Here is a 72,089-nt window from a genome sequence, read left to right as displayed (position 1 = left end):
GTTTCTTTGTCTAGTCACAGAAATAGAAATGTAACTAAGACAAGTATATAACTTATACTTTAGTTTCTCATTAATATCAAGTAGCAATGTTATCAGAAGAATATTTGTGAAATATTCTAATAATGGTGTAGTAAAATATAATTGAAAAATAATTATGATTGGAAATTGAGAAATAATTTTAACAATAATCCTCATGAAAAAAGGAGTGCAGACAAATTCAATCTCTTATATTTTTGATTGTGAGCCTAGCCTTTAATGGCTGAGCCATCTCTCCAGCCTGACAAATACAATCTCAATGGGGAAAAACTAACTAAATTGGGAAATATTTTGTATAAAATTTATGTATTCACTACAATAGACTATAAAATAATGTAAACCATTATTGAGAATTTTTACCCTTTTGAAGGGCCCACCACCTAGCTCCCAAATAAGTCACACAGGGAGGCTTATTCATAATTATAAATCCTGGGCCTTACCTTGGCTTAATTCTAGCCTGCTTTCCTTAACTAAAATTATCCCATTTATCTTAGATGTTGAGGCTTTTATATTTTCTATTCCTGTATATCTTTCTTTTTTTCTTACTCCGTGGCATGCTTAGACCATTAAGTATTTTAAACAGGCACAGTAGCACAGCTTCACAGAGCTAAAGAAACACAACATAAACAAAAGTAACACACCTTAAAATAATATCCCCAACATTTCCTCCATTTTTTCTAACCAAAAATGAAAGGTTTTAACTTTATTGTAGTAAGACTGTTTACAGTAAGAATAATTATCAACTAAAGAGTACATTTACAGTGTACTGAATTCCAATTCATTTGTGTCTCATAAATTTAAAGAAAATACTCCATAATTTATCCTATCCTAGTAAATCCAAAATTTTATTCCTAAAATTTTTACTTTCTTTCATCTCTAACAAAATCTGCAACTATAACTATTTAATCTTCAACTCCATCAAAGACCCCAGAAGGGTAAAATATTATTTAAGTAAACAAAAAACTGCATTGCAAACAACTTCCAAAAATCCTAGAAATGATAGAAACGTATGACTGCCTGAACAGTCACCCAAAGTTCCTCTGCAACATTGGGGCATCCATCTTCAGCCTACAGGTCCATAGTATCAGTCAAATTTTTCAGTGAAGCAGGAAATTTGAAACACTTCCTCACCTATGTTGGAAGTTTGTTGGTCACTTTCCTCTGTGTCCTGCAGAATGTCTGGCAGTTTCTTCTGTGAAGCAGGAACACTGAAGAACCATCCATTTTTTATTGGTAACATTCATTGGTCAGTTTTCTGTGGACCCTGCATGTCCACTTTATTCATTGTACTGTCAAGCAGTCTAGGCAACAGCAGCTTCTTGCCTAAATGGCTACACTTGCCACATTGAAACAAATTCAATATAGAGTTTCTTCAATGTCCATCATCTCTGAAGTAAATTGGTACTGCCAGGAGCAGATGTGTCTCATTGACATGAAAAGCCCTAAGTTAACAAAACATTTTAAATGTCATATTCTGTAGGTCTTTGAAATATTTGAATACCATCTATCTATCTAAAATATATCTCTATATGATCTTGTAAGCATACCTAAAATATCTACAAATTTGATTGTTATAAATGACTAAACACTAACCTATGTTTCCTGATTATCCTATATAGTTTATAATAATAGCTTTTAAAACTAAAACTTCACTATATATTTCCACAATAACTCAAACAAAAATAGAAACATACAATAATTTGTAGCAAAAATAACCTAAAATTTTTTATCAATATACAAAAATCCTTTAAACAAGAGTAGAAATCTATATACAGTGTAACAAAAATAATTTTAAATATGTATTAATATTCTATATTTCCCTAAATAAAAACAAATATCCATAACCCACCAAATAACCAAAAACCAGCCACACACTCTTGGTAATGTGGTGCAGTTTTCTCTAAACTGCTCCCTGCTGCCTTTAGGGTCCGTGAGAAAATGGCCAAGTCCTGAGAAGACCAGCAGTTACCTTTTTTGATAGATATCACCTGTCAAGATTCAGGAGATCTTCCTTGATCAAACCTGATCCATATTATTCCTGAAGGAATTCACAACCTCTTGTGTCCTATGCGAACACAATTTTAAAGCATTTTTTATTTTCATTGGAAAAATACACACACACATATATATATATATATATATATATATTTTACTTTTTTAAAAGTTAAGATAGGCCTTAAGTATTCAGGTTGCTTAAATTTTGTAGTCCTGTTTACAAGCCCTTGTCTGCCAGCAGCTGTCTTTTGTTCATTATCATTCAAAAAATCAAAACCAACACAATAATACACAGTACCCAGACTCATTGTGTATTTCCCATCTCTATGTGGCTTTTTTATTACTCTTGCTCTCTCTTTAAAGACTTTATTTTTAAATTATTAATTTCTTCCTTTGTTTCTTACTCTGTGGCTTGCTATGTAGCTGGGTGGCTGAGGAGCTTGCGCCTGGGTCCTTCTCCTTCTCTGGCTAATTCTTTCCTCCAACATTTCTCCTTCTATATATTCTCTCTGTATTCCAGGCCCTCCTATCCTTTCTCCTACCTCACTATTGGCCATTCACTTCTTTATTAGACCATCAGGTATTTAAGACAGGCACACAACACAGCTTCACAGGGTTAAACAAATACAACATAAACCAAAGTCACATACCTTAAAATAATATTCCCCAACAGTAAACTTGGAAGGAAATATTATCTTGATTTACTCTCTTAAAATATCCTTGATGGGCTGGAGAGATGGCTCAGAGGTTTAGAGCACTGGCTGCTCTTCCAGAGGTCCTGAGTTCAATTCCCAGCAACCACATGGTGGCTCACAACCATCTATAATGAGATCTTGCACCCCCCTCTGTATACATAATAAATAAATAAATCTTAAAAAAAAATATCCTTGATGTATTAAACATACAACCTTGTAGTGATATATTGTTTACCCTAATAAACTTGCCTGGGGATCAAAGGACAGAGCCAGCCACTAGATTAGACATAGAGGACAGACAGTGGTGGCACACACCCTTTATCCTATCACTTGGGAGGCAGAGACCTGTCTGTATCTTTGTGAGTTCAAGGCTACACTGGAAACAGAGCCAGCCAGTGGTAGCATACACCTTTTATTCCAGTACTGGGAAGCACACACACCTTTAATCTCAGGAAGTGACATGGCTGGGCAGAGAAAGTTATATAAGGGATGCTATAGCTGGAGTTTTCCTGTGTCCCACCCAGTCCACAGCTGCTCAGACCATAGTAAACACACAGAGGCTTATATTAATTAAACTCAGCCCATTTCTGTTCATCTATATATCGCCATAGTTTCTGTGGCTTTATCTGTGTGCCATTACATTATAGGTGGGATAAGCAGACAAGGAGAATTCTGGGTAGAGGAAGGCTGAGTCACCAGCCAGACACAGAGGAAGCAAGATGTGAAGACAAAACTGAGAAAAGTTACTAAGCCACATGGCTAAACATAGATAGGAATTATGGGTTAAATTGAGTGAAAGAGCTGGTCAGTAATAAGCCTGAACTAATGGCTGAGCAGTTATCATTAACATAAGCCTATGTGTGTTTACTTGGCAGACATAAAAGGAAGAGATTTGTCCTGATCAATGGCTTGTTGGGACACAGAAAAACTTCCAACTACAGCATGAGGAAACAGGAACTAATACAATTCAGCTGAGATCCTTTCATAGGAGGACTCAGAGGCTTTCAGTCTGAGAAAAGAGGATCTGCTGAGGAGTTGGTGAGGTGAGGTTGGCTGTAATTTGCTCTGCTTCTCTGATCTTTCAGCTTTCACCCTAATATCTGGCTCCAGGTTTTTTTTGTTGTTGTTGTTGTTGTTTTGTTTTTTGTTTTTTAAGATTTATTTATTTATTATGTATACAATATTCTGTCTGCATGTTTGCCTGCAGGCCAGAAGAGGGCACCAGACCTCATTACAGATGGTCGTGAACCACCATGTGGTTGCTGGGAATTGAACTCAGGACCTTTGGAAGAGAAGCTAGTGCTCTTAACCACTGAACCATCTCTGCAGCCCCATGGCTCCAAGTTTTTTTATTAATAAGACTGTTTAGCAATTCATCTTACAGATGAACAACACAACCTTTATCATTTTTTATCTATCTTCCAGATTCTTCATGTTCAAATGTAAAATATGAGCACATTTTTATCTTAACTAATGATTTGTGATAATTTAATAATTGAAAGTTGGAGACACTGACATTAATCCACACACCTATGAGCATATGGTTTCCAATAAAGAACCCAAATCTGTACCATGGAAAAAAGAAAGCATCTTCAACAAATTGTGCTGGCATAAGTAGATGTCAACATGCAGAAGATTGCAAATAGATCCATATCTGTCACCATGCACAAAACTCAAGTCCAAGTGGATCAAAGACCTCAACATAAATCCAGTTACACTGAACATGATAGAAGAGTAAGTAGAAAGTAGTCTGGAATGAATTGGCACAGGAGACCACTTGATGAATATAACACCAGTAGCACAGACACTGAGAATGACAATTAATAAATGGGACCTCCTGAAACTGAGAAGCTTTTGTAGAGCAAAGGACATGGTCAATAAGACCAAACAATAGCCTACAGAATGGGAAAAGATCTTCACCAACCCCACATCTGACAGAGGGCTGATCTCCAAAATATATAAAGAACTCAAAAAGCTAGACATCAAAATGCTGAACAATTCAATTAAAAATGGGTTATAGAGCTTAACAGAGAATTCTCAACAGAAGAAGCTCAAATGGCTCAATTTCCATAGTCATCAGGGAAATAAAAATCAAACAATTCTGAGATACCCTCTTATATCTGTCTATGGTGCTATTTTATTTGTACTGAAATGTTATTTTATTTGTATGTTAATAAAGTTGCCTGAGGATCAGAGCTAATAACAAGCCATAGCAGAAGTCTGGCAGTGGTAGCACACACCCTTAATCCTAATCATATGACAGGCAGTTCTCTGTGTGTTCAAGAATACCACCAGCATGGAGACACATGCTTTTAATCTCAATACCAACCATAGAAGATCTGGAGGTCTGTATAGATGGGCAGTGAAGAGGAGGTTATGTGGTTGGGTTTACAACCAATGAGAAGGCAGAACAGAAAGTCTATAAGAAGACAGACACACAGGAAGTAGTTCTCTGGCTGAGTAGGACAGCAGCAGCAGTGAAGGGTAAGGTTTTTAGGTTTTAGCTATTGCTCTGACCTCTTGGGTTTTATAACTCTGCAATCGGCTCTATGTTTCTTATTTAAAAAAACAGTTACATCTACACCTGTCAGAATGGTTAAGATAAAAAACACTGAAGACAGCTTATGTTGTAGAGGATATGGAGAAAGGGGAACACTCCTCCACTGTTGGTGGGAATGCAAACTTGTACAGCCACTCTGGAAATCAGTATGATGGTTTCTCAGAAAATTGGGAATCAGTCTTCCTCAAGACCCAGTTATACCACTCTTTGGCATATACCCAAGGAATGCTCAATCTTACCACAAGAACACATGCTCAACTATGTTCATATCAGCATTACTCATAACAGCAAGAACCTGGAAACAACCTAGATGTCCCTCAACAGAAGGGTGAATAAAGAAAATATGGCACATATACACAATGGAGTACTACTCAGCAGTAAAAAACAATGATATCATGAAATTTGCAGGTGAATGGGTGGATCTAGAAAATATCATCATGAGTGAGGTAACCCAGACTCAGATGAAATTAATTTCTAAAATACACAAATGAGGACACAGCATTTGGCATAAACACTCACTTGTAGTTATTATTAAACTTCAATATTGGGATTATCAATCACAATGGAGGGGAACAATGGCAACTCTGAAATGAAGTTGTACAGTGGATTACATGTAATAGACAACAGAAATGTTGATTATTTGGATATAATGTTAAAAGTATCTGAAAGAAAAGGAAATTTAATCTCTAGAACTTCACAGTCAAGAATAGTGTAAATATAATCTTCCTATTAGAAGACTAACTAGGGGTATAGATATAGAAAAAAAATATTCCAAATGAAACAGGAGTATAACAATATCTAAGAAAGAATAATATTTCTGAAAAATATTTACTTCTCTATTCATTAATTTCTTGTTCTACTTTCATTTTTTTCAATACAGACAAGTATTGCCTTTGTATATCAGTTTATTCTCTGCTTCTATGCATCGACTAAAAACAAAAAATATGATATGTAGTCTGGTGTGACTGGAGGTGGAAAAAGCAAGAGACTATACTTTCAAGCATGTTTGGGTTTTATGTTGTACTTTGTGTTGAAAATACATTCTGAAAATTAGGTTGTATATGATTTTTTTCTTTGTGTGAATATCATAGAGTTTTGGTAATATAATTATATCCTTAAATAATACAATCCTATGTAACCATAATCATATATTCAATCTACTGTTGATGATAGTGAGTTTATACAATATGCAATGGTATACATAAACACTAAATATTTAATTGTAATTTTATCAATTATATGATCCTTAAAATGTAAATTGATAATATGTTTATTTTAATCTCCATGTAATCTAATCAAATGTCTGTCACTTAATATTGAGAAAATGTTCAAAGAAGATATTGTAGTCAAATAAGTACAATTAGACTTGAATTTATATACAAAATGGAAGAATTATTATAAATAATATTGTCAAGGATCTTTATAGTATTAAATGAAAAGTATATACTACCTTATTGTTAACATGTTGTACAGACTTTGCTTTCATTAGTAGGTTTAATGTTAAAAATTTTATTTGTTGTTTTATTTTTTGCTTTGAAATGTTCTATGTAGTAAAACCAGATAATTGGAAATTGAATTAAATCTTTGCTTCATACTCGTTTATTCTCCAATGCAGTTATTGGTTCTGTGTGATCATATGATAATTGGATTATAACTGTACTGTGGTTCCCCTCTTCTTTTCCTTAGTTTAGAAAGAAAATCAGTAACCATACAGGATTTGAAATTCTTAGGATTCTATTATCTGCAAGATTATTTTAAATCAAGTATTTTCAAATATTATTACATTATATTTCCTTTGATTTTAGTGAAAGTATTTACTTTGAATGAGCAATATTCCTATTTTTATTTTTAATAGAGTTTGCATAGTGAGATTTGAAACCAAGACATCAAATGTGCAAGTGAAGCACTCTATGAGATACATATACCATAAACCCCTTAAGAGGCTTTCTATATTCTGCCACAACATATATGATAAATCCATAAAATGTACTTAATGTATTATCACTGTTTTGTTTCCATTAATGTGTCCTTCTTGAGATGTGTATGACTCTGAAGAGAGAAGTCACAGATAGAAGAAATTTAAAAATTAGATGAAACAGTAATTTTTAAGAAGAAAATGAGATGCAGACTCTTCTCCACATTAAGGGAATGTGGTTGTTTCCTAGGATGGAGACATGAGGTATTTTCTGGGGTAGTTAAAAGAATGTATCAGGGACTCAATAGTATTGGTACAAAGAACAGTAAACTGAATACTATACCTGGTGCTCCAAACAATGTAGCAGAGATACAGGACATAGTTCTTGACCACATTTAAATTTCTGTTTCATTGAAAAGGAAGTTGTTTGAAAATACTAGAGAAATGTCAGAGCCTTAAAATCACTTTCTGATTACTATACAATTTCTGAATTCTGGTATGAATTATAAATGAACATAAAGCTAGAATAATGCCATTCTTTTAAATAATTCACAAAGTTAGAGGGATGAAAATCAACAATAAAATTTAAATTGATTTAAGGGAAGAGACAGTGGTGTTTTCTGTTGTATTCAAGCTGATAATCTAGTATTTGTAACAACAAATGATTTTTAATTTATTTATAGCCTGTATAAATAGTGCTTATAAGTGACAAAATAAAATCATATACAACTACTAAATAATCTTTTTTGTGTTATATATGCTACCATTCACTATCCGATATTCTTGACACTATCACTTCACAAATCTTTGACATTTAACACCAAGATCAAAACATAGGGCAAACACAAGATTGTAGCTTGTGATTTAACAGAGAGAACTTAGTTTACAAAGGAGGCAGAAAGACAAATTAAGGAAAGGGAAGTAGCCAGTGAATTAATAATTTCCTTTAGCTTCTATTTAAATATTCCCACTGACAGAAACATTTGAGTTTGGAGCATGTATAAGGTGAAGCTTTTTGTTGTGGGGCTTAAGGAAGTTGACAAAAAATTTGGTGAGGCATCTTTACAGATTTAATGATTTTCTTTCAGGCAGAGGGGCACTATCAGGTTCTCATGATTCTGAGACAGATGGTGCAGGATTAATTGAAGAAAAAAATAATCATGCCATCCTTTCATTCCCAAGGCTGAAAGATGGAGCATGCACAAGGACACTGGTAAAAAGACATATTCCTACTGAGGAACAGAGGTCCAAAAAGATACATTTGCCTCTCTTAACATCCCACATGCAAGAATATGGAGTAAAGATGAATTATTTTCTAAAAATGGATATAAATAATCTATGAGCAAATGCATTATTTGCTGAAATCACTCTTTTAGCCTAACATTGATCAAGAATAGAGTTCAATAACTTATCTGTTTTTGTACATGAAATTATGTAGCAATATCATGTCATTATGTTTTATTGTATATGACATAACAATTAATATCAACTCATATTGTATGTACAAGTAGTTCAGTGGTTTTTGTCACTTTAGATATATTATAAATAGAGCCATCATGAATATTTGCATACAACCTGTTTTCTGTGGGCATATGCTTTTATGTTTGAGTAAAGATGGAATAGAAATAAAGCAAAATATGGCATGCCATTTGTAGTTATAAAGTTACTCTTTTCTCACCAAGCCCCCAGCAGTATGGATGAATCTCTCCCAACTGTGTCTCATAGCCACTTGGCCCCAAGTAAACATACAGAGGCTTATATTATTTACAAAATGTATGGCCTTTGACAAGCCTCATGAGAGCTATTTCTTATATCTTAAATTAACCCATTTCTACTAATCTATGTTTTGCCACATGTTCCTTGGCTTTACCTGTGTGTCATTACATGTTGCTTCTTGGGTGGCTGTCTAGTTAGTATCTCTCTAGGCTCTGCCTTTGTCCTTCCTTTCTCTCTCCTCGGATTTCTAGCCTGCCTCTAAGCTGTCTTGCCATAGGCCAAAGCAGCTTATTTATTAACCAATTGGGGCAACATATATTCACAGTATACATGAAGATGTCTCCCAGAAACAATTTTTCTTTTTTTTCCCATCAGAAATACATACAACTGACCTGGCTACCCACAGGCCACTCTAGCCAGGGATTCAGGTAGGTTAACTGCACATATTCACCTCTCCCTTCTTTCCTCCAGAAATAATTCCCCAGTCTCTTCCTCAGCACCATAGCAGACCAACTGCTGAGGCTTCCTTTCCCCACTTTCCCTCATCTCCAGTGGATCTCACAGATGTACTCCTCCTGCAAACATCCTTCCTACAACTAATTGCTTTATCCCAGCCCCCAACTCCATCATGCATTCCCCAAGAACACACAGACCATTCAAACCAGGAAAACAGGTAGGCTAATTGCAGATCTTCACCTTTCTCTCCATTTCTCCAATCAGCCAGTCTCACCCCCCAACTCTGTAGCAGACCAATTGTTATAGCCTTTCCTCACTCTTTGTCCACATTCCCAGGGGACTATGCAGGTCCTGGTAGAACACTTTATTTTCTTCCCTGCTATGGATCATCTAGTACCCCCTCTTATACCATCCCCATCCCTAAGGTCAGATCCCATTACCTAGAAACACATTTTACCTGGAACCCCAAGTGAGCACATTAATCAGGATACCAGTACAATTTCATACTAGCTGACACACAGCCACCACATTCTCCAAAAAACCAAAGAGGATGACAGAAATAAAAAGAATAAAAGACCCATGCAATAGAAACAGGACCAGATTATCAGCACCTAGAATTACAATCTTCCCAAAATCAGATGCCTAGACTCAAGCATAAAAACATGATCAATAACTTCCAGGACAACATGCTTCTACTAGAGTCTAGCACCCTACCACATTAGGTCCTGAGAATTGCAACATACATGAAGCACAAGAAAAGACCTTAAAATAGCCTTTATGGATATAATAGACATCCTTGAAGAGGAAGTGAATAAATCCCTTTAAAAATATATGAAAATCCAAACAATGGAATAAAATGAAGAAAACAGTTCAAAATCTGAAAGTGGAAATAGCATCAATAAAGTAATCCCAAACTGAGGGAAATTTGGAAATGAAAAATTTAGGATTTTGAACAAGAACCTCAAAGGCAAGCCTTACCAACAGAATATAAGAGATGGAAGAAAGAATTTCAGACACTGAAGACACTATAAAAGATATGGATACCTCAGAAAAAGAACATTGAATTTGAAAAACATTCTGGCTCAAAACATCAAGAAAATCTGGGATATTATGAAAAGACCAAATCTACAAATAATAGGAATAGAGGAAGGATAAGAAACCCAGGTCAAAAGCACAGAGAACATTTTCAACAAAATCACAGGTGAAAATTTCCCTAACCTGAAGAAGGAGATACCTATAAAGAAGAAGAATACAGAACACTGAATAGACTGAAACAGAAATTGCCCTCACCACATAATAATCAATTAAATATACAGAATAAAGAAACATATTAAAAGCTGTAAGAAAAAAAGACTAAGAAACATATAAAGGTGGACCTATTAGAATTATACCTGACTTCCCAATGGTGACTCTAAAAGCCAGAAGGGCCTAGACAGGTATTCTAAAGATTCTAAGGGATCACAATTGCCAGTCCAGAATACTATATGCATTGAAACTTACATTCACAATAGTTAGAGAAAACAAGGCATTCCGTGTTAAAAATAAAATTTAAGCAATATCTGTCTACAAATCCAGCCCTATAGGAGGCTCTAGATAAAAAACCTCAACTTGAGGAGTTTAACCACACCCAAGGAAACACAAAGAATCCCAGATCAGTAAATAAAAATAGGGAAAACACACACACACACACACACACACACACACACACACACACACACACACACTGCCAAAATATGTCTCATTAATATCTCTCAACATCAACATTCAAAATTCCCCCAATAAAGAGATACAGACTAACAAAATGGATATAATAACAGGATCCATCCTTCAGCTACATCCAAGAAACACACCTTAACATCAAGGATAGACATCAGACATCATCTTGAGGTAAAAGGATTGAAAAGGATATTCTAAGCCAATGAAAGTAAAAACATAGCTCATGTATCCATTTTAACATCTGACAAAATAGAATTCAAACAAAAACTAATTGGAGATATTGGTACATCACATACTCATCAAAGGAAAAAATGTACCAAAAGGTCATTGCAATTCCTAACATCTATACACCATACAGAAGGGCATCTAAGTTCATAAAGGTAAAATCATATATTGATACACACACACTAATAGTGGGAGGCAACAATACCACAGATCAATAGATAAGTCATTTAGACAAAAATGAAACAGAAATATTGGAACCAGTTAATATTATAAACCAAATTGACCTAACATATTTATAGCACATTTCACACAAATACAAAAGGTATACCTTCTTCTCAGTATCTCATGGAACCCCCTCAAAAACTGACCACATCTTTTCCTTCTCTTGGTTTGTCTTGTCTAACTTTGATGAATAGTTTTTGTTTTATACTTTATTTTTGTCCCTTTGAAGACTGTTTATTTTCTAATGAGATACAGAAAATGAAGGGGTCCTGATGGGAGGAGAGACTGGGGGGAACTGTGAGTAGAAAGAGAGGATAATATAATCAGAATATATTATGAGAAAAAAATCTATTTTCAGTAACAAGGAATAAAAATTAAAAATTCAATACTTGAGAGTATAAAAAAAAGAGAAATATCCCTCCTCTGTTTTACTTCCTCACAAAAACCTAAGAACTAAGCAATGAGACAAAAGTAAAATGAAGAGAATGTTAATGAGGAAAAGTCAAATTAATCACACTAATGAATAAATGCAGAAGCTAAAATAGAAAATCAACAAAGTATATTGTTTCAAAGACCACAAGCTTTATTCACAGTTAGGAAGTGAATATGAGTGCATCGAATAAAAAGAAATATCATGCATCATATTGTAAACAATAACCTCTGAAAAGAAGCTGCATCTGGCTGTGAACAAAGACTCCTGAAAGGAAGCTTTGTCTGCAGGGACTGGTTTGCTGTTAGAATTTCAGTACTGTGGAGAGATTCGAATGTCGCAGATCCAGAGAGTACATTATTTTGGGCTAAGTTCTGGCCTTCTGCAACAACCATTCCTTAACCCCCAACCCCACCCACCATGTCAGAACTAACATCTTGTATAAAACCCTTTTAGACCCTATTAACTTAGCAGGCAACTAGATTCCAAGAATCCAAAAGTTGTGGTTGTCATCAGATAGCATCTTGAGCCTGTAGACTAGCTCCCCTCATCTCACTGTGCCTGCCTTTCTGATGTACCCACCAATGTATTTTAAACTTGTCTTGATTAATGACTGACTCTGCTCTGTAACACTATAAACCTGCATGACACTGTTTCAAGGTTGTAATATGGAATTTTGAGTATCCTAAATCTGTGTTCCCAGGTCATGGTCACTCAACATGGCTCACGAATAAACTATGTTGTATTCCCTTTAACAATAAATAAAGGAAATAAAGAAATACATATACCCATATGATTATATTTATGCTGTTATCTAGTCAGACAGGATCATAACTATAGCATAAAGACCAAAATGGTGAGAATAGCTGTTATCTGTCCACATACTTAAAAATACGAATTTGTTCCCACATTTTCCAGTGTGCACAATGACCCTGTATTGGTGCTGATATGTTCATATATAGAAAGATATGTAGATACAGATGTGTATGTAGATATAAATATATATTTTTCCTATTAAATAGTTTTTATTAGTATATATTCATTGTATAAAATGTTATTTTTATCATGACATTCATAAATGTTTATTATGTACTTTGCTCATATTCATTGTTCCCATTATACTTTCTTTTGTAGCCATTAACCTTCCTACTGGTTCCTTTTTTCCCTAAGTAATCTGTGTTTGTGACATATGAGAGAAAATATGGTGGAAAATATTTGATATTTATCCTTCTGAATCTAGCCTACTTTCCTTAGCATGCTATCTATATGTCAACATATCATCCTGCCAATGACACCACTTTCTTTATGACTGAATAAAGCTCAATTATTTAATGCATTGTGTATATACATACTATATTAGCTTTATTCATTAATCTGTTGTTTGGCATGTAGGCTGTTGGCATTTTCATTTCATATGGATAGCTTTGTGATAAGTCGACATATATTCCTCTAGTTACATAATCTGTGATTATAGAGCTAGATTATATATAAATTGTGTTCTTGCTTAACACTTTATTATATTAATTAATTAAAATTAATTGTGTATGTGTGTGTGATTTTGTGCCACATCACATAATAGAGTTTAGAGGACAATATGTAGGAGAGTTGGTTTTCTACTTATGTAATGTGGTTACTGTTGATAAAACTCAAGTCTTTAAGCTTAGCTTCTAACCTCCTTACTCCTAAGACACCTTGCAAGTAAATCACCATCCTGATTTGTATAGTGACTAGAATAGTTTACATTCCAAATAGTAGGATGTATGAGTTCCTTTTGCCTCTACTATCTGATAATTCTTGTGGTAGCTTGTCTCTTAATAGTAATTGTTTTATATGAATTAAGATAGAATCTTGATGTAATTTTAATTTGAATGCTTCTGATGACTAATGTTGTTGAATGTTTTTTCACATATATACTGACTATCATGTCTCTTTATTCTGTTAATTGTTCCATTGGTTGTATAAAATCTTTTTAATCTCAGGCAGCAACATATGTCAATTGTTATGTGATGAGCTATTGGAATCCTCTTTGCAAAGTGTTAGACTATGAATTTACCTTGAAAAATATTCCATTAGCCTTTTCAAAGTTTCAGTTCTTATTAGAATCATTGGTGTATTTTGAATAGATTTTGCATAGTGAAAGGGAAAAGGATCTGTTTTCAATTTTTCTTGCATGTGAACATATAGTTTAACTAGCATCTTTGTAGAAAGAAGCTGTTTTTTTTTTTTCAATACAGGTGCTGGATGCCTTTTTGAAAGTGAAATGACTGTAGCAGTCTCAATTTATTTCTTGGCCCTCTCATAGTCCAATGATCTGCATATATTTTCTTGGACCAATACTACATTGTTTCACTTTTTTAGATTTTGTAATATAATTTGGGATCAATTATTGTGGTAACCCAAAGATTTGACCATTCTGGTTCGGATAGTTTTGGCTGTTTCATGACTTTTTGTTTTTTACAGCATTCTTGACTCTTTTTCTGCTTCTATCTATTTATTTGCTTAACCCTATTTGGTTTACCCTATTTGGTATTCAACTATTATTAGTTTTTGTGCATGTTGTGTCCTTGGAAAGAAACCTACTTGGTCAAAGAATATGGGATTATTAGTGTGACACTAACTTTATTTTTCAAGTATTTCACTGAGAATTTAAGGTTTTTATTTTATTTTATTTTATTTTATTTTATTTTATTTTATTTTACTTTATTGGTTGTTCTTATTGTTATACGCCTATCTGGTTTTGACATCAAGGTCAAATACTGACTTCATAGAATGAATTTGGATATGTTCATTCCTTTTTGATTTTATGATATATTTTAAGTAGCACTTGCTGTTATTTCTTCTTTAAATGTCTGGTATAATTTTCCAGTGAGTGTGTGTGCACTTTTCCTTCATTGAAAACTCTGTAAATATTTCAATTTTTTCCCACATTACAGGTATGTTTTATCTTTTTATATTCTCTTGGTTTAATTTTTGTAAGTCATATGACTTGGGGTGTACTAATTTCTTTATATTTCCCCTTTTTATATTATGAGTTTCTAAAATTTCCCTAATGATTTCTAGGATTTTCATCTGTAATTTTATTACTTAGGTTCTTCTCTTCATTTGGTAATATGGATAAGCATTTTCTTACTGTTTATGTTTCCAAAGAAATGAAATGTTTTATTGGTTCTTATATTGTTCTTTTAGTTGTCATTTCAATAATTTCTACACCATTTTATTTCTCTTCATCTACTCATTTTTCCTTAACAAGGCTGTTTTACCAAGTCCTTGAAAAGCATCATTAAATTATTTTTGATCTCTCCTTTTTTAATGTAAGTATTCATAGTTACATAAGTAAAGCCTTAGCTGTATCCCACATGTTCTGATAAGTCATACATATTGTGATTCTTAAATTAAAAAAAAAACAAGTATATACTTTTTTTTCATTTCTATCTTGTTTTTAATTGAGAATGGATTTTCTTTACATACAATATATTGTGAGTACAGTTCTCCCTCCCAAGGCTCCTCCCAGGTCCTCCTTACTTCCTTTGCAAACCCATACACTTTCATTTTCTCTCTCCTTACAGAACAGACATCTAAAATATAAAAATAAAATAAAATAAAAACCAAACAGAATAAGACAAAAACAAAATAAACAAAAAATAAAAATAAGAGCTGAAGAAAAAGCATAAGAAACACAAACCCAGACACAAACATTTCTATACACAGAAATATAATTAAACCACAAAATTGGAAATAATATATATAAACAAATCCTTGTAAAGTAAAAAGAAAAATGCCCAAACAAATCATTATGATTAAAAAAAAAACTCCAAAAAGTACCAATCAGTTAATTTTGTGTTGGCCTTCTATTTCTGAGAATATGGCCTGCCCTCAGATGTGGTTGTGTACCCAGTGAGATTCCTTTGTAGAAAACTATTTTTTTGCAAGCAGTTATCTATTGGAGATATCTTCTGAGTTAGGGAATGGGGGTTTGTGTGAATATTAATGGTCTTGTTAAATAAGAAACACAGAGCCAATTCAGAGATGAAACCCCAATAGTTCAGAGCTAAAAACCTTACCCTTCACTGCTGCTGTTGTCCTCTTCAGCAAGAGAGCTACTTCCTTGTGTTTGTGTTTTTTATTGACTATCTATTTTGCCTTCTCATTGGGTATAAATCCAACCACATGACCTCCTCGTCACTGCCCATCTATACACACCTCCAGGTCTTCTATGGTTGGTATTGAGATTAAAGGCATGTGTCTCCATGCTGGCTGTATCCTTCAACACACAGACATCTGCTTAGCTCTGCCTCCCAAGTTCTGGGATTAAAGGCTTGCACCACCACTGCTCAGCTTCTGCTATGGCTTGCTATTAGCTCTGAATCCCAGGCAACTTTATTTATTAACATACAAATAAAATCATATTTTAGTACAATTAAAATATCACATTTCTCCTTTTCTATTTTAATAAAGAAAAAAAGGAAAAAAATTATAACTAATATATGAAAAACTATAAACAAAAATACAATAACTATATATGATATACATAAGCAATAAATATGTAAACAATGTCTAGTCCATTTGTATTTGACAAATTCAGAGAAAATAATTCCATTATCTATCCTATTTTGGTAAGTCCATAATGTACCTAATTCACTTTCTGTCCTAACTAATCTTCAAGTATAACTAATTTTCAACTCCCTCAGAGATCCAAGAAGGAAATAATATTACCTAACAAAAATATAAACAGGAAGTGCATGCAAGCAACTTCCAAAAAAATTGTGAGTTGACAGAACAGCTAGCTGCCTGGACAGTCACCCAAGCTTTCTCCCCAGTGTTGGGGCATCATCTTCAGCCTATAGGCTTAGGTTATCTGACAGACTCATTTGTGAAGTAGGATATACACAAGGTCAACAGTTCGACCTCACATTGGGTGAGAGCAGTCCATGTACCCGAAACACCTGAATTCCACTAGTGTCATATCATGATTCAGGATTTTCAATTCTGGAAATTGTTGATTTTTTTTTAATTCAGCTGTCCATTCTTCTTGACTATGTATGTGTGTGTAGCTTCATCTCAGCATCCTGTTCTTCTTCATATCCTTCTACTAAATGCCAGTCTACTATTGAGAGGTATGAGTTTAGTTACTCTTCAAGAATAGCTGTTTTAGCTTCTGTTCCACTGCACATCAGAAGCCATAGGCCCACTGCCTGTTCAGCTGCCTTCAAAGAAGAGGGCACTGTACCTTTTCTGGATTGTGAAGGCCACTTCAGGGATGGTGCCATATTGTCCTGGCCTCAGAAGACACCTAATGATAAAGGCACAACCACACTTATTTTGGCAAGAATCAGTAGTCCTTTTTTTCGTGTCCTGTCTGTCCATTTTGTCCTGTTGTCAGCAGTTGATTTGAGGATACTTTGTTGTCCAGTGGCTAACATTTTCCACAATAAAAGTTAACTCCATATGCAGTTTCTTCAATGCCCATATTCTCTCTGAAGTAGATTGATACTGCCAGGAGCCGACATATCTCATAGTCATAACAAAAAGAAAAAATTTCCAAGTTATCAAAACATTTTAAATGCCATATTCTGTAGAACTCTGAAGGGTTTGAAGATGACCTGTCTATCTAAAATATATCTGCCCAATCTTGAAAACATACCTAATATGACTACAAGTTCTATTGTTATGTCTAACTACTAACTTCCATTTCTTTATATCCTAATAGTTGGTAATAATAACATTCAAGAATTAGCAATTTGCATTACATTTTTAAATGAATGGTATAAGTATACTATCTTGAACAAAATTAGAAATATACACATAGCATTTTCTAACAATATCAATTTCAATATATATAATTTGTATACAATATAAAAAAATCCAACCCAATGTAAATTATTTAAAATTAGTAATTGTCTTTTCTTTTTTTTTAAACAATAACCTTAAATCTAATCTTCTTTGTTTAGCCCTTTTTCTAATCCTTAACAACAACTTGTAACCAACCCTCCCAAACAATGAAAATTATCCCAGACCCAAAACCCATTAAAAGACCAGAAAAACCACCTGCCCCACACAACCTATTTTGGAATGCAGGTGTCATATTCTTAAAATTGCTTCCTGCTGGGTTTGGGTGAAGGTATCTTTATCCTGAAAAGAAAAAAAAATTGGTTAATTATCAAATTATAGGGAATGTAACTATATCCTTTGTTATCCAGTCTGTGCATAATGCCAAAGTTCAGGGTTTATCTCAAGTCCTTATTCAAGTAGTCTTTGAAACTGGATCATTTTAGCTATCCCTCTCAAAATTGCTCTGAGTACTTTGTAGTCCAAACCTGATATGTATAAGATGTTTGTCAGCTTAGTGATATTATTATTGTCCCGGTGGAATTGTTCTTGTTGTGGGGACCCATCTTCTTCCTGGAGACTTCAGTTGATATTAGGCCTGGCCATGATTTCCTGCAGAAAAATGACAAGAGACTCAAACACAAAGACATAGATATGCAGCTAACTGAAGCTTTTTCTAAAATTAGTTAGTACTCTATATGACCATTCATATCTTAACATATATATATATATATATATATATAAATCTTGTAAATTTTGATATAAAATTCATACTTTAAGAAAAGTTTAAAGAATCAGAATAGAATCAAGAGTTGAGTTTAGTAATAGAATAGTCCATTAATTAATTTGGTTTTTCTCCTCTCCCATAGCAGAAGATGGCTCTATTCTTTTGGAATGATTCAGGGAGTTTGCATTTTCCTTATAACAACATGCTTGAGTTTAAAGAAGGAGAGAGCCATTCTCAAACTCCAAAGTCAGCTTTAAATTTTAATTGACCTTGGACTACAAGAACACCAATAGTGTTAAATATCTTTAGAGAAGAGCAGAAACAAACATTTAAGAAGACTTATAAAATTTTATAGATGATATACCAATAGACCATTTTACTCTGTTTCCTGGGATAGATGATTTGTCCTTTTTATTCAGTTGTCCCATTTGTCCAGTGTTCATTAGATTCCTTAGCCTTCATTCTCCTAAAAGACAAAAATAAAAACTTTTCCCCAAGACTAATTTTGGCGAGGTTCCTTTTTGACAAGTTATTATCTGATTAAATGAAAAGGCATGTGTTATTGGTATAAGTTAGTTTAAATTGGATGTGTGTTCTAAAAGCCAAAGATTCAATTATTATCTGACTAGCTTCTGAATTCGAGCTCATTCCCTTTACTCTGAAGCCAGTCTTTGTAAGAAATCTGTGTAACCTTTGTAAATGACTCAGTTTTCTTTCCTTGTTCCTCAACTCTGTCCCATGCATTCAAGGCTGCCATTTGACATACAATTAAGGTTTGGATATCATATAAATATTGTGTTTGTACTGCGGCATATTGGCCTTCTCCAACAAGCTGATCCTGGAAGACTTGTATTGTTTTATCCCTCCATTTCTTTCTATGTTTTTAGCCTCCTCCTTGAACCACATTTGTCATTGGAGCTGTTGTCCAAGTTCCAGAACAGCATGTGCTTGCTTCCGGACAGTCCTGTGTTATAATCAATTATAAGTTGACCAGGTGTTGAACATTTGCTTTACATATGGGGAATGCATGCCATAAAATACTATCGCCTCCTTAAACCTTCGTAAATCTAACATTTCAGTTGGAGTCCAAATATTTTGTGTATTCACTTGATCAGGTAACTGCTGTACGGTTACTGGATAAATTAATGGTTATTGTGTGAAAACAGGCTTTCTTTCTGTAACCTTATAATCCAGTCTTGAAACAACTTCACAGTTAATTTCTTTTGTATGAATTTGAATTTCTCTATAATTCATTTTAACAGGTTTAACAGGTTTTTCTAAAACTTTTATCCTGGCACTTAAATTAACTATCTTTTTAAATAGTAATATAAGGATAAGAAAAGTAATAAAGTGCATAATTCGATCAACAATAATCTTCTCATATAGTTGTTCCATTGTTCCAATGTACACATAAAACCCATTTTTTTAATGTGAAAAAATTCTCTTTTAAATAGTTTCTTTTAAAATATCTAATATCTTAGTTGACTTACCAAGTCTGCGTAGAACAGTAGAAATCCAAGGGAATTTCAAAACAGCTACCTAGTGTCCGAGGTGTGACTCAAGAGAGAGAGAGAGAGAGAGAGAGAGAGAGAGAGAGAGAGAGAGAGAGAGAGAGAGAAAAGAAGAAGAAGAAGAAGAAGAAGAAGAAGAAGAAGAAGAGAAGAGAAGAGAGAGAGAGAGAGAGAGAGAGAGAGAGAGAGAGAGAGAGAGAGAGAGAGAGAGCAAAAAAAGCGTAGCCACAAGTTTTGGCTAAAAGCTTAAATCCAGCCACGTGTTCCTGCTTGAACTAAGTCGAGCCTGGGCTCTGGCTTCCTTAAGCTCAGACCACTGCAATAGTGGTAGCTCCAGCAGGACAGGCCTGAGTTATGTGTAGCACCAGGTTTAAGCAAGTAGCTCCAGCTGTGGTAATGGCTTGTTTCTACGGTCAGTAGGGCCTGAGACCTAAGCAGAGCTGGGCCCAAGCTAGGGAGCTGAGCTCCCTAGGCAGGAAACCAGATCCACTGCCAAGCCAAGCCAAGCGGTTTTTAATGATTTCTTGCCACTTGGGCACCAAATGTAGATGAATAGTCTTGTTAAATAAGAAACACATGAATAGTCTTATTAAATAAGAAACACAGATAAAAGCCCAAGAGGTCAGAGCTAAAATCCTTACCTTCACTGCTGCTGTTGTCCTCTTCAGCAAGAGAGCTACTTCCTGTGTGTTTGTGCTTTTTATTGACTTTCTATTCTGCCTTCTCATTGGGTATAAACCCAACCCCATGACCTCCTATTCACTACCCATCTATACAGACCTCCAGGTCTTCTACGGTTGGTATTGAGATTAAAGGCATGTGTCTCCATGCTGGCTGTATCCTTGAACACACAGAGATCTGCCTAGCTCTGCCTCCCAAGTGCTGGGATTAAAGGCTTGCACTACCACTGCCAAGCTTCTGCTATGGCTTGCTATTAGCTCTGAACCCCAGGCAACTTTATTTATTAACATACAAATAAAATCATATTTTAGTACAATTAAAATATCACCATATTTATGTCTACTTTCCTTCCCTGCTCTGAAACTCCAACAGGCTAAGACATGTGTCTTAGCCTTTTTTCTACTGCTTTGAAAACATACCATGACCACAGCAACTCATATAGGAAAGCATTTAACCAGGGCTTGCTTACAGTTCAAAGGTTTGGTCCATTATCATCATGGCAAAAATTATGGTGGTATGAAAGCAGACATGGTGCTAGGGAAGCAGCTGAGAGAGTTCCAGATCTGCAGACAATAGGAAAAGAAACACTGGACCTAGCTTGAACTTTTGAAACCATAGTGATACACTTCCAACAAGGCTAAAGCTCCTAATCTTTTCAAATAGTGCCAGTCCCTTGTGGCGAAGCAATTAAATCTATGAGCCTATGGCGGCCATTCTTAGCCAAACCACCTCAACATATGTAGGCCTTGTGCATGCTATTACCATCTCTGTGGGTTCATATACATGTTAGTACTGTTGTGTATAGAAATCTGTTTCTTTGGTATCTTCTGTCTCCACTGGTGCTTACCATATTTCTGCCTCCTCTTTCCTAGAAATGATCATTGTTCATTCAAGAGTGCATTTTAAATATCCATGCTCTTTTTTAAGTTTCTATAGTTTCCCTTACCACCAATTTCTAATTTTATTCTAGTATAATCTGGTAAAATACAAGAATTTTTTAATGTATTTATAAAAATGATTTATGGTGGCTGGAGAGATGGCTCAGTGTCCTATGTCCACATGCTCTCTATATTTTGACTAATTAGTGGTGTTTGTAGTAGCATCTAGCCACTCTAAATAGAAGTTTTTTGATGAAATCCAAGAGATACATTTATCTGTGGGGAACAGAAAAGTACAATACAGATAGAAATGGTCTAGAGCCTCTCTAGTCATGGATAAATGACTAAGTTTATAGTACTAGGCATAAATTCCTTCCTACCTAATGGGCGTTTAAGTCCAATTTCACATCTTTTGTTACCCCAATAAGAATTAAATAATAATAATAATAATAATAATAATAATGATGATGATAATGTTCTTTCAGACCACTTGGGATATCTTGCTGGGCAATTAGTTGTTAAGGTTTACAGCTTTTTATAGCTGAGTAAGATTATTGGTTCCTTTTCCTTGATATCTGGCTTAGCATCTCTCAATATTGAATATATCAATATCAGGGAGGAAGTTCCCAGGTCAATTCTAGATCAATTTCTCCACATACTATGTCCAAAGTTTGTGGTGTCAAAACCAATAATGTCTTACTTTCAAGTTATGCAAGGTAGCTAAGAGCAATGGCAATAGCCTATACTGCTCTGGGAATTTCTTTGAGTATCCTGACCACACTCAAAGAGAGTTTTCCCATGCATGGTACTGGATTGAATGTTAGATAGATTATGGCTCAGCATCACCCCATATGAATACATACCATACACATATACACATACCATATATATATATATATATATATACATATATACATATATATATATATATTAAGCTTATAAAATATTACTCTCTGATTTTTTTCAAAAGTTCACACAATTATTCATTTCTCCTTTCTAACTCTCCTTCTTCATTATCCTACATTCCTGTTCTCTGTATAGAGTATTCCAATATTTCTCCCATTCCTCTTCCTAATACCTGTGTCTTACCATCACTTCCTACTCTCATGGTCCTTTTCTACATTCCTGTATCCTGAGGTTATTGCAGAATTTTGAACTAAATCCACAAATAAATGGTAACATGCAGCATTTGTCTTTCTGATCTAGGCTACCTCACTCATTATAACATTTTAAGTTCCATTTATTTACTTGAAAATTTCATACTTTCCTCTTTATTTAATGCTATGCACAATTGTATTCTGTGTATGGACAATGTTCATTACACATGTACCAAATGAAGGAAATCTAGTTTGTTTATATTTCCTGAATATTGTGAATAAAGCAGCAATGAACATAGCTGAGCAAATATTTCTGTAACAGTATACTTTGTCCTTTCAGTATATGACAAAGAGTGTAGTAGCTGAGTCAAGTGATAGATCCTTCCATTTTAATATTTTTGGGAAATATCCAAGCTTATTTCTACAATAGTTGGTTCAGTTTGCATTTCCACAAAAGTGAATAAGGGTTTTGTCAACAACTTCACCAGAATTTATTGCCATCTTTCTTGATCTTATATTTTCTTACTGATTATACCCACTTGAAAATGATGTATTTTACATCAAAGATAACTAATAATAATAATAATAATATCAATAATAATAATGATAAACAATTATTACTATTACTGCTATTGTAATATGACAAGAGAAGGAAATTAAAGAGACACAAATAGGGAAAGAACACAGATTATTTTTATTTGTAGCTGATATGATATTAAATGTAAGAGATCCCCACATTTCCACCAGAAAACTTCTGGACATAATCAACACTCTCAGAAATGGGGGAATACAAAGACAATTCACAAAATCAGTAGCTTTTCTATATACCAATAACAAACATACTCAGAAAAAAGATCATGGTAACCTCAAAAAAGCATAAAAGGTCTAGAAAATAATCTAAAAATGGATGGTGAAAAATCTCAACAAAGAAATTTTTAAATTTCAGAAGAAAGAAATTTTTTTCATACCACTCACAAATCCCACCTCCTCCCTTTTTCCACTCCTAGCCCTCCCTCCCAAGCCACCCCACATCCCCCAAATCAAGGTCTCCCATGGGTTGTCAGCAGAGACTGGCACACTGAGCCTAGGCAGGTTGAAGTCCCTTCCCACTGCACCAAGGCTGCATAAGGCATCATACCATAGGCAACAGATTCCCAAGAGCCTGCCTATGCACCAGGAATGGATCCCTAACACCCTGCCTGGGAACCCCCTAATCAGTTCAAGCCAAACAACTGTCTTCGGTATCCAGAGGACCTAGTCCAGTCCCATGGGGGTTCCACAGTCACTAGTCTACAGTTCATGGGCTTCCACTAGTGTGGCCAGTCATCTCTTCGTGTCTTCCCATAATGATATTGAAGTGCCTGCAGAATCCCTCCCTCTCATCATTTGGATTCCCGGACCTCAGCCTGGTGCCTGGCCAAGGAACTCTGCATCTGCTTTCATCAGTCACTGGACAAAGGCTCTATGATGACAGTTAGGTTATTTGCTAGACCAGTCATCAGAGTAGACCAGTCCATGCACAAGGTGGGGTCATCCTTGTGGATTCCTGAGAGGCTCCCCAGCACCCCGCCTTTTCCTATTCCCATGATGTCCTCATCTATCATGGTATCTCTCTCCCTGCCCTCCAAATCTGTCACCGTTCCAGCTCAACCCTCCCATTTCCCTATGTTCTCATTCTCCACTCCTCGCCTCTGCCACACCCCCACACCCAGTCCGCTCATGTAGATCTCATCCATTTCTCATTTGCTGCATCATCCATGTGTCCCTCCTAGGGTCTTTCCCTGTTAGCTAGCCTCTCTGGAGCTGTGGGTTGTAGTCTGGGCATCCATTCCCTCACATCTAGTATTCACTTATGAATGAGTACAGTACATACTATGGTTGTCCTTCTGAGTCTGGGTTACCTCACTCAGAATGACATTCAGAAGAAATAAATTTAAGAAACCACTAGGAGACTGAAAAACCTCTCACATTCATAGATTTGTAAAATTAATTTTGTGAAAATGATCACTCTATCAAAAACAATTTACAGACTCAATTTGACTCCAAAATCCCCACAACATTCTTCTCAGAAATAGAAAAAAAATCTAAAAATTATGTGTAGTCATCAAAGGCCTCAGACAAGCCAAAGTGGTCCTGAACAAAAAGAACAATGCTGGAGATATTACTGTACTAGATTTCATGCTATATTACAAAGTTATAGTAATAAAAACATCATGTGACTGGCACAAAATAATACATTTCATCAATGTATCAAAAATACAGAAGACCCAAACATTAGTACACACTGGAAGAAATCAGCATCTTTGTGAAATAGTGCTGGGAAAGTTGGATATCAATATGTAGAAGAATAAGATTAAAGACATTTTTATCATTATGCACAAAATTCACCTCTAAATGCATCAAAGACTTTAATGTGAAACATGAAGTTCTGACACTTTTAGAAGAACACATAAATAGTACAAGATATAGGAGTAGGGCCAGTTGAATATGGACTATAAGTCTCACCAGTTCTCAAAAAACAAAAATGGTAACAGCTAATAGTTATCTATGAATTGCTCACTGTCTTTAGCTGTCATTGAAATACAAACTAAACCTGCTTTGATATTTCATCGTGCTCCCCTTTTATAAGTGTTCTTTCCAACTTTAATGTATTAGCTTTGTAAATGGATACCAAAATTGGTATGCTGAGAGGATTTTATGTAAGTCAATGTATAATACTGGATATAATTTTTTATTATCAAAATAATTAAGGTATTAAAATCCATAGAAATTCCAGTCACTTATAATCACACAACACCATAGAAACAGTTGGTAATGCTTGTTTTATTTTATTTTATTTGTTTATTAAAAATATAATTTTTTTCTCACATGATAAATCTTGATATGGTTTCCCTTCCCTCTATTCCTCCTAATTCCTCCCCCTTCTCCTTCCATCTAAATTCACCCTATTTCTCATTAGAAAGAAAACAGGCTTCTACGGGATAAAAATGACATAATATAAAATGGAATAAGATAAAATAAAAACTAGCAGAGTCAAAACAAAAAATAAGGGCTGAAGAGATGGTTCAGTGGTTAAGAGCACTAGCTGCTCTTTCAGGGGATCAGGTTCAATTCCCATCACCCACATGACAGCTCACAACTGTTTGTAAGTCCAATTCCAGGGGATCTGACCTCTTCACCTCAATGAACATAAAAAAAAATTTGAATAAAGCGTAAATAAATAGATAAATAAATAAATAATAAACAAACAAAAGAAAAATGTGCTTTATTTTCTGTACTTCTCATTAGAATGTCTTTTCCTCTCACAGAATTACTAGGAGAGGTGACTTAATTGCCAAGCTACCCAAGACATACTACTGGTTGGAGATATTTTTTTCCTGGCAAATCTAAATTTAAGATGTGGTTTCTCATTGTCCTGAGAAAGATATTCATAAAAAGAACAGAAGTGCTGAAGTACTGTAGCCAGTGTCATTAAAAATGCCAGTGAGGAACTAGATGATTCTATTTCAGATTGCTCCTCTAACTATGATGAGATACCCTCACACAAAAATACAGGGTGGTGAACCACCAAAGACAGGAAGATGAAAGCTTGCTGCCTTCAAGTTACCATGAAAGATAGCTGTGTACTTCCTCCTCCTCTTCAATACCCAAATCAAAAATTCTTTTATCTGCTGAAAATACTTTCTGCAACCCACACCTTTTAAAAAACCAAAACAGAACAAGAAAACAACTTTTTCAACCCCACCTCTTCCTATATTTCTTCCTAAAAAGAGTGTCTAAATCAGATCACCTTATCAGGTACTCAAAAATTAGAAAGATAAATCAATCAGTCCTTGAGAAGAATCCAGGAAATAAGGAGAGAGGTGATATTAGATCATACTAGTCTTTTATTATAAATAGGATAAAAATAGAATCAAAATTAGCAAAGTAAGAAAAAGAAGTACAAGAAAATTCTACTTCAAACAACACCTTATGTCAATGTGAGTTTTTACAAGACCAGAACTGTAACATGTCATGAACAACACATGCAGATTTTTTTAAATAGAAAAACCAAGCCTTATATCTGAAAATGTTGTTTGGACATTGCTGACTGGAATCAAATAAAAGAAACTTTTATTTCTTTGTGTGTTGTATTGTTTATGGGTCAGTATGGAAAGAATGAAGTGGGAAAATATTTGAGAAAACAGAGACTTGGGGGAATCTGCAATTGTGAGTTAGGCTCATCAGTTGACCCTGGTACTTCATGAAGAGAGAAATATTTTATTTCTGTGATGAAAATTACGTGACCAAAAGCAACTTATGGAATAGAGTTCATTTCTGATTAAAGTTACAGAGGGAGAGTCCAAAGTGGTGGGAGAAAGAATAACTGTAGGAAGACAAAAGAAGCAAGATATCACATTTTGATCCACATGTTGAAAGCAGAGAGTATACTTGAAGAGTGGGCACTAAAAACTCTTAAAGTCATTCCATAGTGACATATTTTTTTCCCAGCAAGGCTCTACCTGCTCTTCAAACAGTATCACCATCTATGGATCAAGTATTCAAGTTCTTGACCTTATGAGGGATACTTTTCATCCAAACCATCCCATTTCATTCCCTGCTCACCATAGACTCAAGGCCATTTCATGATACAAAATGGATTTATACAACTTCAAAAATTCTCACAGTCTCTGATAGTTTCAATACTGACAAAAGTCCAAAGAATCTTCTGAAACTCATAGCAAAACATTTGATAATGTAGAAAGTTCATCACTCTAAAATGAATCATAAATTGCCTGGAGTTGTTTCTGTACTTCATGGAAATTAACCTGGCAACAAAATTATTCCAAGAGAAAACTGTGGTTATAATACTCATGATGATTTTAGGAACTAGACTGCAATGCCTGAGTTGTATATTTGCCCTATTATTTAACAGTTGTGAATTCAGTTGTCTATCACCTCTCTGAGTCTCAGTGTCCTTATATATAAAATGTGGATAATATTCTTAAGTACTTAAATGTACAGATTTTTTTTCTATTTTCAAGACTCTCTAAGTATTATAATAATTGTAAGTGTCACAGAATATGCATTCCCATTCCAAAAAGAAGGCATGAAGGCATAGTAAATAGACACCAGACTAACACAAGACTGAAATTCATGAGGAAAAAAATATCAAATCCTATAGTTCCATACCTAGTGTCAAAGAGCTTACATGTCTTTAATCCTCTAGTTTGTTGCTTGGGACTTAGATCTCTTTTGAGCTGGTTCAGTTCCTGGTATGCAGCTCTCTTCAGCCTGAGGATTTGAATTCCAACTCCAGAACCCACATGGTAGAGGAAACTTACATATGTCCAAAAGTTGTCTTATGACTCCACATGCAATGTGGCATATGTTGCCTCCCCCACAAACACAAATAAATATTTTTTGAAAACAAAACAAAACCTTCTAAAAACCATTGAAATGTGTCATTCTATTGTCCACATTTTATCAAAACAAACAAACTAATACAATTTAAGAAACTCCTAGACCAGTGAGGTAGCTCAGCTGGTAAAGGTAACTAACGGCAAGCATGATGATCTGAGTTCATTTCCCGAAACCCATTTGATGTAAAGAGATACTCTATTACTGAAAGTTGTCTTCTGACTACCACCCATGCTCCATGGCACAAACGTGTATTTGTACACACATAAACAAACAAACAGACAAACAAATAAACAGATAAATAAATAGACAAATAAATAAATAGATACATAATAAATAAATAGATAGACAAATAAATAAATAAAAAGTGAATAAAAAACATACTGGATCAGAGAAACTTTCTCCTGTATCACATGGGAAAAAATATAGAGACCCATAGCCTGACATTACACAAAGAGTGAGAGACACTTCGGAACACTCAGCCCTAAACAGGATGTCTTCATTAAATCCCTCTCCTGAGAGCTCGGGAACCCTGTGGAAGTGGATGCAGAAAAAGTGTAAGAGCCATAGGTGATGGAGTACACCAAGAAAACAAGCCCTCTAAGTGAAATGGTCAAAGCTCATGTGAACTCACAGAGACTGAAGCAGCAAGCACAGGGCCTATACAGATCCTCTCTCTGTATATTATGGCTTCCATTTTAGTGTTTTCATAGGAAGCCTGAGTGTGCAAATAAGTGGGTTTCTGATTCTTGTGCCTTCATTGAGCTCTTTTCATTCTATTGGCATGTCTTATACAACTTTGATGTGAGAGTTTTTGTTTCATCTTAGTATATTTTACTTTTTTTTTTAATGATTGAAAACCTAGCTACTGAGATAAAGGTTAACAATGGAAATGCCATTTATACCTGCTGGGAGAGAGAAAAATCAGTTTTCTCCAATGGAATGACACTGGGTATATCAACTACTCCAAGTTTAGGAGTATGTGACCAACATATAAACATTTAACATTTTTTTTTTTTTTTTTTTTTGTGTGTGTGTGTGTGCTTTTATTTGGTTACAGTTTGGTAGGGTTTTTTGTTTGCTTGTTTGGGGTTTTTTTTTGTCTTGTTTTGTTTTCTTTTTGGGTGTTATTTTACATAATTTCCTTGGTTTGTTCCTTTGCTGTTGTTATATTGAGGTTTTTGTCTGTTTGTTTATTTGTTTTGAGAAAGAAATTAAAGTTGGATGGGTAGGGATGGGGAGAGGATCTGGCAGGCCTTGAGGGAGGTAAAGCATATGATCAAATTTTATTTAAATATAAATTTTTTGAATAATTAAAATATAACAAAAAGTATGATGGTCATCCTAACTGTGAATAATTATTATAGAACAGATAGGTTATACTTCTACATATTCCCAAGAACTAAAATGGAAAACACTGATTAAAATACAAGGAAAAACTGGACCACATTAATACACAAGAATATGATCTACAGCTGGGTATGATTGTACATGCCTTTACTCCCAGTACTCAGGAGACAGAGGCAGGTGAATCTCTGTGTGTTCAATTCCAGCCTGGTCTACAGAGTGAGTTCCAGGACATTCAGGGTTATACAGAGAAACCCTGTCTCAAAAACAAACAAACAAACAAAACAGTATATAATCTAATATTAGTCTGTAGAAATCCAGGAAAACAAGATCAATTGATGTGCTGTTGCTGCATGGTACCAAGCAAGATACTGACAGACTTTCTTTACTCTGTTCAAACAGGCAAAGCCAGAATCTCCGTCTATGGTGCTTTCTATTTTATAATACTATGATTCCCATATCTAACATTTTACAAACTAGGAAACTCACAATGTTCTACGATTACTTTATTTGCACCAAAGGTAAGTGAAGGAACTTCAGTTTCCTGGATACAGTCTGGAGATTTTCTAGCTCCCACGAGATTCTCCTATTCTCGCGATATCCTCCTTTCTCTCATGAGATCCTGTTTGCATGGTCACTGTAAGCGTCACAGAGGCACCCTTAGTCTAAAGGGCAGGGCTAGTACTAGTGTCTCATTCCCTTAACAACGGCTGAACAGGTGGTGGTATTACAGGGGTAATCCGAGGGAATAGCCCATTTAAGCATGCAGGATCCCAGCGGGAACAATGGTTGCAGAACAGATGGTGAAGAAGAGGACGGCCAACATACAGCCAGTACCTCCCATGCCCAAGCTAGCTCACAGAGTTCTGAAGCCGAGAATGACCATGGTAACTCCCCTCATGAAAGTCAGCCACAGGATTCTGGTAGCCAGGCTGCACAAGGCGGCCTTGACTCCAGGAGCCCTGTAGAGGCAAGAGTAGTGGCAGAAGAAGCAGCCATAGCTCCTCAGGGCGAGCAGGCACCAATTATCCCAGGACCCAGTGGAGATGCTGCAACAACAGCTGGAAGTCGACTCCTTGAGTTGTATCCTTTTGGGGGAGCACATTGGCAGGGACTGTAGCAACATAGGGAGGGCAGAATTCCAAAAGTGATTTGTGAGGAAAGTTAATGTGGGGAGGTTTATGGCTAACTAGGAAGGGGATAGAATGATGTACTGTGGGCAGTCAGTCCTGAGTAGAGTCAATATTGAAGCAGAATAGAGAATGTATGTATGTCTAAGAAGGCTGTAGGGTGTGGAAGACCAGAACCACTGAAGATAAGGCTATGGATTGGGTGTCATTTGGGGGCATGCTAAAGTAAACCTCAGAGGTGTAATCAAGCCCAATGCACAAAAAAATTCAATAATGGATAATACCTTGACCATATCTCCTTCTAGTTCTGTAACAGTGCCATTCAGGACTGCTGTGGAGGCAAACATAGCATGCAGATCCCTGGCCTCAAATGTCCAGCACCAGCAAGTGATGGTTCAGCAGGAGTTCACCGTGAATGACACTACTCTGACTGTGTCAGTTCTCCAAGAGTTTGGAGTGGGGGTGGCTTTAGATTGGGAGGCAATGTGTATTCTAGGTATTCTATAATGGAGACACTGGTAGATTAGAAGTAAGCAGAAGACATACTATGGTGACACTGCACAGATTCCTCATTCTTTCCCATGATGGTGTTTCCCTCTTTACTTTTAGTAGGTGGACCACTGAAGATCCTGTTCTCTTCCGAACATCCATCAATGCCTTCCTTGACCAGCTCTCCTTGGTGATGAGGAGTGTCCCACGCCCAGTGTTTATGGCTGTTTTCAAGCAAGGAAGAGGAAGAAATAACGAACTTTAATGTGTTACCACCAACAAGACAAGGGAAGGGCATTTCATGATTTGGGCAATTGTCCCTTTTCCTTCATATTCACTGTTTTGGTCCTATCACACTGTTACTGAAGGAGTGAATATTGAAAAAATGGAAAATGAAGAAAATAACATTGAGTTGCGGTTTTTATTTTGAGTTATGGCAGAAATCTCCAGGTTTTTCTATTGTGCCCTTTGGTTGGAAGGGAAGCTTCTTGGATTCTAATGTTCTAGTACTCCAAGGTGATTGACAATTTAGGAAAATGGAAGAAATGAAAATTTTATTTTTTACTATTATTGTGTGTGTGTTCACGCACATGCACATGTGCATGTGTGTATGAGTGTGTGTGTGTGTGTGTGTGTGTGTGTGTGTGTGTGTGTGTGTGTATGTGTGTGTGTGTTTGAATGTACATGTGGAATGTCACCCAACCGGAGTTCAGAGGATGACTTTTGGGAGTCCTTTCCTTCTACCATGTGGGTTCTTCCTAGCAAATTCAACTCATCAGACTTGGGCATCCTGTGCTTTCATTAGATGAGCCATTTCTACATTTCTGAAGTCAATTTTAATGTACAAAGCAATATATGCTAGAGCACTTAACTAGCATGGAAGAGGCTCTTGGTTTAGTTCAGAGCAATGTAAATGAAAAAAAATTATTACTGAAATTTAATTCTGTAGTTACAGTAAAGGGATTTCTTGGTTCTACAGTTGTATTTATGCAGTAATTGTATAGTGGAAACATACAGGTTTTTAGGATTAGTGCTATTTTTGTTCTTGAAATATTTTCCTTTTAACATACTATCTTTCTATTTTTGAAAAAATTCTTTGAGAAAAAAATATAAAAAGTGTCACAATGTAATCATGAAATATGGAAGGTGTTCCAGTTTTTATACTATTGTAAGTAATGCATGTGAACACTTACTTCCTTAAGCTGGGTTCTCAAAGATAGAATTACTGAGTTATATACACTTGGCTTGTTTTTGTAAACTTCTTCATATATACTATAAAAGCACTCTAACATATGCTCTTCCATACAAATTTTGGTTCTACCACATCCTTGTCACCACTGGATTGTCTTCCTGACAAAATTAAAACCTTTGTATGAGAACTCAACAACACAGAAACACCATTGTGAGGGATTTTGTTAACTCCCTGGCCTCACTTACAGATTACTCTGTAAGAATGGTAGAATATTTTGCTGTGTTTAGGACATGGTGATTAGCTGTATCAAAATAGATTTGCACAGGAGTCTTGCTAAATCCACTCAGTTCTTCAAACTTTTTCTTTTTTGTTTTGTATTGTTTTTCAAGATAGAGCTTCTCTGTGTAGACCTGGCTGTCTTAGAACTCACTGTGTAGAGCAGGCTGACCTTGAACTCAGAGATCCACTTGCCTCTGCCTCTCAAGTGCTGGGAATAAAGATGTGTGCCACCATTACCTCGGTTTTAACTGTTTTTTGATTCAGCCAAATTTCTCATCTAGGTGAATTCTTCCAGTACAGTTATGTTTATTTCTTCCATTCTATTCTAATCTGAGTATCTTTCCTTATTTTTTCCTTCATTCTCACTTTTATTTTGTTAGTCCTTTTATCTACTCCTAATACTTTAGGGGTGGGAGTTAATGCCTTTCTAAGTGCCTTGACTGCTGCCTCCTCAATAATGACACTTTGTGCATGAGTGGAGACACAAACACAAGCTTCCACCCTGCTCAGGGACTAGACATTTGCCTGTGATCCTGTGGGGATCATGGGTGAAATGGTTCATTTCTGGGTTCAAATAATTTCCTTACATACTGGCCTCAGCAGTGTTCTGCTGGAGCCTCAAGCAGGTCCTTCCATGAGAGCCAGCATTCCATCCCTTTTTATCTCTGCCCTCTCCAACTCACAGACTACAATTTTCATTTAATATTGGGAAGAGGACTGGCAAAGGGGCTGTAACATGGGCAATCGGGAGCTACAGATTTTAATTCCCTCTTTAGGGGGAAGAATTAAGGCACTGGAGATTTTAGCAGATCAGACAAATAAACTGCCCTACTACTCAGCAGTTGCTTACTGGTACTCTGGCTGACAAGCTGAAGTAGACCAGGGAGGTAGGGGGTAAGATTTACAACATTCTATAGACAATGAATGAGTTGAAATTATTAAAGATGTGGTTAAGAATACATAGCCGGGAGTGCATATTCTACCAAAAAAAAAAAAAAAAAAAAAAAAAAAAAAAAAAAAAAAAAGCACAGAGCAGGAGGTATTGATGCTGCAGGTGGAGGTTTCTTTTATGGCCCCCTCTCCCTGAACCACCAAAAGCAAGGCTCTAATTAAGGAGGTAAAGTTGTGCAGGGAACATCTTATGTTATTGATCGCTACAACATACCTGATTTGGGTTTAAGCCCAAAGGATTCAAAGTGGAACAAGCTGTTCACCTTCCTGGGATGATGGCTCAGAATTGAAGAACCTCTATCTTATGAATTCTGCCTTGGTTTTCTGCTGGAGCCCCGGCTGATGATAAGCACCATATTCTGGAACAGTTTGAGCTTCTGACAAGAGGATTTATGAGAAGAGGGAGACTGAAGGGATATCCTAAGACCTTATTCCTTCCTTGCAAAGCCTTTGCCTCACATATAGGCTATTTTATTCCCAAAAGCCTTAGCATCTCCAACATATATTCCTGGTACCTATCCTATGAGCTCTCAGAAATTATATAAAGGATAATAGTATTTATTGGGGGTATAAAAGAGAAATGTAGTGAGAATCCATGCATCTTAGTGACTTACGAGGGAGGGTATGCAAGATTGTATGAGTCTTTGTTTTTTCATCAAGAAACCAGTTAAAGCTAGTTTTAAATTTCAAAAGCAAAAGATAAAATGATTGATAATCTCTATTACATATGATGAAAAGATAATTTCTTAAATGTCTTGTGTTTTTATAGTTATATAGGACTCACAATATTTAATCCATGTTTTCCAAAAATACAATGGTAGTAGAGAAGTAATATAATATTTAATTTCATTACACTTAGTCTTCAGTATTTATTTTCATTTAAATTGAGTATAATTTATATATATTATTATCATTTTGCAGAAAAAATAATTTGAAGACATAGTAGTCAGATTTTCAAATTATTAGAACTAATTTGCTAATGAAAAACATTTTTACTTCATATAGTACATGATATTTTCTTGCCTTAAGATTTTAGTAATATAACATATGAAACAGAACTGAAATGTCAAACTCTGTCACAGACACAGGTAGGCATTTGAGCACCTGTTTTCTTATCTACATTTAGATGTGTGTGTGGTGCTTTAGTAATAATAAACACCTCAATCAACACAGTCTAAAGAGAAGTATTAGATGTGTTTTTTTCCTTCTCTCCTTTCCACTTTAATTCCAATAAATATTTTTCATTTTTATGATAAGGCAATATGTCATAATTTTATATTATACCCTTCCTCTATTGGCATTAATAGTATCTAAAAAACAAAACAATTTTGAAAAATTTAAGTAAGCATAGTATTTATATAAAAAAAATCAGGGTTTATGCTTATTTTAACCACCACATGAGCATGAAAAATGATTTAATTCTTTAACAACCACATTCATTATTGATAAAATGGGTTGGATAAGTGCTTTTCCTATGATTTTTATGATAATTCCTCAACATAATGGATTTGGAAATCTAAGTGGAATTCCTAGCTATTAGGAGGCAAGAACAGGTAGCTTCATCTGAAGGAAATGTGGTTCTCCATTTCACTAATTTTGCTCACTATGGCTTACTTCTAGACATACAAATCTTTAGGAAGTTCATTTAAGAGAATCAATAAAGAATAAAAATTTATTGCAGTTGCATCTCAAAATGAATTATTGTGACTACTTTCCATATGGTTTAGAAGTAATTTTCATTATTTGATACTGAGTGTGGCAACAGTGTCCTTAATCATATAGTAATTGAAAGGTGTCACCATCTAATTTCAGTGCAATGGCCTAGTGAATGCCACACTTGAAACATAGTTGTAAGATTTTGTGACTTAATAGTTGTAAGATTTTGTTCATTTTCACAGCATTAAATGATTAAATCTTCCTTTTCGGCCAATGTTTCCAAACATAAACAGCTTTCAGCAGACTGTATTGAATGTCTCAGTATGCTTCTCTGTCTCAGCTGACTTGCAGCTCAGCCAGGCCCAACTATTTAACTTCAGATTGTATATATGCAACCTGTATTTTGGTGACCTTCAGAGATCAGAGCTGATCTGTAATTCCAGTCTGCACAGAATGTCAAATTATAACATAACATCATTTATCAGAAGAATAGATGCTATGGAATATTTATCTTGAAGCAAACTTAGTTTTTAAATGGCTGGTCTAAGGCTTATATGAGACTATTCAGACTTCTTTATAAGAATACCACTAACTCTAAACTACATCCTCAGATGATTTCAGCCAATCACTGCCTAGTATAATAAAAACTGTTTGAACATCTTGATTGTAGCATCTGGTCTGCTGCCTATCAGCCTCTATACATAGTAGTTTCAATTAGGGAATCTGGCCTGTTCCTTAAATACACCCATAGGACATGATCTAATTCTAAACCCCAGTCTTCATTAGTAACCATAGTCTCAACCCTTAATCTCCTACCTAATTTAATTTTGTTTGTCTAGTCTTCTAGTTTGACCTCTATAAAACCAATTTAAAAAGATTTTCTATTGGAGGTATTTCGCATGAAAGAAGTGTCATCTCAGGTTTATGACAACAGCTAGAAGACATGATGACTGAACTATTAACTCTGTCCCAAACTCATAAACATTCAACATCGGGCCTTCAGGCCACTGTTTCTTTCCCAAACTCTCTCTTTTTCTCCTCTTCCACTGGAAGACTTACATTTATATTTCTTTTGAAGCCATATCTGGATTTTCCACAGAAAATGCTTTTATATTAGTTTCTTTAATCCCTCATTAGAACAAAATTCTCCAAAAATTGAGGCATCAATTTATTTTCTACCATAATTGCAAATTAGTAATAAAGAAACTGCTGTGTTATGTAAGATTATTCTTAAATTAAGATACTATACACTATATAGGGAAGTAAACCTAATAAAGTCTTTCATCTCATTGAAATACCCAAGCCATCTATGTTTCACTATCATCAAAAGAAAGCTGCAAGTTGTCTTCCTTCTCCACTAGTGTATTTGTGTGCTAATCATCTATGTGCCATGTACTAACTGCCATATAACCTTAGACTCTATGATTTTTTTACTCATTTTTAATTGTTCCCTCACCTCTGTCCTAGGCAATTTCATTGCTTTGATGGATTATTATAAGTCATATTTGACTCAAAGCCCAGTTAGACTCCTATATAGTCATCTCATCAGAAGAATACCATTTACTAGCTACTCTGCACTCACAAACTATCAAAATCAGTTTCTTCATACTTATCTCTCTCAAATAAATGGGTATATTGCCTATCATATTGTTTTGCACACCTAGCCAAGGTAATCCAGTAAGGATTAAGTGTCTGAATCCCCCTACCCAGGGTTTTCTGAGGAAACCAAACATTCATTCACTGCTTTGATTTAATTTCTGCTATAGCATTTTGAAGTGAGACACTATTTAAGTTAGATTCTGGCTGTTTTTTTTTTTTCATTTATAACCCGCTGCATTTCTCTTGATTATTTTAAAACCATAACTTTTGCACATGATTATAAAATCCCTAAGGTCTAAGGTCATTATTCAGCTTTAATTTGTCTTTTTAAAGTTTATTGTAGTGAGTCAAAACTTGAGTCCTGTGAGAAAATACTTGAAAGAAAACTAGTAATTACTGTGCTGGTGTCCCTCATGGTAAACCTTGCTGTTGCAGTACTTCAACAGGCTGGAATACAGCCTTTATGAAAAACACAATTTACCTTTTAGCTGTTGCACTTTGGCTTTCTATATTTGTTATCTTCAGCAACTCTATCTCAATTATTGCACTTTATAGTTTTTTACTACTTTAAAACAAAATTAAATGAGTAATGTACTTAATGTCCTGACATACACGAGGTAATCAATATTTATTATCTTTATTTTTGCTTATGGCACTGTAAAGAGTATTGTAAATTGGTCTGCACATACTGAAAAACACTTCTCAGTATAGTCATTCCAAACACTTAAATCTTTATGAATGTTAAATGGCTATTCTAGGATAGACTCTTAAGGGAAATATGGAAGAAAAAAGCTAAAGGAAAATTGAAAAAAATATAGCAATCTATTTATTAATATTTATGGAAACCTCACTGTGTCTCCATCTGTATTGCCAGTATGTTAGATTGGATGTTCATCATCATTCCTGGATTATTGAAACTCTTTTATATAAAATACACCTCAAGGAAAAACAGTTAAATCTTCTCATTACTCCTCATTGCCTGGAGTGCATATTAGAAATAATGAAGAACAGGAACAGGCAGAGCTATTGAGCTTCACAATAACATACTCTTATAAAAATAAAAACAGTGAGGTAGCCCAAATCATGTAAACATAAAACAGTAACAAGAGCAAAAAAAACTGTTTTCTATGAATCACTAATCTGTGTTCTGTATCTTCTTTTACCTTGATAGACCCCTCCTCCTTATGGTCTGTAAAAATTATTTTGTGATTTTGTTATATTTTCTGTGTCTTTGAACAGAGTTTCTGATTGGGAATTGTCTTTCTGTATGCTGTGAATAAGGGTTGCTTGATTGGTTGATAAATAAAGCCATTTGGCCTATGGCAAGGAAGCTTAGAGGCAGGCAGTAAATTCAAAGAGAGAGTCAGGAAAAGGAGGAGGGGACACCATCCCCCATCCAGAAAGAAGCATGTAATGGCACACAGGTAAAGCCATGGAACACATGGCTACGTATAGATTAATAGAAATGGGCTGAGTTTAGTTATAAGAGCTAGCTAGCAAGAAGCTTGAGCCACAGGCCATGGCCATACAATTTGTAAATAATCTAAGCTTCTGTGTGTTTGTGTCTGAGCAGCTGAAGGACTGGGTGGGACATAGGAAAACTTCCAGTTACAGGTTTCTTCTTCTTCCTGTATTTAACTATTCATAGTTCTGGTCTTTTCTTAGTGACCAAATCTCCTGGATGTTTTTCAGACTTAGTCTTTTCTTTGACTGAGGTATCCATTTCTTCTATTGTGTCTGCAATGCCTGAGATCCTCTCTCCCTTGTCTTTTACTCTGTTGCTGAGGCTTACTTCTGAGATTTTTGTGTTCATTCCCAGTTTAATTTCAATTTGAGCTTTTTTTAGTATATCTACTTCTACTTTTTTGTTTGTTTGTTTTTTGAGACAGAGTTGCTCTGTGTAACAGAGTCCTGGCTGTCCTGGAACTTGCTTTGTAGACCAATGTATTTCTACTTTTATGTCTGAACTGTTTTCATTATTTAATTCCACTGTTTGTGTTTTCACAGGCTCCATTAAGTTATTTATTCATATACTTTTTAAGGCCCTTGAATATATTCACAATTGCAGTTTTAAAAATCTTATCATGTTCTTCAACTATATTGCATTTCTTAGTGTTTAGTATAGTAGGGTTACTGTGTCCTGTGAATACATTCTGTCTTGTATTTTAATGTTTGCATTTTTGCACTATTGTTTAGCATCTGGTGTTAGAATGATTGAGGTTATTCTGTGGTGTTGTATTTGGTCTTGTCTTTGTTGTGTGAGTGATCTAATCCTTAGTTTCTTTTGCTCTCTATAGCTGTTAGGAAAGTATAGTGGCTGTGGGCTGCCTGGTAGAGAGTGATTCCATCGGTTGGTGGGTGATAGGTAGGAAAAAAAGGTGAGCTAGGAGAAAAGTTTGAGAGGGGCTTCAGGAAATATATAAGATCTAAGAGGGACCTGTCCACACCAAGAGATAAGATCCCCAGAATTTGAAGGTATGGTGAAATGAGTCTTCTGCAAATAAGTTGCAGTAACACAAAGAATAACCTGGAAAGACAGGGATGAAAGGGCTGGGGTGGGAGCTGGGTTTGTATCAAGTGACTGAGTCTCCAGTGAATGGAGTTGTGGTGTCAGGAAGCACATCTGCAAATAGGTTGTTCCATGACTGAGGCTGAGAATGGAGAGATCTTGATGGAACAAAAGATAGTATGAATCACCTACCTGAGTCCCTGCCAGGTATGGCCAACAGGGTTCACCTTACAGAGTTTTTCTAGGTATTGATCATTGACACAAAGGAATGGTGGACTGAAAGGGTCCACAGGAAGGAGAAAAGATTGTTTGGCACTGTTAGGAGTCCTTAGGAAATTGAAATAGGGTAGGAAGAGATGCACCTGAAAAATCATATTTTCATCTTTTTTTAAAATAATTGAGAAACAGAATGAAAATTAATGTAGTCAAATGAATTCTACTCAGTTCATATGGTTTCAGTAACTATAAATAAATCTGAATGCCTTTTCAAAAATTAATCTTGGCTAGAGTATTTGCCTTCAATTGTATTCTGCCTTGTTTAGTTTCTTTATAAAACCAATCTAATTTCTCACAAATATAAATTATATATCATTATTATGCTTGAAACTTTTCAAAGATCTCTCATTGCACTTAAACCATCAAGATTTTAGAATGGCTTATGACCCCTTATATGATACGGCTCCTAGTGTCATTAACATAATAACTTACTACCACCATTCAAATATTCTATCACTTCTTACCAGTACTATACTGATCCTCAAGTTTTCAACATATACTTTTGTCATTCTTGGTTTGAGAAGAAACCACAACCAAATCACAGCAACTGATTAGTTGTCCTATTATGAATTAAACCTCTTACAGGTAATAATTATGTGTTATTCTTCATCATATTTTGAGCACCTTTTGTAGTACTTGATAATGGTAATAATTCAATAAATATTTGTGGCATATATATATATATATACATATATATATATATATATATATTACTCACGCAGTATTTTATTAAAGAACTATACTTGGGAATTATATGAGATTCAAAAAAGAGCTTTTATCTCTGGTCCTTATAGCAACTGTGATCTCCATCTCCAACAACCAAAATATTATTAGTCCCTTTGTCTAAACATTTTACAAAACTTTTATAGTGTGCTATGGGAAGAAATCTGCCTTTTATCAACTTGTTATATTTTTCTGGACATTTATATATAGGAGAGAGAGTAGAGAGTCACTACTCCAAGAAAAGCTGCAAACTTTTCCTGAGTGTTTATTATACATCTAAAGTGCTCAAATAAGTTTAAGTACACTGTTTTACCTAATCATTGTAACTACTTTTTTTAGAGGCTTGATGTGACTTACAATATTACATACTGAATAATAGGCAGAAACAGGATCTAATTTGCTTGTATATGACCTTAGTTGCTCTATTATTCCCTCTATGAGAGGGATTATTAACACTTTCTGAAATGATGAGCTGGCAAATACTTTTGACTTTATGAGCAATGTGGTGTATTCACAGATTCTTAATGTTTCACTGCAACACAAAATCAGTTATTAAACCCTACAGAATAGAATAAGTTCTGCAGATATACTGCAATTTTAAATTGCTTGTCTAGCATATGTGGGGCCCTAGAATTCATTGACAACAACACCAAAAATATAAAATAAATTGAACAAAGTAAGCACGTCCTTGTATAAGTAAAGCTTTACTTGCAAAAACAGGTAATACATAGTTTTTACTATTGGACAAGTGTTTCCTAATTTTACAATAAAAGATCACCTGAGGAGTTTTGAAATTGCAAATGTCTTGATTTCACACCAAAACACATGATCCTCAAAGAATTTTGAGAAAAAAATGTTTCAGATGCTGCCTGGCTGTTTTAAATCTACAAATCAATAAGCTAAATACTAAGAACTTTAAGTACATTGTTAGTAAATGGCACTGGAGCCTACTTGCTTTCCTTCAAATTTTCATGCTCTGTTCTAGCAAAGCAAGGCAGAAGGCTAACATTGAGAGCTTCATTCTCTTGGGCTGGTTAGAGTGATCATTAACACACTATATTTAGCCTATTAGGAAAAATTTGATTCTTCTGATTTCCTTTGGTAGCAGAGAAGAGAAATGCTTTTGAAATGGCACTAAGGCACTGCTGCTAACAATGATTCTTTAATGTCTGCCTTGATGAATTCTGTCAACGTGAACATTAGAGAGTCTCAGGCAAGGGTGGGGTTATTAATTAAAATTGAAACCAATCTAAATGATGTAGCAAGATTGAGGATGGACTGGGCTACATAGTGAAAATCTCATCAAGAAGAACAATAATGGGGCTGGAGAGATGGCTCAGTGGTTAAGAGGACTGGCTGCTCTTCTAGAGGTCCTGAGTTTGGTTACCAGCAATGACACGAGTAGCTCACAAACATCTATAATAAGATCTGGGTCTTCTTCTGGCATGTAGGTGTGCATGCAGGCAGAACACTATATGCATAATAAATAAATCTTTCTTAATAAAGAACAATAATGAAGAAAAGAGTCTTTTAATAATTCATTTTATCAGATTTGTCAATCTGTATTACATAATTATAAATCAAATTTATTATTCAAAATTAGCATTTTACTTAAAATTTTTATTGGAACAAGTTTCAAGTACTGAATATCAAGGAGAAATCTTGAAACAGAAAACACAACAGGTTTTACAAAATTGAATCAAATCTTTACTTTTCAAAGAGAAAAGAATTTATTTTCTTATAAAATTTCTCTGAGTGAATAATAAGCATGATTCTCTTTGACATACTGTTAGACTTAAAACCACACCAGGATCTGTACGTTTGTAAGGAATTTAATATATAGTATTAGAGTAAATACCATGGATGCAAAAATTCTGTTTAAAAAAGTTTAAGGTGCATACAGAATTTCCAGGCCCATTTGGGGCCCTAGAAGGGAACCCTCCTAACCTCTTACAGAGGCAACTTTGAGAAACTAGCATTTGTTCTCAGGTCTGCAGGATTCTTGGGAGGTCTTTTAGCACTCAATTTTCATATACCTTCTTTGGGATCTCAAGAAAATGTGTTTCTTGGCCTGAGGCCTTGCATGCTGGACCACAGAAGTTCTCTATGAACAGTCACCGGTACCACTAAGTACATCTCAACAAGGGCTTTGGGAATTAGCGAGATAGATTTTGTTTGAGGTTTTGGGTCACAGAGTAAATTGAAGTTAGACACTGCCACAGGTCAAGTTGAGGGACATGACTTGAATTTATAGTAAGATCTTAACCTTCCAAATCAGAAGACCCAATAGGTCCCCAAACCATATATCCTACAGACCCTTAGAAGCTGATCTCTGTCAGTGTACTACTATACCCTGGGGAACTTTCTCATGTCCTTTAACAAATTTCTACAGGGAAGGTGAATCAGAGGGCAATGGTATCTTTAAGGCTTTAGAATATCATCTGAAAAATTAGACCTGTAGGTGCATTTATGCCATTGTCCTCTTGAGTGATTTCTTTTCCAGATGAGACTACAGAAAAAATATTTGAAGACTGGAAGGAAGCTTTAATTATTTACTATAGAAAGCTTCACATACTAATACCAGTGCCTCAGGGGTTAGGATTTGTGCATAAGAAACTTTGGGGAGCCAGGCATAGTGGTGCACATCTTTAATCCCACCTTGGGGATGCAGAGGCAGGTTGATCACTGTGACTTTGAGGCCAGCCTTAACGACAAAGTGAGTTAACAGAACACCCAAAGCTATATAATGGAGATACACTGTCTTGAAAACAAACAAAAAAGGAGAAAGAGAGAGAGCGAGAGCGAGAAGAGAAAAGAGATGAAAGGAGGAGAGGAGAGGAGAGGAGAGGAGAGGAGGGGAGGGGAGGGGAGGGGAGGGGAGGGGAGGGGAGGGGAGGGGAGAGGAGAGGAGAGGAGAGGAGAGGAGAGGAGAGGAGAGGAGAGGAGAGGAGAAGAGAAGAGAAGAGGAAGAAAACAACTTTGGGAAACTCAAACAATGAGATTGCAGTAGTGACAGGAACACAATTATGTAGATAATTGTAAGGAGTCAGCAAATGGAATATTGAAGTGAGTAGCAAGTATCAGAAAGGTAATAAAAGAACATTATGCCAAAATTAGTGGTCTTTCACACATAGCAATGTCTTAGAATACACAACAAAAAAATGTCTCATTGCATAAAAAAACCTTACCTTAAAATAATAATCACAAAAAGGTATAGCAGTGTTCTGAAGAAGAGATTAAATGTTTTCTAATACACACAGATCAATTTTAAGTCAGAAATAAAGCTAATACATCACAGTAATGTATGGCACACATATAAATGTAGTGACCTCAACTCTTATTTACAGATACTGTGAACTACTTACAGTAGTCAGGATGATAGGTAGTTAAGTTTGAGCTACACAAAACTCATTTTTCCACACCTAAACCACACCTAGGAAAGTACAAAAAGTAGATGAAAATAGAATTGAGTACTATGATATCTAAATGACAAAATATGGGGAAACCCCTATTGAAAATTATAGACTGTGTTCAATTGGCATTGGCATTTGGAGTGAGGAAGTTTTGGCCCTGATTGAAGCTGAAAGTGATTCTTTGCCAGCAATGAAGGACAGACAACAGAATTTTCAAACTTTAGTAATGCTGCAATGCATATATCTGAGGCACTGTCTCAGACGATAAATTGAAGTCATCCTGTGATAACTTCAAAGCATGAAGAAATGATGATTTTTATTGCAGCAGCATGACTCCAGTGTCTTTAATAAAAATCTCTCAAAATATGCTTATAAACCACAATTAGAAAGATAGTAGTTATTATCTCATAATACACATATCTATAATTTAATTACATATTTGAAAGCTGGGAGTAGTGGCCCAGACCTATAATCGCAACACATGGGAAGCTGAAACAGGAGGGCCATCAAGAGTTCAAGGTTAACCTGGGCTACATAGTGAGTTGAAGGAAAGTGTGGGCTGCATACTTAGATCTTGTTTCCAAAATAAGAAAGAAAATAAAAATAATACAACAAACAAAAATTAAAATGATATAAAAGTGTGGTTTTTTTACTGATAAAATGGACAATAAAATATTTGGTAAGCACAAAGTACATTGTGATTGTATGCATGTATAAAAATAACAATACATGCATTATTTTATAAAACTATTATATATTAATAAAATTTTTTATTTGAAAAACACTGCACTGAAAGTAATTATATCAAATAAATGCAAAACAAACAGGAACTCTGAAAATCATGGTGATCAGCCACTTCCATGGAGACAAAAAATCTTTCTGAGAAAATGTTTTCAAAGTATAAGGCTTACAGTTGAAGGAACCTCTGTCATGAGTACTACTACTTCCCATCTAGGATCTGTACAGAAATATAGGACCATTCTCTGCAAGAGTTTCAATAAAGTAAATGCTTAGCGAGTACAGAGATGGAAATTTTTCCATGGATGATTTATTTATTTTTACTTTTTATTTCATTTCATAATTATAATTTAATTTAATTTTACATATCAGCCACGGATTCCCTTGTCGTCATCCCCCCCCCCCCCCGCTTTCCCCCCAGCCAACCCCCATTACCATCTCCTCCAGGTCAAAGTCTCCCCTGGGGATTTAGTTCAACCTGGGATATTCAGTCCAGGCAGGTCCAGTCCCCTCCTCTCAGACTGAGAAAAATGTCCCTGTATAAGTCCCAGGTCCCAAACAGCCAGCTCATGCACTTAGGACAGGTCCGGGTCCCACTGCCTGGATGCCTCCAAAACAGATCAAGCTAATCAACTGTCTCACTTATCCAGAGGTCCTGATTCAGTTGGGGGCTTCTCAGCTATTGGTTCATAGTTCATGTGTTTCCATTCATTTGGCTATTTGTTCCTGTGCTTTTTCCAATCTTGGTCTCAACAATTCTCATTCATACAAACCCTCCTCTTTCTCGCCATTTGGACTCCTGGAGCTCTACTTGGGGCCTGGCCATGCATCTCTGCATCCAGTTCCCTCAGTCATTGGATGAGGTTTCTAGCACGACAATTAGGGTGTTTGGCCATCCTGTCACCAGAGTAGATCAGTTCGGGCTTTCTCTCAACCATTGCCAGTAGTCTATTGTGGAGGTATCTTTGTGGATTTCTGTGGACGTCTCTAGAACTTTGCTTCTTCCTATTCTCATGTGGTCTTCATTTATCATGGTCTCTTATTCCTTGTTCTCCCTCTCTGTTCTTGATCCAGCTGGGATTTCCCACTCCCCTAAGCTCTCTTACCTTCGACCCTTGCCCTTCATTACCCCCACTCATGTCCAGGTTGTTCATGTAGATCTTATCCATTTCTCTGTCATTGGGCAATCCCTGTGTCTTTCCTGGGGTCCAGTTTTCTAGGTAGCCTCCCTGGAGTTGTGAGTAGCAGTCTAGTCATCCTTGTTCCACATCTAGCATCTTCCTATGAGTGAGTACATACCATGTTTGTCTTTCTGAGTCTGGGTTACCTCACTCAGGATGATTTTTTTTCTAGATCCATCCATTTGCCTGCAAACCTCATGATGTCATTTTTTTTCTCTGCTGAGTAGTATTCCATTGTGCATCCATGGATGGTTTAAACAAGAAGCAGGAAACTGGATAAGGATCTTCTGTTGATAACATGAGTGGTCTCTCCACCCAGACCAATGAGCATCTCACAGAATCTGACCTCTCTAACAGTGTCAGTCCTGTGAGTCTAGAGCAAGGGTCTCTGGTTGAGCAACCCTTTCATTTCCTGCTTGAGCTGTGGGCATCATAGGCCTTAATGTAACACACATGGTTCAGCAGGGGAAGCAGTTCAGGCTCTGGCAGTTGTCAAGGTAAGAGCTTGAATGGGGACTCACAAGACCTCTCATTCCAGGAGAAACAGACCAAGCTTATTTGTCCCTTGTGGCAGTAGTTGTAGAAAGACCCAAGGCATGGTCCATAAATATAGTCAAGAGAGTGGAAAAACCAGGCCCTGTCAGACTTTTAAGCTGAAATTCTTGAGATTTCATCCATGTAGGGAATCTCTTACAATTAAGCTTCTACCCCTGGCAGGCTCTGGAGCATGCTGACTTCATACGAATTTGTCTCACTAGGGAATCAAGGGGGACAAAATTAAGGTCACTAGGGGAAAGGAGATAAAGAACCAGATATTACAAGTAGGACTCTTCCCCAGGGAAGGTGGGGAATTCATACTGTAGATACTGGAAAACCCTAAGAAAACACCTCATGTCATTCGCCTAAAGAGATCTAAGCCCAGACAATCAGGTGAAAGTCCTTACTTGCTCTATAACTTTCATTTCTGGAAATAAGGATCCTGGCTTGAAGTTCAGATCATCAAATCAACCAAAGAATGGGACCTAACCCTTATGAATGATAAATATAAATACTGAAGGTATGTCTACTATCTCAGACCAATGGGTGGCATAAGTCTTACCCTGCTGACCTCTTACCGTTTTTTACCCCTTTTTTTTTTTCTTGGAAGTCCTAGGACTTAAAGAGCTGATAAAATACTCCATCACTGTCATTTTACCACTTTGGGGGAAAAGGGGTGGGTTTCTGAGGGTAACTACTTAGTTCCAGAGTAAAGCAGCTCGGGCATTGCCACTTAAAGAGCGGGAGTATTTATGTGTGTGTTGGGGGGGAGGGAGGGGAGGTAACTAGTACTGAGATTTTTTAACTTAATGAAGGAAGAATGCAATCATCCCTGGAATGTGTTTTTTTTTTTAAACTGAGTTCCAGGGTGCAGTTTCTGTAATGTTGACTTTAGGAGTCTGAGGAAGGTTGGTTTTTGACACATCTACTCAGGTTGAAAGAACTGGAGCTTCTGGCCAGGCATCAACTGGGGAACCATAAATAGCAGGAAGGCATATGCTCATTTCAGGTGGATGGAATATTACTTCGGCCAGACTGAGCCACATTCAGGATGTCTTCTGGTCCAAGGATGTGCCATTTTGAGAATTCCTGTCAGAATCAGGAAGTATGTAACTTCATGATAGCTGAGAGAGGAGAACTAAACTTATCTAGTCATCAAGAGGGATAGCTGGATGAGAAATTTGAAGTTGTCCCACCACAAGATACATGGAACATCTGTCCTCTTTGTGATGGCTGTTGTGCTCTCTTGGCATCAGGACAATGATAATAGCATCCACTATTAGGTGGAGGTAAGGAATGTTGGGAGTAGGAAGAAAGTAGGGTCAAAAGGCCATGGCAGATGCTCTCTCGTCATGACTCACCAAGGCATGCATGTGTGTGTGTATGTCTGTTGGGGGTGGGGGAGACATGCATCATCACACAAGGATGGGGCAGTATACGCCATTTTTCAAGTTCATCTTAGGAGCCTGAGGAAAGAAAAAATTTCACCAGGACACAAATATTGAGTGCTGACTATGAAGAGACAAGGTAAGCAAATTCTGAGGAGAAACCTGAGTTTTCTCTTCTCTCACAAATATAGGAGCATCACTCTGCCTTCTTTTCACCACATATTTCCAGGGCAGCTGAGTTAAATACCTGTGCTTTCTGTGTTCTGTGTATTAGGCAAGGGACTGAGGTGAGGGTCAGGATCTGGATTCTGGTGTTCAAGAGCAGAAGCCTCAGGCTTGATATGCCAGATCTTCAAAGAGATGCGTGAACCTTCCCATTAACCCACAGCCATGGGTGAACCCAGCACCCTCTCTCTTGTCATGCAGTTGTTCTGGGACACTGGTAGGTCAGGTAATGGTTAATACCATTTATTTTCCTGAGTTCTGTGTCAGGAGTATACCAGTGTGAAGGATTTTAGGGAACAGACTGGGCTAGGATCTGCAGGAGAGAATTCCTGGCTTTCAATCAAGAATGGTGAGGGTGAACGCCCAGTAGAAACTCACTTCTTATGCACAAAAGTAGGAGTATCTAGTCTTAAAGACACAGGCCACTAGTGACCCCTAATGTGCTAGGTCACAAAGTTACAGATCAAAGATATTACTATTTGTTTCCCTGAGTTCTGTCTCATGGGTCCCAGGGAACTTTAGTTTTTTTTGTGAGGGTAGTGGACTTGAGTCAACAGGGAAGTAATATAGGCGTGGAGAGTTATTAAGGGGAATGCACTGAGGGAATAGCAGAAAGATTTTGTGAGAGGATTGGGGTCCTGCCAATTCTCAACAAATAATGGAGTATATCTCCTACCTTCTTTAGAACACACATCCCTGGCAAACCCAGGAAGGTTGAGAGGTATACTGTTTCCTGGCTTCCATTTGTGGCATCTAAAAGAAATGAGACTTTGGGGGAGGAAAGTAAATTTGGGTCAGCTAGAGGAGAATTTTCAGGCTAGATGGTGAAAAGCCAAAGGGAGTAGTTGGATTCTCCCTCTCCACCCTGAAGTACGGAACAGTGTTTATCTTGCTAATCCAAGTAGTTGATCCAGGAGGCTTTAAACTAGTTAGAGACATAGTTTGCTTTCAAGGTTTCATGTCTGGAGTCCAAGGAGAGGGAGCTTCTTTTTCAGAGAGTAGGCTGGAGCCAAGATACAGAGGACTCCCAGCATTGAGCAGAAAGTCTGTGAGGGCAGGCTGGGAGCTTCCTGTCCACCAACAGAGGATTTCTATTCTTCTTAGAGTTAGTTGCCTTTTGAAGCTTCAGGACAAGTCACAGTTTTTTACTGATTCCATTGATCTTACTGAGATTTGGCTTTGAAGAACAGGAATGGCCTTGTGTATGAATGGGTTGAGGCTCAACCTTGGAGAATGTTCAGAGGAGATCTGTGAGGGAGTACCCATAATGGGAAGATCTGAGGTAATACTGGGAGCCTTCTCCTCTCCCACAGGCATATGATTACTGGTCATATTTTTCTCAGTATTAATCCCTAGGTGACTGTAGGCAGGTCGAGAGGTGTACTGTTTGGGAATTCTATCTTGAGTGATTGAGGGAAATTTGGAGGAGGGTTGAGAGTACAGTTCTAAGGTCAGTATAGGGAAGGGTCTTAGCCTTGAGTAAAAGCACCTTCAAGGTTCCGTGGAACCTTGCTTTCCTCCACAAAAATAGATAGCAAAATTCTTACTTGGTTCTGTTAGATATTTATCCTGAAATATTTCATGGTAAAAAGCAGCTCTTTTGTACCCATAAGCTCTATATTTGAATTCCCAGGGTAGGATATGGAAGGAGCCAGACTTCAGTAAGCAGAGAAGAATGCCCAGCTTTGGGAACAGATCAGGGGGCCCTGAAGGAAGACAGGGAAGTTCTTTGGGGATCTTTGGAAGCCTACTCTTCAGTCACTGATACAGTGATGCAGATGGATTGGCTTGTCTTCCATAGCTTTCATCTTTGGGAGGTTCTAGACATCATGAACAGTATGATTTTGGTGTGCTATTTCTATTGCTTCAGTTCAATCTAAGAAGGCTATGAGAGGTGAGTTTTTTTTATTTGTTTGATTTGTGTGTATGTATGTGTGTGTATGGAGGTTTCCTCAATGGGGGAAGAATCCAAGTCTCACTGTATGACAAGGGGAAGATCCTGACTGATGACTCAAGGAATTTACATCTTCCAAAAATAGCAGGACTCAGACCTCTCCTATCCTAGAAACTTTTGGTGGGAAAAACACTGTGCTTCTGTGGTTCATGCCATTTCCTTGGTGCCAACTGAGGAGTCCCTTAGCCATGCCTTGTTTCTTCTTTTAACCCAAGTGAAGCTGAGGCAGAATTCCAGGGGTTAGTGTGTCTATATTTAGATGTTAGAGTCACTGAGTTGCCTTTATCTGGGTGGTATTGGTTTGCTTTGACAAATGGAGGCATCCTGAGCTCTTTAGGCTTCAAGATGGAGATTCAGATTAGAACAAAGGGTCCTCCAATTATAGATAGTGGGAAATCCCAAAGGAGCCTGTCCTTGTCAATAGTGAGAAGCTCCTGGCTCAGCCATAAGATCTCTTTTCATTCCCTCATTTCTTTCCTCATATGACAGGGAAGTAGGTGTCTGAGGCTTAGAGAGCCACACTCATGTGAGCAGAATAAAGACAATGCATGCATTTTCAGGAGTAAATACAAATAATTTCAATATTTCTAATGACACATCTTGCCCCAGACAAAAGAGCACCTGGAAAAACATCTCCATGCCTTCTGTGTCAATATTGTTAGGATAGGGTTAGTAGTATACTAATGTGGCACTTATCTCATTCCCTCCAGCAATTGGTGGAGATTATCAAATGGAGACAAGACATATTTTGAAGAGTAATATATATGCCTCAAGAGAAGAAACCAGTGCAATCTAGGTGGGTACATTTCAAGGTTAGGGAGAATCCTGGTGCCAGGAATTCACAAGGATGACCCCAGCTAAGACTCCTAGCAATAGTAAAGAGAGTGCCTGAACTGTCATCAGAAAGCTTTTACCTAGTAACTGATGGAAGCAGATACAGAGATCCACAGCCAAGCACTGGGCTGAGCTCCAAGAGTCTTCCTGAAGAAACAGGAGGAGGGATTGTGTGAGACAGAGGGTCAAGGTCATAATGGAGGAACACACAGAGACAACTGACCTGAACTCATGGGAGCTCACAGACTCTATACTGACAGCTATAGAGCATGCATGGGACCAACCTAAGCCCTCTGCATGGGTATGACAGCTGTGTAGCTTGGTCGTTTGTAAGGCTTCTAGCAGTGAGATCGGGACTTTTCCCTGGCACTTAGCTGGTTTGGGGAACCTGTTCCCCATGCCAGATTACTTCACCCACACCATTCTTCTTGCTTTGAACATGAAGGGACAAGCAGTATGGTTTTAATTCAATACTGTAAAGAGGATACCATAAATTATTAATGCTCCTGCATCTAACCCTATAAGAGTACCTAAAACTGGTCATAGGTTGCATTTCTTAACTTTTTTTTTCTGAGATGAGATCTAAAGGAGATTATGATCTGAAAGAAAGCTACACAGATGATCAGAGGAGTACCTAGCTGTACCTGTAGTGAAGTTTAGGACCCTTTTGTGAGTGTTAAGGAAAGTTCATTCCATCTTCCTTCTCTCTCCTGGGAAAGATGGGTCCTATAGAATTCCGCTATTTACTGTTCTCAGCCCTGCAATGAATTAGCTCTACCAGGATCCAAGTGACTAGAATTACTCAGGATGGTATGCTTTGGTTTAGTTGTGAAAATTATGATCAGCAGAATATGGGACAAACCCCACCAACAGTAAATATTAATCTGAAGTAGAACCATCTCCCTCAGTATAATCAACCCAGGTCAAGCATCACTAGATTCAATGCCTTGTTTCTTTTGTCTGGAGTATTCCAGAGAAGAAAGTGAAAACCTTGATATTAATGGGTAAGAGCAAAGGAAGGTGTCACAAGTTTAACAAGAATTGACACTGAAGGAAGGCCACTGGCAACCTCTAACATATATAGAATGGGCCCCAAAGAAACTATCTTGTCCTTCACGTCAGTCTGTAGAGCCACTACTCTCAACCTTCCTAAGGCTGTGACAATTTAATACAGTTCCTCATGTTGTAGTGACCCCACAACCATAAAATTATTTCATTGCTACTTTATAACTGTAATTTTGCTACTGTTATCAATCATAATGCAAATATCTTGGTATGCAGGATATCTGATATGTGACCTCCCCAAAGGGGTAGCTACCCCCAGATTTAAAACCACTGCTATAGAGGCTATGGTAAGAAATAGCCTGATGTGATATGTCCACACTTCCTGCCCTCACCCAATTCACTCCTCTGTTTCTACTCACAAAAGGGCAGGTCTCCCATGGATATCAACAAAACATGGCATATCAAGTTTTATTAAAACTAAACACCTTGCCTTGTATTAAGGCTAGGCAAGGCAAGACAATATGAGGAATAAGGTCCCAAAGCCAGCAAAATAGTCAGAGACAACCCCTGCTCCCATTCTTAGGAGTCCCACAAGAAGACCAAGTTACACAACTGTTGCATATATGCAGGGAGCCAAGGTCAGTCCCATGCAGGCTCCTGGGCTGTTAGTTCAGTTTGTGAGTTCCAATATATCCCTATGTAGTTTGTTCTTTGGGTTTTCTTGTGATATAATTGATACCACTTAAAATCCTCCCTCTCTTTCTTCAGCAGAATTCTCCACACTCAGCCTAATGTTTGGCTTTGGGTGTCTGTATCTGTTTCCATCAGTTACTGGAAGCCTCTCTGATAACAACTGGGCTAGGCACCAATCTATGAGTATAGTAGATTTTCATTAGGCATCATTACACTGACATTTTTTTCTCCAGTCATGTTTGTTTCTATCCTAGGTCTCTGAGCCATCCAGCCTCTGGATCCTGGTACTCCAAGAAGTGTCAGGGGTGAGCTCACTTTCATGACATAAGTCTCAGGCTAGACTAGACTGACTTGCATTTTAACCAAATATTAATTGGAAGTTTTTCCCATTTGGAAGACAGTTATCAAGTGTGTAGGGGGGAGTAAGTGAAGACATAGCCTTACCCAGAGAGATAGGGACATCTATTATAAAGAAAGGCAGGAAAATATCTGTTAAGACCTTAAGAACAAGTGGAATGAGGAATACATGAATAAGTGGGATTGAATTTTCAAGTTGAAAATTCCTGAGCCAAATCATTTCAGTGCTTTAAGAAAATATTACATCTGTGGGAATGAATTTTATGTTAAATTGTGGAAGATGTCAGTATCAGTTGAAGTGTCTTAGCAGTGAGAGAATAAAGAGTCTGAGCCCCTACAATACTGAAAAGGAAGGGATTAAATGAAGGACAGAGAAGACCTTTTATTGCTGACAGAGGATGCTTTCACAGAAACCTACATTGAGTACCCAAAAGGGGCTACAGGTTTGGGCAACAAGCAGAAGCCAACTTCTGGCTCCCCTGTCTGCTTTCAAAAGCCAAACAACAGAAAACAATGGGAAAACCCTCTCGGGAATAATGAGGATGTTGAGGAGCATTGAGAATTCTTCTTTTACCAGACATGGGGACTTTTCATAGGATGTGTTTGTGTGTGTGTGTGTGTGTGTTTTGTTTAATTTACAACACATAGTGAGGAACCTCAAGTTTCTTTCTAATATTTTATTTTTAATTTTTCATATGTGTTGTTTCTGTCATCTAATTTGTCTACTTTATTTTTGAGTTCTGATATTATATCTTCTGTTTGATCCATTCTACTTGACAGACTTTCTGCTTAATTTTCTAGATAGATTATTGATTTTTTTTCAATTCCATCTTTCTTTCAGCTTGATTTCTACTCAGTATTTCTAATTTTTAAAATTAATTTGGCTTTCGAATCCTGAATTGTGGTCTCTGTGTCCATCAATGTAGCAGGAATCTTAAATGTTCTTATTAATAAAATCAAACACGAGGCCAGTTATTGGGGTCAATGCTGGTAGATCAGAGAGACAGAACAAGCCACAGCTATCTCACCTTGCCAATTCCTCAGCTTGTCTTGTTTCCTCAGACTGGAAGCTTCTGTGTCCTCATCCCGATGGCTCTCAGCTAAACTGCTGCTCAAAAGCCTGAAGCTTAACCAGCCAAGCACTTAACTAGTCAAATGCTTAACCAGGCCAAAATATTTAACCAGCCAAATGCTTCTAGTTTCTGGTCCTCACGCCTTATATACCTTTCTGCTTTCTACCATCACTCCCTAGGATTGAAGGCTTCCTTTCTGGGATTAAAGGGGTGAGTCACCATGCCTGGCTGTTTCCAATGTGACCTTGAACTCACAGAGATCCCAGCTGGATTTCTGCCTCTGGAATGCTAGGATTAAAGGCGTGTGCTATCACTGCCTAACTAGTGGCTTTTCTGTTCTCTGACCCCAGATAAGTTTATTAAGTTACACAATATTTTGGGGAACACAATACCACCACATTTCCTCTCTTTTTGTCTAAAATTAAAGAAAGCTTATAACTAATACAAAGAAAACTATCCAATAAGTATATACAATATATACAGCCAAAAATTACATTAATGATATCTAGTCCATTAACATTTGACAGATTCAAATAAAAACTCTATTATATATATTAATAATGTCCAGTCCAGTAACACATCAACCTTATATTTTGTTTTCTTGAGCATTATTCTAGCATTTATTCTCTTTAAATTCATTGAGCTGTTGGTTTGTGTCTTCTTTAAACTCTTTGAACTCTTTCATGAAGTTAAGGAATGTTCTTTTAAGTTCTATGTCCTAAGGTACATCTAGGTCATTCTCATTAGATAATATTTCTATAGAACTGGTAAGCGGGGCAGGTGTCTTGATATTTCATAATGTTTGTACTTTTGTGACAAGACAGAGAATGTGGACTTATTTTACCACTTTCATGTATGATGTAAACACAACCAGTTGGACCAGAGCACAGAATAAAGATATCACACTGGGCCTGGAGACTGAATATTGCATGAGCACGTCAAAGTCAGGTGAATACATATAAGGGCAAGGAATGTGTGCAGGATGTGCATTCTGGCCCAAGTCTGGAGGTTGGGGACAGCATGAGCCAGGGAACTGGATATAGAACCTGGCTTAGATCAGAGGATTGGGGAGGGTATGGACACTGTAAGATCAGGGGGGCTCACTAGGCTGGGTCAGATGCAAGATTCATGGACCAGGCTGTGCCTGGAGGTTGGGTATGTTGCACAAAGGAAGTCAGACAGACATGGCAAGAGGGGTGGAGAGGTTATTTTATAGTTTTAGTTTGTTGTTACAGAAATCCTTTATTTCAATGATTTGCTGTATTGATGAATGTAGATGTAACCAATCATCTTTTTAAAATAAGAAACACAGAGCCAAAGTAAAAGAGAAAGCCGAGAGGTCAGAGCTCAGAGATAAAATCTTACCTCCTGCAGTGCTCCTAGCTTTCCCGAGAGAGAGCTACTTCCTGTTTGTCTGTGTTTAAATATTCTTTCTGTTCTGCCTTCTCATTGGTTGTAAACCCAACCACATGACTGCCTCATCACTGCCTGTAAGTACCGCCCTCCAGGTCTTAAAGGCGTATGTCTCCAATACTGGCTGTATCCCTGAACACACAGAAATCTACCTAGCTCTTCTAACCACCATGCTCTTGCTATGGCTCTAATAGCTCTGACCCCAGGGCAACTTTATTTATTAACATAAAATTAAAATCACATTTCAGTACAAATAAAATATCACCATAGATGAGTTTATTTTTGAGTCTACTATGAATAGGATTGATCCATTGATTTATTTCTCAACATGTTTGCCATCAGTATATAGATGTAACATGCCCAGTTACTGAAAATATTTATCAATTCAAATGATTTTCTGATGGACTCAGTGTTCCTTAGTAGTTTATATAGAATCATTTTGCTGACAGATTGGTTTAGGATCTTTTCTTATTTGTAGTACTTCTATTTCTTTGCCTTGTTTTATTACCATAGCTAAGAATTCAATCATCATATTGAATACATATTAGAAGACTGAGTACTTCTCTTATTACTTATATTAAATTAAATAATACACTCAATTCCTACTTTCTTAGAATATCTCCTCCTCTGCCCTGGACCCTTGTGCTACCAAACTCTGTTTTATTTGATTGAAACCTACTTAAAAGATAATACCCACATATAAGAGAAAATATGCAAGGTTTGTCATCCTTGGTCTGGATTATCTCGGTCAAAATTATTCTTTTTCTAGCTCCATCTATTTACCTTAAAATTTCATTTTGTAAAAACCAGCTGAATAATATTCTATTACACAAATGCTCCACATTTCCATTATCTATTCATCAGTTGATGGATATTAGGTCATTTCTAATTTCTGGCTATTGTGAATAGAGCAGCAATGAACATTGGTAAGCAAGTATCTCTATGGTGAAGCATTCTTTGGATATATGCCCAAGAGTGTTATAACCTGGATCTTGGGGGCAGACTGAATTGAATCCCAGCTTTCTCAGAAACAGTCACACTGATTTCCATATTAGCTGTATTAGTTTGTATTCCCACTAGCAATGAATAAGTGCTTTGCAATGAATCCTTGCTAACGTGAGCTGTCATTTGTTTTATTGATCTTGGTCATTCTGACTGCAGTATGCAGTTAGTACGTCTGATACTAACCCTGTATCAGATGTAGACTTGGTAAAGATATTCTCCCATTCACATGACCAATTGAAAGCTTCACCCCTACCATTTGGTTTTCATGGTGCTGGAAGGTACTTTGCATACTATGAAAGGATAAAAATAACCATTAACATCACCAAGAACTTGGAGAACTACAACAATGACCTGCCTGCATAATATACTCTTGTAATGCCAGCACAAACATGGGAATATATGACCACATTTCAAGTGGATTTAAGGCCCACTCCATGAGATTAAACTCATACCTGACTTTCCTAAAGTGTTCAAAATCCTGAGGCTTGGGGAAATCCTCATACTATTATTCTGTTGTTTGGGTTTGAATTTTTTTTTTAATTTTCAATTTTTGTTTTCCTTTTCTTCGAGAAGGAAGGTAGAAAGTATATGAGAGGAGTTGAAGAATGGAAAATTAAGATAAAAATATGATGTACGAAAAAATTCTCATGTAGGAATTTTTCAAAATTAAATGTATTAATTTTCCATTGCAAAATATCAACACAAAAATCAGCCAAAAGAAAAGGGGATATAAAATTTTGCCAAAGTAATTTTCTGAGTTTATTGAGATGATCATGTAATTTTTAACCTTCATTCTGTTTATGTGATATATCATGTTTAGCAATTTTCATATGCTGACCCACCCTAGCATCCTTGAAATAAAATCACCTTGATCCTTGCAAAAGGATTCATGATAATAGCTGTTTAAATGTATGATAAATCTCTGCAATAAATCTAAGGACTTGTGGCTTTTTTCTTTATTAGGGGACTCTTGATGAATTCTTCCATCTTATTTTAGCCTATCTGCTATTACTAGGACTGCCTGACTTAGTTTCTGCTTAAGATTCCAGTCTCTTTTTCTCAGAGGAATGAAGGATAGATCTTTGGACTGGTCACTATTTTGCTTGGCTTTGACTTTCTGTTTCTCCATGTTATATTAACTGCCCATCACCTTCCTTTACATTTCAGAATGTTGCCTCTAATTCTTCCCTCAGAATACAAATTTTTCTACTCCTTGGATTGTCAAATTACTTTTTTATTATGTTTCTTCCTATTTAAAACAATTTTAACCTTAATTATATTTTGATCATATTATTTTCCTCCCCCAAGTCCTTCCAGATCCCCTCTGCCTCTCTTCCCACTAAACTTTAAGTTATTGCTCAAAAAATGAAACAAAAAAAAGAAAAACTAACACAACAATAAAACCCAAAAAAATCAAGAGCATAAAACCAGAAAAGAAAGATAAAACCAAAAAATACACCAAATTGTAATCAAATAAAAGTACACAAATAAAATGGAGTCCTTTATATATTGGTCACCTACTCGAGAACATGAGGCCTGTCTTGCAGTGGTTGATAATACCACGGTCACTACATTGTGGCAAACTATTTTCTCTCCCACCAAGTATGTGACAGTTCAGTTGTTAACCGTTAACCTACTAACTAGGCATTCATTTATTTTTTTAAAAAATATAACAAAATAAAATATAATAAGATAAAACAAAACCGATCAACTTATGTTGGACAAAACTAATCAACAGAGGGAAAAGAAGCAGAGAAGACATAAAATCAGAGACCCATACTCAGAAACCCATAAAAGCCCCAAACTGGAAGATTTAATATACTTACAAAGGACCTATTGCAGCCAGGAAAGCCCCCGTAGATCCATCCATTTGCCTGCAAACCTCATGATGGCATTGTTTTTCTCTGCTGAGTAGTATTCCATTGTGTATATGTGCCACAATGTATTTATCCATTCTTCAGTTGAAGGACATCTAGGTTGTTTCCAGGTTTTGGCTATTACAAACAATACTGATATGAACATAGCTGAGCAAGTGCTCTTGTGGTATGATTGAGCATTTCTTGGGTATATGCCCAGGAGTGGTATAGCTGGATCTTGGGGGAGATTGATTCCCAATTTTCTAAGAAAGCACCATATTTATTTCCAAAGTTGTTGTACAAGCTTGCATTCCCACCAGCAGTGGAGGAGAGTTCCCCTAGTTCCACATCCTATCCAGCATAAAGTGTCTTCAGTGTTTTTGATCTTAGCCATTCTGACAGGCTTAAGTTGATATCTCAGAGTCATTTTGATTTGCATTTCCCTGATGATTAGGGATGTTGAGCAATTCCTTAAATGTCTTTCAGCCATTTGAGATTCCTCTGTTGAGAATTCTCTGTTTAGTTCAAAAGCCCATTTCTCAATTGGACTGTTGGTCGTTTTGATGTCTAATTTCTTGAGTTCCTTATATATTCTGGATATCAGTCCTCTGTCACATGTGGGGTTGGTGAAGATCTTTTCCCATTCTGTAGGCTGTCACTTTGCCTTGTTGACCGTATCCTTTGCTCTACAAAAGCTTCTCAGTTTCAAGAGGTCCCATTGATTGATTGTTTGTCTCAGTGTCTGTGCTACTGGTGTTATATTTAGGAAGTGATCTCCTATGCCAATGCGTTCAAGACTACTTCCTACTTTCTCTTCTAGCAGGTTCAGAGTAGCTGGATTTATGTTGAGGTCTTTGATCCACTTGGACTTAAGTTTTATGCACAGTGACAGATATGGATCTATTTCCAGCCTTCTACATGTTGATATACAGTTATGCCAGCACCAGTTGTTGAAGATGCTTTCTTTTATCATTGTACACTTTTGGCTTCTTTGTCAAAAATTATATGTTCATAGGTGTTTGGGCTAATGTCAGAGTCTTCAATTCAATTCCATTGGTCCACATTCCGGTTTTAATGCCAATACCAAGCTGTTTTTATTACGGTAGCTCTATAGTAGAGCTTGAAGTCAGGGATTGTGATGCCTCCAGAGGTTGTTTTATTGTACAGGATTCTTTTGGCTATCCTGGGTTTTTTGTTTTTCCAAATGAAGTTGAATATTATTCTTTCAGGTCTGTGAAGAATTGTGTTGGAATTTTGATGGGGATTGCATTGAATCTGTAGATTGCTTTTGGTAAGATTGCCATTTTTACTATGTTAACCCTGCCTATCCATGAGCATGGGAGATCTTTCCATTTTCTGACATCTTCTTCAATTTCTTTTTTCAGGGACTTAAAGTTCTTGTCATATAGGTCCTTCACTTGCTTGGTTAGTGTTACCCCAAGGTATTTTATGTCATTTGTGGCTATTGTAAAGAGTGATGTATTCTCTAATTGCCTTCTCAGCTTCTTTGTCCATTGTATATAGGAGGGCTACTGATTTTTTTTTAGTTGATCTTGTATCCTGCTATGTTGCTGAAGGTGTTTATAAGCTTTGTCAATTCCTGGGTGGAATCTTTGGGGTCACTCAAGTATACTATCATGTCATCTGCAAATAGGGAAAGCTTGACTTCTTCCTTTCCAATTTGTATCCCCTTAATCTCCTTATGTTGTCTTATTGCTCTGGCTAGAACTTCAAGTACCATATTGAATAAGTATGGGGAGAGTGGACAGCCTTGTCTCATTCCTGATTTGAGTGGAATTGCTTTGAGTTTCTCTCTATTTAATTTGATGATGGCTGTTGGCTTGCTGTAAATTGCCTTTATTATGTTTAGGTATGTTCCCTGTATTCCTGATTGCTCCAAGACTTTTATCATGAAGGGGTGTTGGATTTTGTCAAATGTCTTTTCTGCATCTAGTGAGATGATCATGTGTTTTTTTTCTTTGAGTTTGTTTATATGGTGTATTACATTGATGGACTTTCATATGTTGAACCACCCTTGCATCCCAGGGATGAAGTCTACTTGATCATGGTGGATAATTGTTCTGATGTGTTCTTGGAGTCTGTTTGCCAGTATTTTATTGAGTATTTTTGCATCAATGTTCATGAGGGAGATCAGTCTGCAGTTCTCTTTCTTTGTTGCATCCTTGTTTGGTTTAGGAATCAGGGTAATTGTAGCCTCATAGAATGAGTTTGGTAATGTTCCTTCTGTTTCTATTATGTGGAACAATTTAGAAAATATTGGTATTAACTCTTGTTTGAAGATCTGGTAGAATTCTGCGCTGAAACCATCTGGTCCTGGGCTTTTTTTGCTTGGGAGACTTTTAATGACTGTTTCTATTTCCTTAGGGGTTATTGAACTATTTAAATAGTTTGTCTGATCTTGATTTAACTTAGGTATGTGGTACCTATCCAGAAAAATGTCCATTTCTTTTAGGTTTTCCCATTTTATGGAGTAGAGGTTTTTGAAATATGGCCTGATAATATGCGTGTTTTCCATACAATTCGAGGCAAGATCCAATAAACTCTCTTTATAGGATCAATTCTATTGCTTTTGGGATATTTGCTGTTAATTTCTCCCAAAAAATTACTGCAAGCACTTTGCCAAGGTTCACTTTCTGTCCATAATTTTTCAATGTCCTCTTTAGTTAAAGGTATGACAATTTCTGCTTGGTCTATTCCTGCTAATTGATAAAGTCTCAATTTTCCTTTCCTAATAAGGTCAGAGATTTTTTCCACATATGTTTTTAAATTTTTATTTGGTTTATTTGGTAAAAATATCCATTCCAATATAATATCTTCCCTCTGCATTAATATTCCAGTAGGAGAATGCCTATAAGGTAAAATAACCAACATGCAATTCAGCTTTGGATCAATACAATCCACGTGCCCTTCATGTACTTTCTTTTCTACCAAGGCCAATTCTTTATCAGATTCAGGTGATAATTCTCTTGGACTATTTAAGCCCTTGTCACCTTCTAAGGTTTTGAAAAAATTATACAATTAATCATATTTTACCACAACAATAGTTCTTAATTGAGAAATGTCTCCAAATAATCTTTGAAAGACATTAAGAGTCTGTAGTCGATCTCTCCTAATTTGCACCTTTTGGGGTCTAATTTTTTGTAGCTCTATTTTATATCCTAAATACTTAATAGAATCTCCTATTTGTATCTTTTCAGTTGGGAAAGTTTTCTTCTATGATTTTGTTGAATATATTTTCTGTGCCTTTGAGTTGGTATTCTTCACCTTCTTCTATCCCTATAATTCATAGGTTTGGTCTTTTCATGGTGTCCCAAATTTCTTGGACATTTTGGTTCATGACTTTGTTGGCTTTAGTGTTTTCTTTGACTGATGAAACTATTTCTTCTACTGTATCTTCAATGCCAGAGATCCTTTCTTCCATCTCTTGCATTCTGTTGGTTATACTTGCATCTGAAGTTCCCGATCTTTTACTCAGATTTTCTATTTCCAGCATTCCCTCTGTTTGTGTCTTCTTCATTTTTTTCTATTTCTTTTTTCAGGTCTTGGACTGTTTCCTTTATTTTTTTCATTGATTTTTCATGATTTTCTTTCAGTACTTTATTGTTTTCTTCCAGTGCTTTATTGTTTTCTTCCAGGACTTTATTGTTTTATTCTAGGACATTATTGTTTTCTTCTAATTTGTTTGCCCTTTCCTCTACTTGTTTACAGTGTTCTTCCCATTTTTTTGTCTTTTCCTCTACACAAGCCTCTACCTTCTTCATGATGTTATTCATAAGGCTGTTTTCTTCTGCTTCTTCCAATTTTTGATGTTCATGTCTAGATGTTGGAGATGGGCTAGGTTCTCATGATGCTGTATTGCTCTTCATTTTGCTGTATGTACTTCTGCCTTGTTGTCTGCCCATCTCCTTGTGGTTCATTCTTGGCCTTATCAGTGCACTTGGTTCGGACAGAGCTGACAGATTCAGGAAGTCTCTCTCTCTTGTCCAGATGGGAGCTCTCTTGTCTAAATGGGAACTCCGGGGCAGGATGGAAGCTCTTATCTGGATGGGAAGTCTGGGGAAGGATGGGAGCTTTTGTCCAGACAGGAAGTCAGTGATAGGATGGGTGCTTTTGTCCTGAAGGGAAAGGAAGGATGTGGGCTCTCTCGTCCAGAAGGGAAGATGGGGGCAGGATGGGAGCTGGGGGCCGGTCTCTAAGTCTCAGGAAGTCCAGCCTATATACTTTAAGGATCTGCTGACCTCAGCATGGAAACGAGGATATATGTTGCTTTGGGGACAATGTTTTGCTTTTGTTTCTACAGGAGAAGATAAGCTGTGGGTACCATCAAAATTGATAAAAGTTCGATTTGAACAAGAGAGACCTCTTAATTAGAGGAGGTGATAGTTCATCAATATGCATAAACTTTCAATTTAAACTAACTTATACCAGTAACACATACCTTTTCATTTAATCAGATAATAACTTGCAAAAAAGGAACCTCCCCAAAATTAGTCTTGGAGAAAGGTTTTGGTTTTTGGCTTTTAGGAGAATGGAGGCTAAGGAATCAGAAGACCACTGGACAAATGAGACAACTGAAGAAAAAGGACAAACCATCTATTCCAGGAAACAGAATAAAATCACCTACTGGTATGTCATCTATAAAATTTTATAAATCTTCCTAAATATTTGTTTCTGCTCTTCTCCAATGATATTTAACATTATTGGTCTTCTTGTAGTCCCAGTTCAATTAAAATTTAAAGCTGATTTTGGAGTTGGAGAATGGCTCTCTCCTTCTTTAAACTCAAGCATGTTGTTAAAAGGAAAATGCAAACTCTCTGTATCATGCCAGAAGAAAAGAGCCATCTTTTGCTATGGGACAGGAGAAAAACCAAATTAATTAAGGGACTATTCTATTACTAATCTCAACTCTTTGATTCTATTCTGATTCTTTAAATTTTTCTTAAAGTATGTATTTTATATCAAAATTTACAAGATATATATATATATATATATATATATATATATATATATATATATACACATTTTAAACTTTGTTAAGCAATGAATGATCTTATAGAGTACTAACTAATTCTAGAAAAAAAAAGGCTGCAATTAGCTACATATGTCTTTGTGTTTGAGTCTCTTATCAGTTTTCTGCAGGAAATCATGGCCAGGCCTAACATCAACTGAAGTCTCCAGGAAGAAGATGGGGCACTACAACAACAACAATTCCACGTGGGCAATAGTAATATCACTAAGCGGACAAACATCATCTACAGATCAGCTTTGAACTACAAAGATAAACCCTGAACTTTCGCATTATACACAGACTGGATAACAAAGATATAGTTACCTTTCTTAGATTTTGACAATTAACCTAAAATTTTTCTTTTCAGGATAAAGATACCTTCGCCCATACCCAGCAGGAAGCAATTTTAAGAATGTAATGCCCACATTCCCAAAGAGGTGGTGTGGTGCTGGTGGTTTATTTTATTTTATTTTATTTTATTTTATTTTATTTTGTCTTTTAATGGGTTTTGGGTCTGGGATAATTTTCATTGTTTAGGGGCTTTGTTACAAGTTGTTGTCAAGTATTAGGAAAAGGGCTAAGCAACAAAAAATTAGATATAAGGTTCTTGTTTAAAAAAAGAAAAGAAAAAGAAAAATACAATTACTAGTTTTAAATACTTTACGTTGGATTGGATTGTTTTATATTATATACCTATTATATACATCGAAATTGATATTGTTAGAAAATGCTGTATGTATGTGTCTAATTGTACTTATACTATTTATTTAACAATGTAATGCAGTTTTCTGATTCTTGAATGTTATTATTACCAACTATTAGGATATAAAAAAATGAAAGTTAGTAGTTAGACATTACAATAGAACTTGTAGTCATATTAGGTATGTTTTCAAGATTGGGCAGATATATTTTAGTCAGGTCATCTTCAAACCCTTTAGAGATCTATAGAATATTGCATTTAAAATGTTTTAATAACTTAGAGAATTTTTCTTTTTTTATGACTATGAGACATGTTGGCACCTGGCAGTACCAATCTACTTCAGTGAGAATATGGGCATTGAAGAAACCGCATATGGAGTTAATTTTCATTGTGGCAAAAGTTAGCCACTGGACAACAAAGTATCCTTGAATCAACCACTCACAAACAGGACAAACTAGCCAGACAGGACAAGAAACAAAGAACTTCTGATTCTTGTCAAAACAAGTGTGGTTTTGGCTTTATCTAAAGGCATCTTCTGAGGCCAGGACAATATGGCGCCATCCCTGATGTGGCCTACAAAATCTGGAAAAGGTACAGTACCCTTTTCTTCAAAGGCAGCTGAACAGGCAGTGGGCCAATGGCTTCTAATGTGCAGTGGAACAACAGCTGAAACAGTTATTTTTAAAGAGTAACTAAACTCACACCTCTCAATAGTAGACTGGCATTTAATAGAAGGATATGGAGACGAACGGGATGCTGAGATGAAGCCACAAACACACATAGCCAAGAAGAATTGACTGCTGAATTCAAAAAACATCAGCAATTTCCAGAATTTAAAATCCTGAATCATGACATGACACTAGTGGAATTCAGGTGTTTCTGATACATGGACTGCTCTCAACCAATGTGAGGTTGCACTATTGACCTTGTGTACATCCTACTTCACAAATGAGTCTGTCAGATATGCTAAGCCTATAGGCTGAAGATGAAGCCCCAACACTGTGGAGAAACCTCAGGTGACCATCCAGGCAGCTGGCTGTTTCTGTCTACTCACATTTTTTTTGGAAGCTGCTGGCATGTATTTCCTGTTTTTTTTTTTTTAATTAGGTAATATTATTTCTTTCTTCAGTCTCTGAGGGAGTTGAAGATTAGTTATAGTTGAAGATTTGTTAGTTATAGTTGAAGATTAGTTAGGATAGAAAGTGAATTAAGTACATTTTGGACTTACCAAAATAGGATAGATAATAGAATTATTTTCTCTGAATTTGTCAAATACAAATGGACTAGACATTGTCTAGGTAAATATTGCTCATATATATGGTATATAGTTATTGTACTTTTGTATATAGTTTTTCTTATGTTAGTTATAACCTTTTTTCCTTTTTTCATTTTATTAAAATAGAAAAGGGGAAATGTGATGATATTTTAATTGTACTGAAATGTGATTTTATTTGTATTTTAATAAATAAAGTTGCCTGGGGGTCAGAGCTAATAAGCCATAGCAGAAACTGGGCAGTGGTGGTGCATGCCTTTAATCGGGCTCTTGGGAGGCAGAGCTAAGTGGATCTCTGTGTGTTCACGGATACAGCCAGCATAAAGACACACACCTTTAATCTCAATACCAACCATAGAAGACCTGGAGGTCTGTACCAATAGGCAGTGCAGAGGAAGTCATGTGGTTGAGTTTACACCCAATGAGGAGGCAGAAAAAAAGTCTATAAAAAAGACAAACAGACAGGAAATAGGTCTCTTACTGAGGAAGATAGCAGCAGCAGTGAAAGGTAAGGTTTTTAGCTCTTAGCTATTGCTCTGACCTCTTGGGCTTTCATTATTTAATTGGCTCTGTCTCTTATTTAATAACATGATTACATCTACAGATGTATGTCTATAGATTTGGGCAAGTTTCATTAGGTGTCACATTCTCAATTTCAGTTTAAGTACTACTGCTCTGATATTAAATAAGATATTTCATTCTCCAGCTGTAAATTAAAGGTAATTAAAAAAATGTTTTGTGATCTAATGTCACAATCTAGGACAGTTAATAGCCAGAATTTGCTGTGCATTCACTGTGTGTCAGGATCTACTGGATGAGTTTCAGTAATCCTAGATAAATCTTGGGCATCCAACTTGTGAGTTGGGATAGGATACAGAATGCAGTGTCTTTGAGACAAATAATCTCTTTCTGGGTAGGGAAAATCTTGACATTTATCTTTTGACAAATGAGATATAGTATCTTCAAAAGCAGCAGTTTCCATTTCTGCAGTTGTCCTACTTGAGCCATATGTTCATAATTTTCTTGAATATGGCCAGATCCTGAATTATCATGAAATCCACTTCACCATTATTTTCATGGCTGAAGGATCAAAAGAGTCCCTTGCAAATGAAAAAAAAAAAAAAAAACAAGTGAAAATACGATATAAAGGTAATTACAAGCCACTATTAGTTGTGACTTAACTTGAAAATCATATATATTTCTTTATTTAAATATTATTTTTTAATTTATTGAGAATTTCATGCTTGCATACAGTATATTTTGATCATATCCATTTTCCACTCTTCTTTCTAACTGCATCCAGATTTCCTCTCTACCCTCAAGCAACCCCCAACTTCATGACCTATGGAATGAGACAGAATTCTCAGAAGGGGAAATATGAAATGCTATGAAATAATTTAAGAATAGATGACCATTCTTAGTCATCTGGGAACTACAAATTAAAATGACTTTGAGAATGGCAACAATTAAGAGAATTAAAGAACAGATGCTGGTACAGTCATAGGGAGCAGGAAACTTTCATGTCCTTTTTGTTGGAGTGCACATTGGTGCAACCACTCTGGAGATCAATGCAGCAGTTCCTCAGGAAACCAGAAACAATTTGCTGTATGACTCAACTGCATTACTCCTTGGCATATACCCAAAGGGCTTTATTTCTCACTATAGAGGCATACACTCATGCTCACAATATCTACCACATGAAATCAACATAGATAACCATCATGCCATAAATGGATAATGAAATTATGGTACTTGTAAACAATAAACTTTATTGAGCTGTAAAGAAACAAGTAATTATGAAAATTGCACATAAATGAGTGGAGACTGAAAACATGCTGAGCAAGGTAACCAAGATGAAGGAATTCAAATGTCACAAGTTGTTATTCATATGGGATCTTAACAGGAAATCTTTAGATTTGTGTGTTTAATCTGGACTATTTTCAGAACCCAGGAAACTAGAAACAATTCACTATTGGAGGATGAATCCCATTGAAGGGGACACAATAGTTTGAAATAGAATGACCCACATAGTCCCTGAATAATTTGTCCTTGGTTGGTATCATTGTTTTCATAGATTTGGAAGATAGGCCCTTGTGGAAGGATGTAGTTGGAAGTTTTCCTGTGTCCCAGCCCAATTGAGTACCCCAAGTAAACACACAAAAGCTTATATTAATTATAACTGCTTGGCCATTAGCTCAGAGTCATTACTGACTTGCTCTTACACTTAAATTAAGCCACAATTCTTATTTATGTTTAGTCATGTGGCTTGGTAAATTTTCTCAGTTCTGCTTTGTCAACTTGCTTCCTCTGTGTCTGGCTGGTGACTCCTGTTTCTGTCCATCCTCTTCCCAGAATTCTTCTTATCTGCTTCCCTGGCCTATACTTCCTGTCTGACTACTGGCCAATCAGAGTTTTATTTATTAACCAATCAGAGCAAAACATATTCACAACATACAGAACAATGACCCACAGCACTTCCCCTTTTCTGTCTAATCAAAAAGGAAAGTTTTAACTTTAACCTCATAAAATTACATATAATAGAACAGTTATCAAACAAGAACTACAGTTTAATAACTAGTCTATTTGTATTTTTCAAAATTAAAAAAAAGTCTATCTATCCTATATTAGTGGGTGTCAAGTTTCATATCTAATTTATCTTTTATCATAACCAAGGAAAATTATAATTGTAATTATCTAGTCTTCAGCTACATCAAAGACACCAGAAGGATATAATATTATCTAATTAAACAGGAAAAGCATTATAAACAACTTCCAAAAATCTAGAGTGACAAAGATAGCTGGCTGCCTGAACAGTCATCCAAAGTTTGTCTGTAATATTGGGGCATCCTTCTTTAGTCTATAGGCCTAGAGTCTCTCAGTCACTTCTCTCTGTCCTGTAGAATGTCCGGAATTCTTCTGTGAAGCAAGAACCTGAAGGACTCTTTTGCCTTGCAAAAGTTCAGTGGCCACCTTCCTATGGGTCCCGCTTGTCAAATTAATACAACTTTTTGTCAAAGGCAAGAGCAGTTCCTTGCCCAAATGGCTAACTTTTGCCATGAAGAAGATAAGTTCCCTGTGGATTGTCTTTGGTGCCCATCTTCCTTTTTGAATTAAATCAGTGCTGTCATGAGCAGACATGTCTCATTGTCCAGACAAGTCTACATTTTTAAAACATTTTAAATGTCATATTGAAGTGTTTGAAGATTTTCTACCTAATTGAACTATATTTATGTATACCTAAAAAACTTAATAATATATATTTCTCTATCATATTCCCCTTTCTTCTTTTAGAAAGAGATTGACTGTGACCAATAACAATTTATAACCAACAACCTAAACAAAGACAAACATTCATAATCCATTTTTGAGAATGTGGGCATAGTGTTCTAGGCTTCTTCCTGCTGATACATGGTGCTGGTAGTCTCATGGGTTTCCTGAAAAAATTTGAGGCAATGGTCAAGTCCTGGGAAGACTGGCTATAACCTTTGTTGATAGCTATCATCTGTTAAGGTTCAGGCAGTCTGCCTTGATCAAATCTGATCCATCTTAACCTGAAACATATCTATAGCCTCTTGCTTCCTGTGGAAACAAAAGAAGCACATCCTTTCCAAAGCAACATATCCTTAGATCTAAATCAAGATGCCTTTAAAATATATGTATTGGTTTAACTGAGCAGCCTTTATAATTAAATGCCTTTCTACAGTTCAGAATCTCAAAGACAATATAATCCAGACTCTCTGTGTGACTTCCATCTTTATATGCCTTATTTTTATATTAATTTTACTTTCTCTTTAAAGACTTTACTTTTTAAAACTATTTCTTTATACAACTGTCTGTTCTCCTTTTCCTCTCTCTTCCAAGCCTACATGGATTTTTACACATAATGTAAACCATTTAGAGGTTTATTTCAATCTGTTTCTTTAAACTGCAGTAGTGGCTAGAATTGAAATGGCAGCTTTGGCTGTTGGATCTGCCCACCTCAGCTTCCCAATATGGTGGAACTAAGTTTACCTTCAGCTCTGGGGGAACCATGGTCACTGCTGACTCTGGGAAGCAGTGGGTCCATGCCTCCATACAGCAGTATGAAGAATGGAAACCTCTTTATTTTTCTATACTAGCAAAAGCTATATCTACCACAAAACATGCTGCATGGCTTGCAGATGCCACTGTGTACAGTGACAGGAATCTGACATTCTCCACTCAAGCCCACACGCTGTGAACCTGCCATGCTGTAGCTCATGTCCACATGGCATCTCTATATCTCAGCTCACATGAGACCTGAAGTAGAAAGTTGTTTTGGGCTCCATTATTGTGTATTTAGAAACCCCTTTTAAACTCTTTTAGGCCTCATGGAAATTTAAGAACCCCATGTTGGTATGCCAAATGTAGTTGGAAGCACTGGAAGGTACAATGATGTATCCCTAGGCAGAAACATCAACTGACTTACCAAACGATGAACTCTGTGAGTTACTATACTGACATGAATAGGAAGATATGACCATAGGCAAAAATGTGGCACAATTGTTTAGGGGCTGACCAATTATTTTCTAATAGGATTAAAGTCCACACTACAGAAGGAAACACATGTGTGTTATTATAAATCTGGCCAAGAATTTATGTTCAGGGAACTCAGAGGCCTATGTGGTGAACTTACTATTATTATTTTTCCAAATAGGCATAGTGTCAAAGTGCCCTCTATATTTGTCTCTCTCTCTATCCATATATTAGTTCAGCTTTCATACCTCCTCAGAGAAGTTTCTTTGTCAGCAGAGTTTTGTTAAAGCAAAAACTTGCAACTTATTTAGATATGGAGAATAAGTATCTGTGTCATGCCCAGCTAGAAATGGACCATCTTGGAAGAGGGAGCAGAAACACTATAAGACACATAGTTTAGAGGATAATGCAATGCCAAACAATGTCTTCTGAATGTTAGAGGGCTGCTATTCTCATGAACACATAGCAGTTGTGGTACATACATGATATATGAACAAGATCAAGTTAGTAAAAGTTATAACATGTATAATGAAGGACCTCACAAGCCTCAACACCTAACTTGAAGGACTATGAGAAGCTAAGAACTTCTGGATGAAAGAAAGCCAGTTTTCCTTATAGGGTAGTCCCTGGTATGTCTACCATGCTCCCATGGAGAGGCCCACACTGGTGAATATATAGGCAGCACAAGTTTGACTTTGTGTTTTCAAAAAAATACATATATATATTTTTTTGTTTTTCAAGACAGGGTTTCTCTGTGTAGCTTTGTGCCTTTCCTGGGACCCACTTGGTAGCCCAGGCTAGCCTCGAACCCACAGAGATCCACCTGTCTGTGCCTCCCAAGTGCTGGGATTAAAGGTGTGTGCCACTACCACCCGGCCAAAAAAAAATATTTCTTAAGGCAATGCCAATAACAGTTGACTCTAAGGGAAGTCCATCTAAAAGAATCTTTTTATAGCTTTGAATCCACAAATACCCAATAAGTAGACTTTCTGATGTGGTGAACTAGAAGGCATGAGTCAGTTAAAAATTGGGAGACATGGGCTCTATTTTGCACTAATAAGATTGATTAGTTGTATATGAACAAGACCTCTTGACTATTTAAATATCTCTGTCTTCATTCATTAATTAAGATGGATGAATGCTGTAGGATATCTTTTTGTATGCTGTGAATATGTGTTGTTCCCATTGGTTAATAAAGAAGCCGTATTGGCCTACAGCAAGGCAGGTTAGAGGCAGACAGGAAACACAAGTAGATGGACAGGAAGAGGAAAGGAGAGGCAGGAAAGATGCCAGCCTGCTGCCTAAGGAACAACATGCCAGCAGACTGGTAAGCCATTGGCCACATAGCAAAACATAGATTAATAAAAATTGGTTAATATAAGATATAAGAGGTAGCTAGCAAGAGGTCTGAGACATTAGGCCATATAGTTTGAAAATAATATAATCCTGTGTATGTTTATTTGGGTCTGAGCAGCTACAGGACCAGGCAGGACACTGAAAGACTTCTGACTACAGATGAAATAGATGGTTTTGAATGTTCTAGTACTTACATTTTGTGGGTATCACATGTTTCCTGTTCTCCATATGTTACATGTATTTCTATGACTTCCAAGATGAACTCTTTCCATTACAAATAAAATTTAAATACTCATTTTGAATATACTTTTAAAATGTTAACCAAACTATTTAATTTACCATTTTGACATTTTCAAAAGAATATAATTTTATACTCATTTATTTCATGTTTTACTATTTTATAAAGTATTTCACAGTACAGGGTCATGAGAGAAGTTAAAGATAGAGGCAAGCATTAATTAATAATATATGATAGAGTCTGTAAACTCTTCAATTAATCTAATTTCCAGACTGTTCTCTCGGGTTTAGCCCATTGAAACCTTCCCTCTTTCTTCTAACAAGGCAGCTGTCTCACATGTCAACAAAAATCACCAAAGCAGTCAAACATAGACAATAAACTACATAATTTAAATATACCTTCCACTTAGTTGTATACTGAGTGGTAAAACTTTATCTCATCTCATTATGATCATGTAAGTGAAGAATGACTTTTTGATTTGTTGTATATCAATTAGTTTAGCCTTATAGAGACCATTTTATTCAACTTTACAAGAACTTTTCTAGTAATTACCTTACTTTGGTAGTTTGAAAGAAAATGGCCCCCAAAGGGATTAGCACTATTAGGAGGCATGGCCTTCTTGGAGAATATATGGTCTTGTTAGAAGAAGTATATCACTATGGAGGCATGCCATGAGGTATCATATATGTTCAAGCCACACCTAGTGAGACAGACCACTTCCTGTTGCTTGTGAGTCAAGATGTAAGAATTCTCAGTTCCTTCTCTACCACCATGTCTCCCTGTATGCTGCCTTGCTTCCTACAATGATGATAATGGACTAAACATCTGACATGTAAGGGAGCTACCACAATTAAATATTTTCCTTTTTAAACATTACTGTGGTAATGGTATCTCTTCAAAACAATAGAAATTCTAACTAAAACAACTAATAAGAATTTTCTGTATTGTCCCTATAAATATGAAATAGAATAGTATTCCAGACGTTGTACTACAAGAACATTTTCAAACATCTTTATCAAAGTATTTACAATATTCCAATATTATATTATTCAAACTCCTTCTGTGTGTGTTGTGTTCTCAAAAAAATTAT

General features: G+C 36.3%; 1 protein-coding gene across 1 annotated transcript; it reads left to right on the top strand.

Annotated features, from left to right (window-relative positions):
• Positions 1–30,078: 30,078 nt before the first annotated feature.
• On the top strand, positions 30,079–31,457 carry LOC102914527 (EKC/KEOPS complex subunit LAGE3-like). Its single transcript, XM_006997617.4, has 3 exons — positions 30,079–30,516; positions 30,869–30,997; positions 31,173–31,457. Exons 1-3 carry the CDS (start codon positions 30,197–30,199, stop codon positions 31,315–31,317), a joined length of 594 nt encoding a protein of 197 aa, XP_006997679.1. The 5' UTR covers positions 30,079–30,196; the 3' UTR covers positions 31,318–31,457.
• Positions 31,458–72,089: the final 40,632 nt, after the last annotated feature.

The sequence above is a fragment of the Peromyscus maniculatus genome, chromosome X (genome assembly GCF_049852395.1).
Source record: "Peromyscus maniculatus bairdii isolate BWxNUB_F1_BW_parent chromosome X, HU_Pman_BW_mat_3.1, whole genome shotgun sequence".
Classification (NCBI taxonomy): Eukaryota; Metazoa; Chordata; class Mammalia; order Rodentia; family Cricetidae; genus Peromyscus; species Peromyscus maniculatus.
The sequence above is the reverse complement of the archived record's forward strand: the minus strand, read 5'-3'. Positions and strand labels throughout refer to the sequence as shown.

Excerpts from the sequence above, each read along its gene's own strand:
- LOC102914527 (XM_006997617.4), top strand. The coding sequence starts at position 30,197 with ATGCAGGATCCCAGCGGGAACAATGGTTGCAGAACAGATGGTGAAGAA. Across the intron at positions 30,517-30,868 it reads GGAAGTCGACTCCTTGAGTT|TTCTGTAACAGTGCCATTCA; the intron begins GTATCCTTTTGG and ends ATCTCCTTCTAG. Across the intron at positions 30,998-31,172 it reads AATGACACTACTCTGACTGT|TAGGTGGACCACTGAAGATC; the intron begins GTCAGTTCTCCA and ends CTTTACTTTTAG.